Consider the following 72,089-nt stretch of genomic DNA (forward strand, 5'->3'; position numbering starts at 1 on the left):
AGGCTCAAGTTGCAAGGGTAGAAAGCTTAATCACAGCCAAGGCAATTCTTGAAAGCCCCATTAAACATGTTCAGCATTACAAGAGAAAAATGGAGGAACGGAAGAATGCAGAAGAGGTACAGGAGCTTAGTGTCGACTGAATCTCACCAGGCTCAAGGTTGACTCAGCCTTCCACCCTTCAGAGGTGGGTAAAATGAAGACCCAGATTGTTGGGGGCAATAGGCTGACACTGTAAACTACTTAGAGAGGGCTGTGAATCACCGTGAAGTGGTATATAAGTCTAAGTGCTATTGCTATTGAACCTACCTGTTCCTCACTCCTTAGAAGATGGCATGCTCATAACCAACTTATCTTCCCATTTTCCTGGAAGGCTCCTCTGAGTTGGAAGGACTGTATATTTCCCCCTCAAAATACTACACAAATCAGAGTGCCACTGCTTATTCTAGGTCCAATTTCATAAGCCTAAAGGTGGCTTTTACATGGAAGCAAGATCCAATCTGGGACCAGAGGTTTTGTCTTCTGAGCTTTCGGACTCGTGCTGGAGCCCATCTTCAGGGAACCTACCTGTAGCAGAGTGTGTGCTCTTCTTTAAAGGAGTGCATTTATGCTACTGAGAAGCTTCCCTGGTGTCCATAGTATTTTTTAGGTTCTAGAACTGAAAAGGCAATAGCTGCCACCCAATCCACAGCTATTGCCTTCTCAGTTCTAGAACCTAAAAATCTGCCCTTCCCCAAGTCACCCTTGTAAACAGTCTGCAGTATTGTTTTATCACTACACAAGGAAGCTTAACTTCTCTATTGAGTATTCTCTCCTGTCGATTTCCCCATCAAAGGTTAAAGCTGGTGAAACAGAGCTGAAGGAAGGGAGCAACACCTAAGAAACTACTATTGTCAGATTGGATTGGATTTCCACTTCATTAGTTTTGTTAAGACAAGCTGAAATCAGTGTGCTATAGTTAAAAAATACTATTTATTTCAGTGATTCTACAATGGCTCAGCCACACATCTGCTTAACTATGACAAAACAAGCATTTTTACAAGCAAGTTATTTTTTCAATATTTCATTTATTGACTTCGAATATTTGAATATGCGATATCATTTTTACACCTACAAGTCATTGTTAAAATCCAATGTATGAATGTCAGCAGCAATAATCAGCATAAATCACAAAGTGAATTTAAGAATTGCAATATTTTTGTTATTCAAGCTATTAAAGACTTCTTGTTAAGAGAAACATACATTTGGATGTGGTACAAAGCTTTTATTTTCACTTATAACCCCAAAATTAAATTTTCACTATTAAAATTATTTCTGAAATTAAAAATCATATTTGGACGCTGAGGTGTACTAAATATTACTTAAATTTGCAGAAGGAACTAAACCTACCTTCCAATAGAAGACACTGAGTATCTTTGCAGCAGTCCTGTGCACAAACTAACTTAGTACACATCATAGTAATTTTAATGTTTAACAATATTTAATAAAAATATTGCAGGTTGTAAAGGGAATCCAACTCTTACAATATTTTTCATTCTATTATAAATAATTTTCCCCAAATTATTAAGCTTTGCAGCATTGTTACCATATGCAGAAAATTGCTCTAACCTAGTCATTATATTTCCAACAGTAGCAATCAATACTGGAGTAATATACCCAACAGTGAAATAATTTATATTTTTTTAAAAAAATTATAGATGTGAATTTAATATTTTTCTTCCATTGAAATCCCCACTGATGCATATTAGTTTTTATACCTAGTAGAAGGAGGAGCTAATCTGGCATAACGATTAAGGCACCAGGAGACTGTGAGCTCTAGTCCTGCCTTGGAATAAAACCAACTGGTGATCTTGGGCCAGTCACTCTCTTTCAGCCCTAGGAAGAAGGCAATGGCAAATCACTTCTGAATTTGGGCCAAGAAAACTGCAGGGAGTCGTCCATGCGGTTGCCAGGAGTCAACAGTGACTCGAAGGTGTACATACACACACACACACACACACACACACACACACACGCACACACACACACAAAGACAGACAGACAGACCAACAGACGTGCTGTACTAGGATGTACTACAGTAGGAACCAGATCTTTGATACCCACTGTGGAATGGGATTTTAATGCCCTTCTGTACAAAAAGCACCATATGTTTAGAAATTCAAGGGATAGTCCCTATGTCTCACATTCTGCAATCTGCAATGGAGCTACCCAGACTCCCCCATGCTGCCATTTCTATTTCTGTTCAGCCTGACTATAACTCTTAAGCAAAGAGATAGCCCACCCATCTGGCTTCCTAGCTGGATGTTTTCAACCTTGGACTGGAAAGGCTTCATGGTCCTCCTCTGCAAGGGCTCTGGAGCATCTCACTCGGTGCCTTGTAAAGAAGTTACGCATGGTAGAGAGAGCATTCAGTGCAAGTCTGGGTTGCCTGGGGAGAATTTCCCACTCTTCCTAAACCTCTAGAAAGCTGCAGATTTATATGCGCAATGAGCATAATGCTATGAGAAAAACCATTTCTGGGTTCTTCCTGACCCTGCTATCCTAGGTAGCGACTTGATCTTTTTCTTCTTGCAATGGGGAGGGACTATCCTTTCGATCCAGTTCCAAAGATGATACAGCCAGCCCATTGGCTGATGGGAGGCCCATGAGATGATTTCAGGAGACAATCATAGAAGAATCTGAGTTGGCAAGGATGGCCGCAGGATGCTGAAAGCCTCTTTCACCAGCGATAAAGGATCTCTGGAATGAATCAGTGAGGAGAGAAGAGTCCAGGCCTTTTTCTGAACCGAGGGGGGTTTCAGCTTAGTTTTTTGCTGCTATCTTTTTCAAGGCACCTGAAAAGTTATTAGGGAATTCCGGTAATCTGGTTAACGTGTTAGGAAAATGGTACAAAATAATTTGCACGATAATATTTTAACAGCAACCGGATTGGGTCAAATAATTGGGGCTGGTTCAGCTTGGGCATTTTTGGATTCTCACCTTACATTTTCTTGTCCCTGAACTGAACCTGCCTTCTTGTAAGCATTGCTTTCCAATTGCCATCAAGAATTTAGCAATCTAGTTCAGAAACCGTCCCTGGATTTATGGGGATGCATATGTAAACAACCCCCGTTGCTTTGCAGTAGAAGGCAGAATTAAACTTCTCTTTGCGTTTTTGTCCTGTTCTTGGGATCGAACTTTCTCATCAGTTTGGGTATTAGCAGAGCTCTCCCCCTTCCCGCCAAGGATCCAGTCTTGATAAAGTGCTTATCTCTGAGGCCTAGAATGCCCCTTTCTCTCCTTCCCTCCCTGTCTCTGGAATCAAAACAAACAAACACAAATCAATCACAGACTAAGCGTTTCATTCCCGTCCCCTCCCAGGAAACGGGCGAGTTACGCTTCGCTCTTTGTATGTAGCTCAGGTTACAGTAAACACCGAGAAGTTTTAAACTTGAAACTTGCGCCTCGATGCCCGCTTCGCTAGGTTAGGGCGTTTGATCTGGACGATCTGGTTTTCATTTGCAGAGCATTCATCCCACCCACCCCTCCCCTTTGCTTTGAAGGAAAAGAAAAGAAAGGAAAGGGAATCCACATTTGTCCTTCCCAAGCTGACTTTTTCAACTCTTCAAGGAAGGACGGGTCATTTCAGTGGACTGAGGGATCGGGCAAATGGGATGATTAAACTGTTTCAATTTAGCAGGGGCAACCCTGAAAACATCCATCCAGGCTGTGCTACCGGCACTTTACAGGTGCTGCCACCCAAAGGAATGGGGAGAGAGGGAGGGACAAGCCTCTCTCCCTCTCCCCCCACTCCCGATCTTCCTCTGCCCGCTCTCCTTCTTTCTCCCTCTTTCTTCTCTCTCCCCCTCCCGCTCTTCCCCCCTCTCCTTCTTCCCCCTCTCCTTCTCCCTCTTTCCCTCTCCCGCTCTCCCTCTCCCCGCTCTCCCTCCCTCTCCCCCTCCCTTTCTCCCTCTCCCCACTCTCCTTCTTCCTATCCCCATTCTCCCTTTCTCTCTCTGTCTCTCCTTCCCTCTCTACCTCCTGTTCCCCTCTCCCCTCCTCTCTCCCTTTCCCTCTCCCTCTCTCCTTCTCCCTCTCTCCCTCTCCCTTTCCCCCCTCTCTTTCTCCATCCATTTCCCTCTCTCCCCTTCTCTTACGCACACACCACCGCTGAAAGAAGGACAGAGGGTCCATCCCATCAGCCGACTTCGCGGTGACTTGCGAGCTATGCTTTTCAGCATCTTCTCTGCTGATCTACTTAGGTTGGGTTCACACAGAACGCTTCCTCCAAAAAGCCGGATTAAGGAAACGCCGTTGGTAAACCACATGAATGCTTTATGCCGACGGCCCGCTAAAAGGACACGTTCAACTTCGCTAGGTCCAAACATAAAATTAGTCATTTCGGTGCCCGGCCATCTCTGTGACAACACATCACCAATACAGACAGGCTTTGTGCGTCACAGACATGAAGAGCTACTGGGACAAATAGCTATTCTGGTTTTATAGGCTATATATGGACACTAAGTCATAGGGTCGCTCCAGTAGTCTGCTGGGATCTTCCGTACTAGCAAAAGGCGATTCCATATGAAGGAGGCTCCGGTGAAGGGGGGGTGGGGACACCAGAGAAATCGAGTGCAGATTCCAACGCTTCTCTTTCCCAGTCTCCGCTTTGCGCAATACTGGTTTTCTATGACCGCTGCCGAATGTAGTTTGTTCCCAGATCTCTTCCTGACTCAAGGGGAGAAAGCGAGAGAGACACAGTTGGTTCCAATAGACTAGCAGAGGATTAGGCAATCCCAGACTCGCCCTTACTCGCTTTAATGTACATTCCGCTAAAGATGACCAACGGCAGTTCGGAGATGGGGGGGGGGGGTTCCCTCCGCCTTAACTCTTCCACTCTCGCCGTTGGTAAGAAAACTGGGATCGTAAAATCCCAATATGGGTGAAGGAGAGAGAGAACCCTTCCGGAAGGCGCCCAACGCGGCGGTCAGCGGCGCTTCTTTTGCTCTGGCCTTTGGGTTTAGAGGCATTTGGGAGGGACTGACCAGCCGGCGGAGACCTCGCGTCCCTATCCTGTGGGACTCGCTTTCCAGCCGCGCTTCCCAGTGGCCAGTTTTCTGAAGTTGCCTTCAAGCTGCCAGGCCCAAAGGGTCAAGCGCCGCCGCCAGGACAGGTCCGGTCAAGGTACTGGAGACGGGAAGGGATCAGGGGTGAAATTCAGCAAGTTCTGACAGGTTCTGGAGAACCGGTAGCGGAAATTTTGAGTAGTTTGGAAAAACGGCAAATACTACCTTTGACTGGTCCCAGAGTGGGGTGGGAATGGAGATTTTGCAGTATTCTTCCCCTGCCACGCCCACCAAGCCACGCCCACAGAACCGGTAGTAAAAAATTGCATTTCACCAATAGAAGGGGATTGGGAATCTCCCCTCTCTCCTTTTCTCTTTTCCTTCCTGTTAGTCACCTGTCTTACAGCCTTACTGGGAGCAGAGCCCTCATCTGCAGGCAAAGAGCTGCGAAGTGAGGCGGAGGAGGCATTTCGTAAACCAAAGGGGACAACACACTACTCCCCAACTGCATATCGTTGAAATCAAGGGTGGAGGGAAGCCTCCAGTCGACTAAAGGTCTCTTGCTAACTAGCAGGGGTGTCCAAACTTGAGAACTTTAAGACTTGTGGACTTCAACTCCCAGAATTCCCCAGCCAGCCATGCTGGCTGGGGAATTCTGGGAGTTGAAGTCCACAAGTCTTAAAGTTCCCAAGTTTGGACACCCCTGCTAACTAGCATTGGGCGCGTTCTGCTCTCCGCAAGCCTCCAACTGATCTGATCTGATCTGATTTGAACTGGGTTCCTCCCAGGAGTGAAATTCAGCAGGTTCTGACAGGTTCTGGAGAACCGGAACCGGCAAATACCACCTCTGGCTGGTCCCAGAGTGAGGTGGGAATGGAGATTTTTCAATGCGCTTTCCCCAGGACTGGGGAAGGAATGGGAATTTTGCAGTATCCTTCCCCTGCCACGTCAACCAAGCCATGCCCACAGAACCGGTAGTAAAAAAAATTGAATTTCACCATTGCTTCGACTCCCTAAAGAGAGTCCTGCTAAGTAAGGCTGCAGGAAGATCGGGACCGCTTCTGTAGATGCTTCCGTTTCTCTCGGCAGCTCAAATAGAGAGGAGCAATGAACTTCCGAAACGCCACCGAAGTTAATTTCCAGAACAGAAAGAGTGAAGGTGATGTTGAGGGAAAGGATTTTCCTCTTTAAAGGAAGTCTGCTTCTGTATTAAGGGTTGAGCTGTCCCTTCAGGAAAGCCTGGGTCCGGTGCGAATTGCTTTGTGGAGCCCAGAGAATATAAGAGACGCGATGATGTCTTTCTGTTTATTCAGGAGTAAGCTCCGTTTGTTAATGCCCGTGAATGTGTACAGAATTATTCAGCAATGCCAAAAAAACAAACACAAAAAAAGCCAGGATAAACACCCAAGTTAGTTTAATTGCATTTATTCTGTAAAGTAAATTAAAGTGAGGTATTTGGTGTGAGTCTTCCTTCTCACACGTCTGAAAATATTTTAAAAAATAATATGGACTTTTTGAAGGCCTTGGGGCCTCCGCTCTTCATCTCTTTTATACCAACATTGCTGTTTGTTTCACTTTATGTGTTAATGCAAATAAACAGGAATGAAAAAGCTCCTCCATCGCTATCAACTGGCATTTGAAAACTGAGAATTGACAAATTAAGGTGAATTAGTTGCCTATATTTTAAGGAACATTTCTTACATCCTAAGGTTTCCGTCTGAACATTTTATATAGGTTTACATCAACAATAAGATTTTCAGGAGAGTTTTGCATAGAGGATATTACATTTACAGTAAATAACAACAACAACAGCAGCAGCAACAACAATAATAACAGCAATAATAATAATTCTTCAAAACCAGTGCACATGGTAATGTTACATTGTATAGTTTCTTTAATGAATTGGCCATTTATAATTTTTAAAATCCTCTTTTTCTTTGGGGTGTAGAAAAAGAAATAGAAAATATAACTTCTGGGATTCAGGTGAAAAATAAATAGAAGAAAAATCAAATTGGTGTTGAGGTGTTGTTGTTTTTAAGCAATGGATTTTTGACTGAGAAAGAGGAAAAGATTCTTGAAGTGCTCTTTTATTTTCAAGTACATGCGCTAAAGTTACAATCTAGGCCCATCAATCCTGGTTTACAATGTTATCCTGGATGCATAGATATTGTATTCTTTGAATGAAATCTACCAGTATATGGGGAAGAAACTTTTATCCATTTCATAATATGAATGCACAATTCACAACTGTATTGGCATTGCACAGGTTTTCATTAAAAGAGCTACTTTTCTTCACTTAAGGTGTCAGAAATGATGGCAAATTGGCCGAGGTTTTCATCTACATTAGTGTTTCTCAACCTAGGTCTGTGGACTTCAGCTCCCAGAATTCCCCAGCCAGCCTCTTAGAGTGGCTCAGGTTGAGAAACATTGGCCTATGTTCATTTTTTAAAAAAGCTTCACAATCAGGAGTGAAATTCAGCAGGTTCTGATAGGTTTTAGAGAACCAGTAGCGGAAATGTTGAGGAGTTCTGAGAACTGGAAAATACCACCTCTGGCTGGCCCCAGAGTGGAGTGGGAATGGGGATTTTGCAGTATCCTTCCCCTGGAATGAGGAGGGAATGAGGATTTTGTAGTATCCTTCCCCTGGAATGAGGAGGGAATGAGGATTTTGCAGTATCCTTCCCCTGGAGTGGGGAGGGAATGGGGATTTTGCAGTATCCTTCCCCTGGAATGAGGAGGGAATGAGGATTTTGCAGTATCCTTCCCCTGGAGTGGGGAGGGAATGGGGATTTTGCAGTATCCTTCCCCTGGAATGAGGAGGGAATGAGGATTTTGCAGTATCCTTTCCCTGGAGTGGGGAGGGAATGGGGATTTTGCAGTATCCTTCCCCTGGAATGAGGAGGGAATGGGGATTTTGCAGTATCCTTCCCCTGGAATGAGGAGGGAATGAGGATTTTGCAGTATCCTTCCCCTGGAATGAGAAGGGAATGAGGATTTTGCAGTATCCTTCCCCTGGAGTGGGGTGGGAATGGGGATTTTGCAGTATCCTTCCCCTGGAGTGGGGTGGGAATGGGGATTTTGCAGTATCCTTCCCCTGGAATGAGGAGGGAATGGGGATTTTGCAGTATCCTTCCCCTGGAATGAGGAGGGAATGAGGATTTTGCAGTATCCTTCCCCTGGAATGAGAAGGGAATGAGGATTTTGCAGTATCCTTCCCCTGGAATGAGGAGGGAATGAGGATTTTGCAGTATCCTTTCCCTGGAGTGGGGAGGGAATGGGGATTTTGCAGTATCCTTCCCCTGGAGTGGGGTGGGAATGGGGATTTTGCAGTATCCTTCCCCTGGAATGAGGAGGGAATGAGGATTTTGCAGTATCCTTCCCCTGGAATGAGAAGGGAATGAGGATTTTGCAGTATCCTTCCCCTGGAGTGGGGTGGGAATGGGGATTTTGCAGTATCCTTCCCCTGGAGTGGGGTGGGAATGGGGATTTTGCAGTATCCTTCCCCTGGAATGAGGAGGGAATGAGGATTTTGTAGTATCCTTCCCCTGGAATGAGGAGGGAATGAGGATTTTGCAGTATCCTTCCCCTGAAGTGGGGAGGGAATGGGGATTTTGCAGTATCCTTCCCCTGGAATGAGGAGGGAATGAGGATTTTGCAGTATCCTTCCCCTGGAGTGGGGAGGGAATGGGGATTTTGCAGTATCCTTCCCCTGGAATGAGGAGGGAATGGGGATTTTGCAGTATCCTTCCCCTGGAATGAGAAGGGAATGAGGATTTTGCAGTATCCTTCCCCTGGAGTGGGGTGGGAATGGGGATTTTGCAGTATCCTTCCCCTGGAGTGGGGTGGGAGTGGGGATTTTGCAGTATCCTTCCCCTGGAGTGAGGAGGGAATGAGGATTTTGTAGTATCCTTCCCATGGAGTGGGGAGGGAATGAGGATTTTGCAGTATCCTTCCCCTGGAGTGGGGTGGGAATGGGGATTTTGCAGTATCCTTCCCCTGGAGTGGGGTGGGAATGGGGATTTTGCAGTATCCTTCCCCTGGAATGAGGAGGGAATGAGGATTTTGTAGTATCCTTCCCCTGGAATGAGGAGGGAATGAGGATTTTGCAGTATCCTTCCCCTGGAGTGGGGAGGGAATGGGGATTTTGCAGTATCCTTCCCCTGGAATGAGGAGGGAATGAGGATTTTGCAGTATCCTTCCCCTGGAGTGGGGAGGGAATGGGGATTTTGCAGTATCCTTCCCCTGGAATGAGGAGGGAATGGGGATTTTGCAGTATCCTTCCCCTGGAATGAGAAGGGAATGAGGATTTTGCAGTATCCTTCCCCTGGAGTGGGGTGGGAATGGGGATTTTGCAGTATCCTTCCCCTGGAGTGGGGTGGGAATGGGGATTTTGCAGTATCCTTCCCCTGGAGTGAGGAGGGAATGAGGATTTTGTAGTATCCTTCCCATGGAGTGGGGAGGGAATGAGGATTTTGCAGTATCCTTCCCCTGGAGTGGGGAGGGAATGGGGATTTTGCAGTATCCTTCCCCTGGAGTGGGGAGGAAAGGTGATTTTCACCCACCAAGCCACACCAGCAGTAAAAAAAATGAATTTTACCACTGTACACAATGTAATTTCTGACAGTAACATTTGAGTGAAGCTCTAAGGTTTCCTATTCGTGAAATGGACAGGTGTCTGTTTATGTCATTGTACTGTCATTGCACTTAGTTTCGAATCAATTTAGAGAGAACTTTCATATCTTTAGTCATCTTAGTCTGTATCTAGCATCTCTTGAAGTAGACTCGGCTGCCTTTGATCATGTTACCACAGTGCAATAAAAGCATGAAAGCCAACTGGTTGACTTGGCCAGTCACTCTTTTTCAGCACAACTCACCTCATAGTGGGAGAAATAGAAGGTGGAAGGAATAGTAGGTATTGTTTACCACCTTCAGTCATTTACACAAACAATAAAATCGGGATAAAAACAATCAGACAAATAAAATATTATCTAGACTAGGCATGGCTTCAACCTTCCACTCCCATAGCAAAAAAGTGATGTCAGAAAGAAACAGTTGGAGGCCTGTGATGGGACTATCCATTTGTCTTCATAGGAGATGCAAGGGAACATTGCACATCAAAGTAAGGACTAACTCCTGGAACAGACCCTTTGCAACTACTCCAAGTGGGGAATTGACAAACCAGCCTGTACTTTCTATGGCAGACCAGGTTAGACTGTTGGATTAGAATTTCAGCGTTCCTGATATAAGATAGACCTAGATACATCATAGCAGAATCACAGTTTTTTGTTGAGATGTGCTCAACCACCTCTTCATCTCACTTTCAACAGTTCAAGACTGCTCCTCTTCTTTGCGGTACTGCGTGCATGCTACTCTTGCTTTTATTCTGTTTTCTTCACTCTGCTGACAGACTTGAGAATTTAACTATTTGTCTTGGGAGGGTATCTGTTTGTCCTGGGAGTTTGCCCTACAAATTTAGCTATGGAGTGTTTGGTTCAAGTTCAGCTGTAACTAAAGTGGTTTCACTCTGGCTGAGGTTCGGTTCAATAACATTTCAGTCCCTTTCACCACACTTTCAACGTTATCAACTGTCATAGCTCCAGGTCACAAGAGGAAATGTAAATTGCAGGCACAATACTTATATAATCGTTTGTACAATCGGTTGAGATGAACCAATTGACTTGTAATGATTACAACTAAATATCCTAAATATTCATAATAAGTACGGTGAAGCATGCACAGAACACAGATGAGTGCCAATTTGATGTATTGGTTTCGGTGCTAGTCTAGAAACCAGGAGGTGGTAAATTCTAGTCTTACCTTAGGCATGAAAGCCACCTGAGTGACCTTGGGCCAATCACCATCTCTCAAACCCAACTCATCTCACAGGGCTGTTGTTGTGGGGAAAATAGGAGGAGGACGGATTATTAGGTATGCTCACTGCCTTGACTTACTTATAAATAATAAAGATGGGATAAAACATCTAATAAATAAATAAAATTCAGAAGCAATCCCCCATGCATCTCTTTCTAATGGAAACTCCAACATTAGAAAACCTCAAAAGACAGTGCAAGAGCAGGTGGGATAAGGTGAGCTTTAGTTCCAAAAGATCCCAAGCTATTCCAACAGGCTGCTGCCATGCCTGTAAGCCTGGGAGAAGGGGAGGCTATATAGAGAGCATATGCCTTTGTAGCAAAAGCGATAGCTATCGTAATAGCACTTACTTATATACTGCCCCAGAGTGCTTTACAGTACTCCCTGAGTGGTTTACAATGCCAGACTATTGCCCCCAACAATCTAGGTCCTCATTTTACCAGACTCAGAAGGATGGAAGACTGAGTCAAACCTGACTCCCATCTCGATTGAACTCCAGACTGTGGGCAGAGTTACTACACTTAACCAGTGTGCAGTTCCCTGTAAGGGGAGGAAGCATCCTTTTCCAGAGAGACAGGAACAGACAAATGACCCTTGTCTCTCATTTCTGCCCTGATGGTCTCCAAGATAGTCAAGAGCATTTTAATATTAGATGCCAATTTAAGAAGAAGTCACAAAAACTGCCACAACGGCGAAATAGTAATAAAATATTCTCTCTTTCCATGAATCTGTTTTCTTATTGATTGACCTCCAAAGACATTCTGTGTCACTGCTAGAGTTCTGAGAATTTATCTCTCGTCCTTGTTTTTTGCTCATTTCTCCTGTCCTACAAATTTGTTTGCCTTTGACCCAGCCCCTTTGAGGACATGCAAATGCCCAGTCATTTTATACTTGACATTTAAAGGCCATTGCACTAAGTATACATCAAAGAATAATTGAAAAAAGTTCTAGAATGTGTGTATGAGAGAGGGGGAAGGGAGGGAGAGAGGAAGGGAGAGAGAGGGGGGAGAACAGTTTTGATGTTTTCTCATGTATTTGGTATCTCAATCAGAATCAGAATTTCTCCTGGAGTATTTTTATAGCAGGCCATATGAGAGTTCATGTACAAATCTTCCACACAACTCAAATATTGAAATGCTCTCCTGTTCCATAAGCAGAAAGAATTTCTGAAGTGGGTAAAAGTTCCATAAATTTGTCCTGTCTAATCCCCGTTTCCACCTGGCTGTTGAAGAAATTCCTTTCTAAATAGGAAAGCTCAAATAGATTAGCCCTCCCAGGAGACACTCAATTTTCTAATTCTGCTTATGATGCAGACCATAAAATTATATGCAGAAGAAAAGGAGTTGTGCTGTTCAAGGCAACCCCTACTCTAAATATATTCACTTGATTTGTTTTACTGGTGGTGTGTTGTCATAATCAACTCTCCAATTTCAGCTTTGGTCAAGATTCAGTTATGCTCTCTAAGGATCTTGAAAAAAGCAAAGTTTCTAATGAAAACCTCTTAACAACAACCCCACACACAGACGCGCACAACTTGTCATTAGCTCCATTACATTTCTGACAAATTAATAAAGCTGTCAACAGCTTTAAAATGCATCAGCGCTCTTCCTTTTTAAAAAAATTAAAACAAAATGTGCGTTTTTTCCTTTTCTTTTTAACCTGATATACTATTCCTTCTGATCTGGACGTTGTACTCGACATTTTACTGCGGTTGCGGAGATAGCGTCGGATCTAAATTTTCCCCAGAAATGGTAAGGAATTCCCCCCCCCCCTTTCTTTCGCTTCTTATTTAAAGATTAGCGAGGCTGTGGCGCCCTCTTTCGACCAAATGTGCGCAGTGAATTTTCACCGAAGAGGCAAAAACAATGCCACGAAATTTTGTCCCGCTGCTGAAAAACGGGCCGCCTGCCTCTTAGACTTAGCAGCCCCCGAGCCCTGGCAATGAGAGCAGTGACAAAAAGAAACAACGCTCGTAGCACTTTAAATATGAAAACCGATCTTTCCCAGGCTCGTCTGAGGCCTGGTGTGAGCTAGGAGTACAGACACATATATATGTGAGTACACACACTCTCTCTCTCTCCTAGCTCATGCCAGGCCTCAGACGAGTGTGTGTGTGTATGTGTGTGTATGCATATGTATATGTATAAAGGTAAAGGTTCCCCTCGCACATACGTGCTAGTCGTTCCCAACTCCAGGGAGCGGTGCTCATGTCCATTTCTAAGCCGAAGAGCCAGCGCTGTCGGAAGACGTCTCTGTGGTCATGTGGCCAGCGTGACTAAATGCCGAAGGTACACAGAATGCTGTTGCCTTCCTACCAAAGCTGGTTCCTATTTTTTCTACTTGCATTTTACATGCTTTCGAACTGCTAGGTTGGCAGAAGCTGGGGACAAGTAACTGGAGCTCACTCTGTTACCTGGTGCTAGGGATTCAAACCACTGAATTGCCGACCTTCTGATTGACAAGCTCAATGTCTTAGCCACTGAGCCACCGCATCCTATGTATATGTATATGTATATGTATATGTATATGTATATGTATATGTATATGTATATGTATATGTATATGTATATGTATATGTATATGTATATGTATATGTATATGTATATGTATATGTATATGTATATGATGTACACGTACATGTGCATGTATATGTATATGTATATGTATATGTATATGTATATACACACATATAGAATACATATAGATATAGAAACACTGGGGTGGTAGTTAGTAAATGTTGAGTAGACCAATCATACCAATGAACCGGGCTGCAAATTCCAGACCATTGCTAGATCTCCCACCTGCCAAAAAAACCCTTTAACCAGTCATCTGTTACAAAAGGGTGTTTTTGGGGGGGATACAGTCAACAAAAGTCCACATGACGACTGTGATGATTCTATTGAAGTTCTGCCTGCTTTTAATGGTAACACCCTGTTGTGACCACCAACGGGATTTTGACCACATACTGCAGAGCCTCCTACTTGACCAGATTCTTTGCACCAGACCTGCTCGCTCAATGGAAAGAAAATTGCATGGATAGATCCACCGTGGAGGGGCCAAAGCTCATTTTTGTGTGAAGCTACTCTTCTCTCCCTTCCCTGCCTCAGAGTAGGAAGAATGCAATGAAATACCACCTGAGGCATGCTTAATTATAAAATTATTTTTTCTATGTGGTTATACTATCGTAATTTTACACTGTAAACTGCCGGAAGAGGACCAGAAGTGTGTTAATCGTAATGTGATATAAAATAAATAATGAAATAAAACCAGAAAAGTTGTTCCCAAACAGTAGAAAAAGCTTTTGGGGTGGCATTGAATTTGGGGAACTCCTTATACTTCAGACAAAATCGCTCAGATCCAGAGCGGATGGGCCCCCTTCAGTGGACCAGAGGAGCCGCCAACAGTGAGTCTTGTGAGACCATTCTGGGAGGAGTTTGATTCTGTTGCCCCCGAGGTTTTGGATAGGTTGCGTGGACGGCTGCGACCGACCACATGTTTAATGGACCCGTGTCCCTCCTGGTTGGTACTGGCATCCTGGGAAGTGACACGAGGCTGGCTACTGGGCTTGGTGAACGCCTCTTTGAGCGAGGGGTCCTTACCTGCCGCCTTGAAAGAGGCGGTGGTGAGGCCCTTACTCAAGAAGCCTTCCCTTGACCCGTCGGAGCTAGCTAATTATCGTCCAGTCTCCAACCTTCCCTTTTTAGCGAAGGTTGTAGAGAATGTGGTGGCACAGCAGTTTCCACGACACCTTGAGGAATCCGAATATCTAGAACCACGCCAGTCCGGCTTCCGGCCCGGACATAGCACGGAGACGGCCTTGGTCGCGTTGGTCGATTATCTCTGGAGGGCCAGAGATAGGGGTTGTTCCTCTATCCTGGTCCTATTAGATCTCTCGGCGGCTTTTGATACCATCGACCATGGTATCCTATTGCGCCGGCTGGGGAGGATGGGAGTTGGAGGCACCGTTCTGCGGTGGTTCGGCTCCTACCCCTCCGACCGGACGCAATGTGTGTTGGCAGGGGGCAGAGGTCGACCCTGAGGCCACTCACTTGTGGGGTGCCTCAGGGGTCGGTCCTCTCGCCCCTTCTGTTCAATGCATACGTGAAGCCGCTGGGGGAGATCATCCGTGGTTTTGGGGTGGAGTATCATCTGTACGCTGATGATACGCAGCTGTACATTTCCACCCCAGACCACCCCAACGAGGCTGTCGAGGTGATGACCCGGTGTTTGGAAGCCGTCGGGGTCTGGATGGGGGACAACAGACTCAAGCTCAACCCCTCCAAGACTGAGTGGCTGTGGCTACCGGAACCCCGGTTCAGTCAGTTGATTCCATCACTGACCATAGGGGGCGAGCAATTGCCCCCTGTGGAACGGGCGTGCAATTTGGGCATCCTCCTAGATGCCCAGCTGTCAATGGATGACCATGTGGCAGCCGTGGCAAGGGGGGCGTTCCACCAGGTTTGCCTGGTGTGCCAATTGCACCCCCTACTGGACCGGGATGCCCTACGCACGGTCACTCATGCACTGGTGACGTCTCGGCTGGACTACTGCAATGCCCTCTACATGGGGCTTCCCTTGGGGCTCGAAGACTGCAGCTAGTCCAGAACGCAGTCGCGCGGGCTATTATGGGGAGTACTAGGTACTCCCACGTAACACCGCTCCTGTGCGAGCTTCACTGGCTGCCTGTGGTCTTTCGGGTGCGTTTCAAGGTGTTAATTACCATCTTTAAAGCGCTCCATGGCTCAGGACCTAGGTACTTGCGGGATCGCATCCTACCACACACTTCCCTGCGACCGATTCGCTCTCACAGGGAAGGACTCCTCCGGGTGCCGTCCACTAAGCAATGCCAACGGGCGGTGCCTAGGAGTAGAGCCTTCTCTGTGATGGGCCCAACCCTCTGGAATGACCTCCCCCCCCCGATATCAGAACCACCACCAACTTCCGCTCCTTCCGACAAAAACTGAAGACTCACCTGTTCCGTTTAGCCGGCCTGGCCCATTCATAGTTTATTCTACCTCCTGGCAGATATTTTAATTGGGTATTTTTAGGGTTATTTAAATATTGTTTTTAACTGCTTTGCTTTTTGTACAGTTTCTTATTGCCTCCTCTTTTATGTTTGTATTTATGTTTGTATTTTCTATCTATTGATGTGTTTTATCTGACTGTACACCGCCCCGAGTCCCTTTGGGGAGAGGGGGCGGTATAAAAGTCTAAATAAAAGTAAAAGTAAAGTAAAGACCAGGGGTTTCCAAACTGGGTAACTTTAAGACTGGCTGGCTGGAGAATTCTGGGAGTTTTGAAGTCCACCATTCTTAAAGTTGCCAAGTTTGGAGGACCCTGCTTTAGATATTGTACTATTTCCCCCCATAACTCAGCAAATGCCAACACGGGTTGTCTCTTTCCCTGTTTAATTAGTTTATAGTTCAAATGTCTTTTGCAAATCCAGAAGGCAAGTTAATTCAGTAACTGTGTTCTTCATTAGGAAGGGAAACTTGGAACAAAAAAATAATAATAACTGAGTCCTGAAGCATCCAGCTGAGACAGCCATGTTTGCATTTTTTTTTAAATCTACCAAGTACTGTGTCTTCCTCCTGTCTCTGCATTTTGTGGATTTAACTCCCTTGCAAGAATTTTCTGCTGGCAGATTGGCTGCAGTGCACAATTCCTATTTTTCTCAGCTTCTCTTTGAAAACATTTTCCTGAACTTAACTGAGTAAACCGTGAATCTATTGAGTCAAAGCTTTCAGTCTATATGTATCTCCTGGTTTAGTGAAGAATCTGGAAGGCGGATGAAGCTGGTTTTAATTTAGCCACTGGGAAATGGGATTCCTACTTGCCAAATACATTTTGAAGTGATGGCACTACTAAAAGGCTTCTGACATATTCTGAGAAGTCTGGCTGTATTTGTCCAAATTAGGAGTTCCAACCTGCGCATGAATCATTTCATGTAGCCACGTGAGCAGCAGATTCTAGAAAGTGAGTTAATTACTTTCTCCCATCACCCTGCCTGAGTCCACATAAACATTCACAACAAAACAAAAGCATCCAGTTTTGGTCACCACACTATAAAAAAGGTGTTGAGACTCTAGAAAAAGTGTAAAGGAGAGCAACCAGGATGATTAGGCGACTGGGGGACTAAAACATATGAAGAACAGTTACAGGAACTGGGCATGGCTAGTCTAGGGAAGAGAAGGACCAGGGGAGGCATGATAGCAGTGTTCCAATATTTGATGGGCTGCCACAGAGAGGAGGGGGTCAAACTATTTTCCAAGGCACTTGAAGGCCAGACAAGGAACAATAGATGGAAACTGACCAAGGAGAGATTCAAACTAGAAATAAGGAGAAACTTTCTGACAGTGGGAACAATCAACCAATGGAGCAGCTTGCTTTTGGAAGTTGTGGGAGTTTCATCACTGGAGACTTTCAAGAAGAGATTGGACTGCCATTTGTCAGAAATGGTGTAAGGTCCCCTGCTTGAGCAGGGGTCGATGGGGGGGGGTTGGACTAGATGACCTATAAGGTCCCTTCCAACTCTGTTAATCTATAATCTGTAAAAGCAAATTTCTAATCCCATGCAGGGGAACATCTAGTGGACATTTTGCATTAGATGTAGCAAAAAAAAAAAAAGACTTTTGCAAGGATATGTTCCTGGCAATGGGAGAAGGACATTGGAGCTTATCCTTTTAGTTTCAGCACAGACCATAAAATACAAGACAGGGCCTGGCCCAACTTCTTGCAATGTGCATTTCCAAATAAAAATCAGGAAATCTGTTCTGGTGGCTGGAGGCAGTGCTGAAACCACAGACCCACCAGCTCAGGCTGGCTCATCAGCTGCAACTGCTTTTCCCCAATGAGGATTTGACTATAATCTCACAATATGGATCAGATCCATATAGACTTCCTGTTTTATAACAGCGCTTCAGTTTGTTACTTTAGTTTGTCATTGTGCCTACACAAAGTTTAGCATTAGATGAGAAAAAGAGCAAGCAAGATCACGTCTATATATTAACAGAACTTCAACCCAAAACTATGGATTGCCCTAAAGGTGCTTTCTTTCAAAAGGCAACTGAACTTTCTTGGTTGTTTCTTTTTTAAAAAAAAAACATTTCATTTCTCATCCAAAGCACAATAAGAAGTGAAGTATTTTCAAAGGAAAAAAAAAACCCCAAGAAAGTCCAATTGCCTTTTGGAAAAAGGAGCTTTGGGACAATTATGTGTAATTTGGATGATTGAGAATCTTCATGGACAAACCTATGAATTGTTTCAATTTGTGTTATGTGAATGGCACAAATTAGGAAAATTATAATGAAGCAAAGGTAGAAAACTGGAATTCCCAGTGTCCCACAAAACTCTCAAAATCCTGACTGCGGTTTCCAGAGGTTTCTGAGAGTTGTTACCTAAAAGTAATTTTAATGTAATGAAAGAAGAAAATTATTAATTATGTAGCTTAATATAATCATATTAAATGCAAAAAATTTAAGTAACTTTCCATGGAATTAAATCGCATTATGTTTTGTCCTATCCCCACCATTTATTTTGAAAGCGTACCCCTAATACTAAAAGGTAACCAAGTCAAATCTAAAATATCTTCCCCTTCCATTACAAGCTACAAACTGGCTTGATCCTGTTTATCGTCACCTTTGCAAGAAAAGAACTCCACACCTGTGGGGGGGAGGAGTGCTGTTTTGAGTTTATTATACCTGTTGAAAGTTCTTCCTTTGATGAAATTTCAAGAAACTAAAGATCAGTTACATAATAGTGGTCTTCTAAGTTAATTTAGTAGATTCTGTCCTGAATGCTGGGACGGATCAGTGGCTAAGACGCTGAGCTTGTCAATTAGAAAGGCTGGCACTTCAGCAGTTCAAATCCCTAGCGCTGCGTAATGGAGTGAGCTCCCATTACTTGTCCCAGCTTCTGCCAACCTAGCAGTTCAAAAACACGTAAAAATGCAAGTAGAAAAATAGGGACCACTTTGGTGGGAAGGGAAGGTAACAGTGCTACGTGTACCTTTGGCATTTAATCATGCCAGCCACATGACCACAGAGACATCTTCGGACAGCACTAGCTCTTCAGCTTAGAAACGGAGATGAGCACCGCCCCCTAGAGTCAGGAATGACTAGCACATATGTGCGGGGAGAATCTTTACCTTTATCCTGAATGCTATTTTCCTCCTGCTATTCATAATATAATATTATTCACAATGTGAAGCAAGACATTCTATGTATAGCTCAGGAAGTGTGTCTGCAATAGCATCAGTAGCAGATCTATTTTTGAATAGCATTGGAAGGACTGGGGAGAAGTACTTTAGAAAATTGACAAATACTATAATTTATCTCCCCTTTCTAATAACCAAAACGTTGAAAATGCTGCAAAGAAGGTATAGAGATTTTCTTCCTGAATGTTCTGATGTTGAATATCACTTGCTATTTGTCTATTTCCTTTTTTTAGAAAACATCACAGAAAAACTTCTAGAATAGCCTCCATGGATTAATAGCCAAGGGAACTGTAACCTAGGACCAATGTTGTGAGCAAAATGACTGTTTACACAATATAAGCAACCCCTTGTCACTGATACCCATTGGAAATTGTTAGTAATTTGCCAGTGATGTAAGCAAATTTCTGTAGTAAACATCTGCTACATATGAAGAATACATTGTAGATCAATGAATGTTACAAAGGCTCTTTGTTGTCTGGTTCTGATATATTCCTGAGAAAATGCAGAAGGCTCTCTACTTCCAAAGTTTATGGCATTTCTGGTTGTCGTGGTGCCATCTCTTTGAAAGAGAAAACTCAGGCTAATTTATGGTGAGACCAAGGGTACATTGAAAAGCAGTGGAAAGGAAGGGGGACTTATAAATCTCTGTGAGACAGAAATAACTTAATGCATTTAATGTCATTTTCTTCTCTGTGAGCTATGGAGCAAACTTCTGTTTTATCTCAAAATATAAGTGAAACGAACAGCAGTTCCCGTTGGACATCACAGGGGATTGTAGTGACTTCAAATTGGATATGGAAGCTATAATTTCCTTTTGGGGAACATGTAAAAGAAGAAAAAGGAGAGAGGATACACACTCATTCTTACAGTGGCAAAGCAAGATTTCCTGTTCAGTCTGAATCCGGCTGCATTTGTTAACATGTTAATTCCAATTCTGAACTTGCAGAGATCAGGTTCTAACAATAAGGACAATTTTTCTTCCTATTTTTTACATGACCTTTTTATGTGACTAATTTTGATTGCAAAATTTAGCCTCTAAGTTTTTATGCTTTTTGATTGGGCATCGCACAGTATGTTGCCGTATTTAAACAGAAGCCCAGACAGGTTGCCAGTATTTGCCTTTAGTTCTTCTCCTGCTTCCATGGGTTGTGGTGAAGGAAATAAATCTAACAAAATGGGGGGTACACTAGTTCCAGGGTGAAACCAAGCTCCTCTCTTTTCCTAATTCCATTAGACCAAATTAACCCATCCTGCCTTCATATAAAACTCCCTGCAACCCCATCTGAACCAAAGAACAGAAGACCTGCTCACAGGACAGCCCAAGGGCAGCTGTAACAAGAGAATTGCAAGGCAGTAACGAGGGGAGTAACAGCGGTTCAAATCCCTAGCACCGCATAACGGAGTGAGCTCCTGTTATTTGTCCCTAGCAGTTCGAAAGCATGTAAAAATTGCAAGTAGAAAAATAGGGACCACCTTGGGTGGGAAGGTAACAGCATTCCATGTGCCTTCAGCATTTAGTCATGCCAGCCACATGACCACGGAGACGTCTTCGCACAGCGCTGGCTCTTCAGCTTTGAAATGGAGATGAGCACCGCCACCCTAGAGTCCGGAATGACTAGCACATACAGTATGTGCGAGGGGAACCTTTAGTTTTAACAAGGGGAGAAGCCCCAACTTTCCATTCCCATCAGGGACCCTCCCCTGATTATCCCCAATTTTCCATTTCCTTAATAACGGGGTTTCCGCAGCTCTGCTGTTGCTCCGGAAAAGGCCATTTTATCCTACAATAGGAATAATCCCAGGTAGATGAACAAAGATCTGCCTAGCTTTCCCAAAATTGGCCACCAGCGTGGCTTCCTAGGATTTCCCAACCTATAGGTCTCAACTTTTATAAAAATCTTTGCTTTCCCATTGTTTGGGGGGGGGTCTTCTTTCCTGTAAACGTGGGATTCAACAATTGTTGCAATTGTTTTTGCTGCACAATGTTGTGTTATGTTCTTCTAAATTGTACACGACAATGGACAATTTAAAATTGTCAGGTAAGTGGATCCCCAATGCTGTAAAGCTTGACAAGAGTGAAATCATCTTCCCCTTTCCCAAAGGTTTTTCCTCACATAACATTACCTGACTCTGTTGTTACATCCCCAAACCCCCATAACTTTAACCTTAAACTGTCTACTGTTGACCTCACCCAATTCCTAAGAGGTCAGTAGGGGTGTGCATAAGTGTACCAGTGTGCCTAACATCCCTATCCTAATGTCCCCATTTATTTGTACCCATTTCCTGTGTTCTTATTCATTTTTATTCTTATTCCTGTTATCTTGTACATGAGTGACAAACTAAATAAATAAATAAAATAAAATAATCATTTATATACAAACATTTTTATGAGTGGTGAAAACTATCCAGTACATTTCCCATTCATCCTAAAATCATTAGCCATGGTGGCACAGTGGTTAGAGTGCAGTACTGCAGGCTACTTCTGCTGCCTGCCGTCTGCCTGCAGTTTGACAGTTCAAATGTCACCGGCTCAAGATTGACTCAGCCTCCCAGCCTTCCAAGATGGGTAAAACGAGCACCCAAAATTGTTGGGGGCAATATGCTGACCCTGTCCAACCGCTTAGAGACGGCTGTAAAAGCACTGTAAAACGGTATATGAGTCTAAGTGCTATTGCTATTAGGAAGGGCTGTTTACTTGCTAGGTAATTTTCTGATCTGTTTACCTAGGACACCAGAGATGGAAATTTTTGTTTGATGGAGTCGAGAAAGTGTTAAACTCACTTAAGATGTACACCTAACTTTTGTGTTCCGTAAAACTGAGGATAGCAGCCTGCCTATCAATATCCTTATTAAAGGCTCAGATAGTAGCTACAAAAAACACCTGCTCAGGGTCTTACTTCATATAGGAAATAACTACAGATAGTCCTTGACTTATAACCACAAATGAGCCCAACATTTCTGTTGCTAAGTGAGACATTTGTTAAGTGAATTTTGCCCCATTTTACCACCTTTCTTGCCACATTTGTTAAGTGAATCACTTCAGTTGTTAATTTAGTACCATGGTTGAGTGAATCTGGCTTTCCCATTGACTTTGCTTGTCAGAAGGTCACAAAAGATGATCATATGATCACGGGACACTGCAATTGTCATAAATATGAGTCAGCTTCCAAGTGTCTGAATTTTGATCACATGACCATGGGAATGCTGCAATAGTTGGAAGTGTGAAAAATGGTCATAGGTCACTTTTTTCAGTGCCATTGTAACTTTGGTCACTAAATGAACTGTTGTAAGTCGAGGCCTACCTGTAGTTCAGTTAGTCCATAGTAATTTTATCCAGAATTCTATTTGTGTTATTGTTGCCTTTCCTGGTCCTATATTTCCCCTTTCTATTAAACTCTATTAAACTTAAAGAGTTTAATAGAGTTTATTAAACCAATAGAGTTTAATAGAGTTTGGTTAAACCAAACTGCTTTGGTTTAACCAAAGAAGTTTGTCATTCAAATTTCCCCCACAGGAAAGACGACCTCTTTTGTTACCAGAATTGAAGAACATTGTTAAGTCCTGGTTTTCAGATGGGAAGATCTGAATACCTTGGTCCCAAAGATGCTTTTGCAAGAGGCAACTGGACTTTCTGGTTTTTCTTTGAAGGCACTTCACTTCTCATCCAAGAAGCTTCTTCAGCTCTTGCTGGATGGTGGAGAATGGAAGGATTTATACTTCTTGCACACAGCTGGTCATTTGCATTCTTTTAGGGAGTCATTGAGGCCATCTAGAGCAGTGGTTCTCAACCTTCCCAATGCCGCGACCCTTTAATACAGTTCCTCATCTTGTGGTGACTCCTGACCATAAAATTGGTGTCTCGGTTCCTAAGACCATCAAAAATATGTGTTTTCTGATGGTCTTAGGCGACCCCTGTGAAAGGGTCATTCGACCCCCAAAGGGGTCCCGACCCACCGGTTGAGAACCACTGATCTAGAGGTTTATCTGTGTCGTCAGGGTCACCTGGGTAGTGCAAATGGGTGTGGAGTCCTCTTGGAACTGTTGAAAGGACTATATCAATAGTGGCAAAACTTTTTGGCACTGAGTGCCATAATGGGAGTGTGCGCGCATGCACAGTACAGCACTGGAAACTAGAAGAGTAGTTCCCTGATACGTGCGTTCGTGCCAGGAAGCTGAGCTTCCAGTTTCCGGCATGCGCATGTGTGCTGGTCACCTGGTCTTCTGGTTTCTGGCATGCATGCACACGCATGAGCATGCATGAGCACACATGAGTGCACAAAGACCAGCTAACCAGCACATGCCAGAAACCAGAACCTCAGCTTCCCTGCAAGCACAGGTGTGCCAGGGGGCTGTTCTTCCACTTTCTAATGCTCCCACACACATAAAGACCAGCTGGATGACATTCAGGTGTGCACCGGGACCCAGAAGAGCAAGGGGAAATGGCTGGCGTGCCAAGAGATATGGCTCCGTGTGCCACTTCCGGCATGCGTGCCATGGGTTCGCCATCACGGGACTATATTGTAGACTGGAGATAGATGATGTCATATCCTTCCCTCTCTGCACCTTTGGGACAACCATGACCCGGATGACTGAGAATCTCCATAGACATCTGAATCCCTTGCCTTCCATTTTTTCCTAGAACTGGATTGAAGGGAGAACTCTATGGTAGAAGGCCTTAGCTGATAGACGAGGCAGTGACAGGAAGTTCAATCCAATTTCTGACAACCAGTACAGCTGCCTATTTACTTGGGATCCCTCCAAATGAGACTCCTGCAAGTGAGGTTTTACGTTTCAATCCCTCTTTGCTTGTAACAACATCCCCTTCACAGAGCAACATTCCCTTCACAAAAGTGTATGCATTCATGAAACAAACAGTTACTAATCATTCCATTGTTTGGGTTCTCCTTGATACAAAGGGGCTTTTATTTTCCTGCTGAAAATATTTGCTTCATTAAAAACTCTTGACCTTGAATCATGTTGTTTTAGAGTCTGAACGGAAGGGACTACAAAAATCACCTGGTCAAACTCTCTGCAGTGGGCTGGAAAATGAATTCGAAGACCTTGAGAGATGGCTGCCTACGCAGTGTCTTTTAAGAACCTCTGTAGGGAGATTGCGTCGTTGTTGCAAGGCAATGGAGTTGCAGGCTTCAAAACCAGAAGTGTAGAGAGGAAAAATTTCCAATTTTCCATTTTTTTTTCCTCATCGGGGAATCCTGCCATAAGCTGCTAAAATGTACTATACGCCAGTCTTCCTTTTTGTTTCTGCACAGAATGCAGAGAACACCGTTCAGTGAAGCCATAAATAATGTCACTGTCCGAAACAGGTCAAGAAACATAACTACTTAAGTTTACTGCAAATGTAAATGTTTACTGCTTCCAACATGCCTCAATACACTCACTTCAATAAAATAGTATTAAACATTTTCATAACATGTTCTCACTTTCATAAGAAAGAAGAGACTTTTGGTCTGATGAGCTGCAACACCATTTTCTTCAAACTACTTGTATACACATGAACACAGAAATGGTCTCTCTCTCTCCCACCCCTCCCCCTCCCTCTGTGTATGTGTGTGTGTGCGTGCGTGCGTGCGTGCACTTGTAACTGTTTGTCTGTGAATGTTATAAAATACAAATGAAAGCTACTACTTTAGGTCCAGCGAAAATCTTTGTTGAGCCCCAGTTGGAGAAAGGGACTCCAGACTGACTTATCAAGGATACAGGTTTATGGTACAAATGAATACTAAGCAATGCTAATGTTATACTAAAAAATAAGTAGCGATTAAGAATCTTTGTAAAACAGAACTGAGATATTGTTTAATACAAAAACAGAGAACATGAAGTCCTTTGATTCTTGTTGAACATTAATGCCTGGGATTCTGTCGATGATGCCACCTAAGCATGCTTCATCTACCAGGGTATAAAAAGGCATAAATACAAAAATAAAACTATTCTGATACACTGGCAACATAGCCTTCATTTCTATAGCGTCCCTGCCATGTTATTCAGCTTTGTCAAGTAGACAAATGTCACATTCATTAAATGGACTGATTCCAGGCTTGGTACATATGTTAATAATTGTATATTATATATACAGGGGTGGGATTCAGCCGTTTTGGATCGGTTCGGGTGAACTGGTTGTTATGATTTTGTGCAGTTCAGAGAACCAGTAAAATCAACCATCGGCTAGCCCATTCCCCGGCTCCAGCCCTTGCCCCAGGTCTCTGCCCATATGTGCTGCTCCCCTTTGGCCTCAAACTACCGGATGGTTCTTCTTACTTAATGTGCTGCAGTGGAGATCTTGCAACCATCACTTGCCGAGGCTCGGTCGTGGAAGCCATGTGGGCATGTATACGGCGAAACCATGCACACACACTTTTTGGCAAATCAGTTGTTAAATGGGTTGAATCCCACCACTGGTTCTATATATACATTTAAAAGTAGTACACATTACACAAGCATTACACAGGGGTGGCACTAGTTTCATCCTAAGTACTTGATTCTAGTCAAACTTGCTTACAATAAAACTTCTGCTCTTTCTGAAATTCAATAAGATCTTCTCTTTCTCTTTCCAAATAATTATGTAAGTGTGAAAGGGCTTCCGGCTCAGATTCTCAAAGCACTTTCTTTTTCCTTTCAAATCCCAAAGCGTTGGTCACCTTGCAATGCTGCCCCTTTCCCAAGGTGTTTGTCCTGCTCCACCCATCAAGGAAAGTCAGGGTAAGGCATCTGCGATGGGTTCCAACTGATATTGGCTGTGTCCACTGTTTCTGCTCTTCCCATTTAGGGGTATAGAAGTCAGAAGAAGAAGAAAAAGAAGACTTTCCTTTTCTACTCACTAAAAAAGATAAAGAGGCCATGTGTCAGTATCTCATAGTCTGGAGAGATCTAACCCTTCGAAGGCAGAGGTACATGGTAATCCTTTCAAGACATGGTCTCTTGTTTATGGTTCAGAATACCCCAATAGAAAATAAAACATGGGTAAGTGTCAGGCTTAAAGGAAAGGAGCAGAGTACAAAGAGGAAGCAAAGGAACACTGGGTATGGAATGGGGCAACTTGCCTTGGCCAACTCGCTGCGGCCAACTCACAATGGCCAGCCCGCCATGACTTATTCGCCAGGGCCAACTTGCTGTGGGACAACGTGCTGCAGGATAATTTACCAATTCAATTTAATCATTCAAAGTAAATTAAAAAAAATAATTTTTGTCAGTCACATTCCATCCTGTCCCTCCTTTTGCATCCTTTTTAAAATTATTCTGTTCCACCATTTCTTTGATATCCGTGTAACTCTTGACCCACAGTGAACTGTCCCACAGTGAGTTGGCCAAGGCAAGTTGCCTGCAGCAAGTTGACTGTGGTAAGTTGGCCATGGTGAATTTTCATAGACCACCAAGATAATAACTAGGCCTCAGGAAATAAATTGCTTTGAAAAATAAAACCAATTCCTTAACTCTATCTGATTATTCACTGCACTATACACTGTATTCACATATATGCTAGAGTCTGAATCCTGGAAGAATTCATTCCACAACTGACAGAGAAGTTACATTTCTTTCCCAGAGCCAGTTGCTCTTCTATGGTAGACCCAAGAGTACAAAAGACTCCAGCAACTCTTCCCTGAATATTGACAATAACTTTCAATGGAGAGAAGTTCTCTCTCTTCATTCAAGGTGACTAGGTAGTTATTTTTTACGTTTACCTCTAGAGGGAGATGTAAGATCTTTCTTTTGCTCTGTGTGGCTACTGGTACTTTAAAACAAGGTGGAACATTTAGGGAATTAAAAGGTCGAGCATCAGTTTAACCAACTTTAAACATTTATGTCCCATTCATTTTAGAGAAAGGCTTAGGTTTCCTATTTTTCCCACTGAAATCAAAGAAGTTAAACAATGTGTGTATGCTGGAAGTGAAGCCTTATTATTTGGGAACATGAAGATTCATTTATTTATTGCATTATAACCTGCCACAATTGGTTGCTTACCTGTAGAAAACAATTAAAAACATACACAGTAGACCTAAAAATGTAATTAGGGCATAAATCTTACAGCTGTCACAATTTTGAGAATATTGTTCTTTAGGCTTGATAACGTTAAAAACTTCAGGCATTTTTTCCAGTTCCTCCTATGCCTAAAAAGAAAAGTTTTTGATCAGGGTGTCCTACCTGCTCTAACATATGCCAGCGAAACATGGACATTTACCTAACAATTGATACAAAAGCTATGAGTGGCGCAAAGAGCCATGGAAAGATACATGCTCGGCATCACCAGACAAGATAGGAAGACCTGCACATGGATTAGAAAACAAACTAGAGTATAGGATATCATTAAAAGAGCAAAAGAATTGAACTAGAAATGGACAGATGGAAGATGGACAAAGGCAGTCATAGAATGGATCCCACTTGATAAAAGGTACCCACAAAAGAGACCTAAAACAAGATGGATCGAATGTAGGCCCAACTGGCAAAAGAAAGCTCAGGATTGCATTGTTGGCAACATGTGGAAGAGGCCTTCATCCTGCAGTGGATAGACAAGTGAATAGACAATGGCTAGAATGATGGCGATGCATGTTAAAAACTGAACACCATTTCTCAAGTAACACAGGCTGAGCAGTCTTCTTCCTCAAGACTGAGGCCTCTAACCATTTTTCTCCTCCAGAAGCCTTTGATTCCAAGAAACACACAGAAATGGTAGCATGCCATGTTTTGATATGATATGACTTCCAAACAATTTGAACAAGTTGAGTATTGATTTCCAATGCTAAGAATAATTTCTGGGTATTCTGCAGCTGATTCACAATATTCCATATCATGTAGTACTTCTATTATACAGCATTTTGTGAACAGCTGTCTAGTTAATAAGTTGACGAAGTCTTGATTATAAATTGTACCTTTTATGTGTTCTATCCCTATACTTCACCCACACTCATGCAGTGCCACAGAATTCCCCCCCAACCCCCAACTGGCTGCAATTGCTCCAGGCTGCAGCACTTATATCCTGGCTACCTGCACTCTATAGCGCTTACCTGCCTAATGGCCTGCTTGAAGCTGGCTAAAGAAATGCTTGTCAGGACTAGGAATTGCAACTTCCTGCTGCAACTTCCCCATTGACTTTGCTGGTTGGAAGCCAACAAGAAGTTGCAAGGTACGGTTATGTGAGGCCTTCATTTAACAACCCACAATCCTCACTTAATGACTGCATTGCTTAGGGATAGAAATTCCAGTCCCAATTACTGCTGTTAAGCAAGGATTACCTGCATGGGCTGAGCTGAAAAAGTGAATTATCATGAGCTTAAACAAGAACTATTGATTATGGTAACATATAAGTTGGGTCTGCTTCACTGGGGCTTCTTCATTGAAATTTGCTTGCATAAATCCTAGAATCTATGTTATTGGCACTGATTAAAATAAAGCCATGCCAATATTTAGCTAGCCCGTTTAGATAAAGCAATTATATCTGACACATATATTAGTGCATTCAAAACCAAAAAATTCAAATTGAAATTCTGTTCAATACTGTTAACACATTTTGCAGAAATGTTAGTAAAATATTTGTTTGTAAATTATATTTGCCTTACCTTAATCTTGATGCCATTCAATTTACATTGGAATATACCCAGATAGTCTCTTTTATTGGAGCTGGAGTCACACATAGCCAACTTGCTGCCAGATATCTCAGTTAGTTCTAAAAAAAGAAGAGCTACTAAAGGTATTGTCCTTGTAGAATTTTTCTTACCTTTTTTTTGGTCCAACCATGGTAATAGCTTCTCTCTTACTTTCAGCAGAATTTTCTCACTCCTTCAGTTCATCCGCTAGACAATTAAGCAGTTAGAAATCAGGTAATGTATTCAGGATTTTCTATTTTAGTGTATGCTGGACAGCCATATGCAAGATTTTCAATGTAGAACAGATGTAATTTCTTATGGTGACAGGGAAATAGGATTGAGCGCCTTTGGGGAAAAGAAACAAAGCTATTCTCATATTCAGCTTCCCAACTGCTTTCCACCAGGAATGACACATATGTTTTCTTTTAACAGGATCTTTTTGCGTGTCCAGCCATGGATTCATAAGTCTGATGTGCTTCAAGGAGAGTTTTCCTTCACATTCTGCATACCTCTCCCAGTCCTGTTCTCAGCATTTGAGGTGTGGCTATTCTCTGCCCCCGTCCTCCACAATATCCAGTTTCAGTCCTCCAAATGAAATTTGCAAAGCACCTTCCAAACACATTCTTTCCCATTATTGTGCGATGTAGCCCATCTATTGTCAGGTGTGGTAGCAACCCTCTTTATAAAAAAGGGAGTTGCCACCTTCTAAGCCCTTAACTGTAGGAAATTGCTCCTGATGTCCAATTGAAACCTGTGCTTTTTTGTAATCCCAAGCCCTAGTTTTCTTGACTTCCCCCTTGAAAGGATAATTGTCTACTCTTATCCCATTGTCTGCATGACTTTCCACATTCTTCTCTTCTCCAGATTAAATAAAGCCAATGCCATTCCTGCCCTTATGATTCTAGTAGTTCTTCCCTTTCATCAGCATCCTTCTTAAGATGTAGTTCCCAGAACGGCGCCAAAATTGTTTAGTAAATATGTGTAGGATTACATATCACCAGATTATTACTGCTTATTTGCTAGACAGATTTCTAGCAGCCGTACCAATCAAGAAAAGATAAATGGAACCCAAGAGCTTCTTGGTCCCTACTAGGTCTTAGAAGAAATTTCCACTGTATTCAACAAGGCTCCTTCCCTGGTAAATGGGCATCGCTTATTGCCAGAGAGTGATCCTTATTTTCATGGGAATATCTCCAGACTGAGTGATAGGCAGTGTTGCGTTGTGGCTAAGATATTTAATTATTAGTGTACTTAACTAAAATTCATATATCAATAGAGAAAAAAAGAGACTTGTGGATATTGGAAAAACCTCGCTTTTGTCATCTTTCTTCTCCCACTCATTGATTTTTGACAGGCTATGTAAAGAGATAAAGGTGTTTTTCATGATCATCCAGGAGGGAGGAAAATAAAAAATTAAAACTGAGTTTTGGACAAAATCTTCATTTGGATGTGCAAACTCTGGCACTAAAGAGGCTAGGGCAGTCTTAAACAAAGCCTGATCATATTATTGATCAGCCAGGAATAAAATCTTCTTTTATTCCCTGCTGCCCCCTGCCCCCCATCCCTGTATGCTAGCGAGACCTTTTGCCCCCCCGTCTTCCAAGGCTAGAGTCCTGTTTCCAAACAAGATCCAAGTGAGTTGCCTTCCGGAGCCACTGGCTCTTCTCTTTTGCCCTGCAATTCCGCAGTGGAGGTCAACCACTCCGGGCTGCGCTGTGTGTGTGCTCGCGTCCTCCTGCGTGCCGCAACCCGTCTCTTTGGGTGGTCGCCCTTTCAGCCATTGTGCGCGTGGAAGCCGCTGACAAGCCCAGGCTCCCATCTTCCCTTTATTCAAAGGCCAGGATTCCAGGCGCTCCCCTACATTATTGGCTGACAGACTCTGATGCAGAAGCATCCCTGACACTGGTAGTATGTCGAGGAATATGTCTTAAGGATGTGCTGGCTGGATTTAGTTGAACTGTGTTCTTCTTCAACTGGATCCTGCTAAGAATTTTAGGAAGCAACTTTCCACCAGAAGAAATCAATAATATTCAAGGTTGCAGTTATTGGGTTATGTGCATTACTGTATACCTGGCCAATATTTTGCATACTTAAATATGCAATTTAACTGATTCATTGTTAAAAGCTTATGCATAGGAATCTTCTCGACAAATGGTCAGCGCTTGTTGAGAATTAAATAAGGGTGAACTGCAGTCAAGAGGAGCTGGACTGAATTCATTTGTGGCTATGTAGTGATTCTAGGCTGGTCCCCTTTTCATCCCCCCCCCCGACTCTGTCAGTCCTACAAAAGTAACCTTAGAGGATGGAATCAAGATTTAGGAATCCTGTATTTGGGGGGGGGGGGAATCAAAGGCCTGGTGTGTATAGGATAGGAAGAGATCAGGGGTGAAATCCAGCAGGTTCTGACAGGTTCTGGAGAACCGGTAGTAGAAATTTTGAGTAGTTCGGAGAACTGGCAAATGCCACCTCTGGCTGGCCCCAGAGTGGGGTGGGAATGGAGATTTTGTAATATTCTTCAACCCAGGAGTGGGAAGGGAATGGGGATTTTGCAGTATCCTTCTCCTGCCACACCCATCAAGCCGCACCCACAGAGCCGGTAGTAAAAAAAAATTGAATTTCACCACTGGAAGAGAACCACATAGACTAAGTAGTAAATACTAAAAGAATGTGGTATCTTGGTGGGTCACAAACTGAACATGAGCCTGCAGCTTGATGCCACTGCAAGAAAAGGGAATCTGATCCTAGGTTGCATACAGTGCACTGATCAGATTGCACCTAGAACATTTATTTCAATCAATGTATATGAACCCCCCCCCCTCCTTCACAAATTATGACTCCTAGCATTAAAGTAACATAGCAACAAAATAGGAAAACAAAAATTAGCAACAAAAAATAAATAAAACCAGAGTACACAGAAGACGGTTTAAACAGGACAAAATATAGACATCCAACTCGTTGGTCCAGTGCCCCAGGTGGGAAGAATCGGGTTTTCAAAACTCGAGAAAAGCCTTGAGAGCTCAAGGTCATCTGACTCTTGCTCCCATAGTTTATGACAGATGGCACTGAAGCACAGAGGGGATCAAAGCAGGCCCCTCTCCAACCCAGCTCTGGAGGCCATGTTTCAGGGAGGGCTTTAGCAAGGAGGATATTAAGGGGAGTGCAATCCAGACAGCAAGGAGTCCAGAAGGAATCTCTTACAAAGATGGGTATGTTTAGCCTGGAGAAAGAAGACATGGAAAGATCTGACAGCTATTCCGAGGTAGGGAAGTGGTTAGAGTGCAGTACTGCAGGCTACTTCAGCTGACTGCTAGCTGCAGTTTGGCAGTTCAAATCTCACGGGCTCAAAGTTGACTCAGCCTTCCATCCTTCCGAGGTGGGTAAAATGACAACCCAGATTGTTGGGGGCAATATGCTGACTCTGTAAACCGCTTAGAGGGGGCTGTAAAAGCACTATGAAGCAGGTGTATAAGTCTAAGTGCTATTGCTATTCTCCGGGATCTGAAAGACTGCCATATAGGTAGGAGACAAAGTGAGGTGTTGCAGAAGACAGGACTAAACAACAACAACAACAACAACAACAACAACAACAACAGTGGATTTAACAGTAAAAGCATTTTGTTGTTGTTGGGCATCAGAAATCAAATCCCAATGGCAAGAACTGATCCCCAATGGAAGAGAAAAGTCTCTGGAGATGGGGAGGTGGGTTTTCCTTCAGCAGAGTGTTTCAATGCAAGCAGAAACCATGGAAAGGGGCTGGTTGTTTTGGGGCCTGTCCTACCTCACAGGGATTCTTTTGTGTGGGTATAATCTTGAAAGAAGATTTTAATATATTCTGCACCAGAGGAAAGCCAAGATGTAAGCATAACATGAATAAGTGACCCCCATTTTTCTGCTGCTGCTGCTTTTCATGATAAAATGGTTCTTCTTTTTAAATATAGTTTTCAAAATGAGCTATAAAACCCACCAAGAAGAATGAATGGGTTTGGATGTTCTTTGCTGTTTCCTTCCCATGGGAATCCCTTTTCAGCCTTATTCCCCTTCAAGGTTCTGTAACCGAGATGAGGGTATTTTGGTTCTGGAAGCCTGAAAAGCTTTCTTTAAAAAAAAAACGAAAAGGGGTTTGATCAGGCTCAGTGGTGGATTAAGGCTCACTGGTGTCCTAAGCACTGACAAATCTTGGTGCCCGCTTTCTTGCAGAAGTTTCATTATCCAAATCAGGTAACATCATCAGTGTTTTCATCACCCTAGTTTGGGTAATGAAACGTCTGCAAGAAAGGCGCCAAGCTCAGAGAGCACCTAAGCATTTTAACCCCAGCCTGGAAATATTCTCCCGTAGGGTTTTGTCTTTCTAGCCAAGGGGGCCAGGGGATCAGGAAGAGGAGGGGAGCGAGTCCCAAGCGCAGACTTTCAAAGGGGTCCCCGCATCTCGTATTTAGAAAAAAAAACCCAGCTCATAATCTCACTTCCACGGGTGAGTGGAAGGGCCGACCTTTCCCCATCAGGTCAGAAAGGCAAGCGATAAATATTTTTTTGTCGGGTGGCGTGGAGAGAAAAACTTCGTAAAAGTTCGTTTCCTAAAGGTCGGCACCTCCGAAGATAAGGATGGGAAAAGAAGGAGAGTAAACGAGCTTCCCTCACCACCGTATGTTTAGTAAGTCCGATGTCCAGAGAGTTTTTGCACCAGTTTTGCACCTAACCTTAAAATCCGAGTTACTTAATAAACGAAGGATTAATTTTACGGTTCTTCGATCGGGAGGTTTTTCCAATCCCCCCTCTATCTAGGGAGGGCGATTTCCTCTCCTTTTCAAAGCAGAGCGGTTGGGACTGCGGTTGAAGCAAACGAGCTCTGCCGATTAGGCGGTAGGAACCCAAAGATGGAAGCGGACACAAGAGGACGAGGAATTTTCGCTGGTCGTGATTAGTTGAGTTAGGTGGACGTCCATCTATCCGAGAGGCTGGCGCTGAAATGCTCCCTCACCGGCGGTTGCTTGGGGGAAAAATATTTTAATGAAAATAATAATAATTAAAAAATTATCCCTGCAATGATGGGATCAGGGGACCGCGGACTCCTGGATGACTCCATATTCCTTCCCTTCCCAGCTACAATTCACTGGTAGATTCGAGAACATTCGATTTCAGTAGAGAGAATCACTGGCTTTTTTATTTATTTATTTACTTTACTTTATTCATTAAACATGAAACTCAGCCAACTGAACATTCAAAAATGCATTACAAATACCATTGACTGGTGCTAATGGTTGATGCGGGTTGCTGCCAGCGTAGGTATCAACCAAGTACCTTCTTAAAATATACGATGTTCCAAGTAGCGCATTTTTTTGCAGTTCCGCTGGTGTTATTGCAGGAAGCTGCAATTTGTGGATGTAGCTTATAAAATTCTTGGACATGGTGCCAAGTGCCCCGGTGACGACGACATCATCATCATCATCATCATCATCATCATCATCATCATCATCATCGTGGTTGATATGTAGGATTTTGCTAAGTATACAGTCCAGGAAGCCGAAATTCATTTGGTGACTGCCGGGAAACTTGCAAGTAAAAACTACAGTTCAGCCCGCTGAAGAACAGGGAGTTCTTTCTCTGAAATTCGCTTTCCGCTGATATTCTGCATGCAGGCCACCAACACGGTTCATCCAACAACTTGAGGCAAAGACTACGATCTTGAAATCAAAGGAGCCTCCATTCAGCCAAGCAACCTTGTGAGCTTGCTAAATCAACCCTCTTTATGCTAAAACTGACTTTCAGCTGGGGAATAAGCAGTTTATCAACTCCCCCCCCCCCCAATCCAACTCAAGAAGTAGTCTTACATTCTGTCTGTCTGGCTATGTAATCTATCCACCCACCTATCTATCATCTATCTTTGGAAGAAGTGAGATTGAAATCATTGACAGCGTATCAACACAGAATTTAAAGACTTTAAATAATAAATCATATATTTGGAAGTTCCATCAAAATATGCCAAACATGGATGAGAATTTGTATATCATCAGAATTTAAATCAAAACACCATGATATAGTAAATCAAGGAGAAGAACTGTGGCATTCTTGGCACCCTTTGAGTTTGGATGTTTGCTGGCAGACGTTTCATTACCCAACTAGGGAACATCATCAGAGTTACACCATTCTTCCCAGATCTTAAGCCTTTTAAATGTGTTTGAAGTCATTTCCTATAGTGATCTAGAGCCAGTGATCAGCTGTACTAGTTTATGTCCAGCCCTGGGTATCAATGTGATAAGCTCCCAGAAGAGAGCCAGTTTAGTGTAGTAGTTAAAGGCAGCCAGCTTGAAACTACCAGATTGTGAGTTCTAGCCCCATTTTAGGCATAAAGCCAGCTGGGTGATCTTGGACTAATTACTTTTTCTTAGCCCTGGGAAATGGGCGATAGTAAAGGACTTTTGAAATTTGGCCAAGAAAGCTGCAGGAATTAGTTCAGACAGTCTTCAACAAGAGTCAACAATGACTTGAAGGCAAGGGGGGATGGAATGGAAGAGGGAAAGAAAAGAAAAAAAAAGCTCCCAGAAATGAAATATATAAAAACCTTCTAAGGAGGTTTGGCTCTAATAATTTGTTTAGATATCTGTCCTATTCAGTTGACTAGGACTGTAATATCCAGCCATTAATGGCACTCATGCTGGCTGGGGAATTCTGGGAGTTGAAGTCCACAAGTCTTAAAGTTCCCAAGTTTGGACACCCCTGCTCTAAGTGATGGAGCAAACTGTTGGTGCTGCTTTTGATAATGATTACATTTTGCATTTCTGGCAGGAGAAAAGGCAATGTGCACATTGCTACCACATGGTACATATCTATGAAGTAGGTAGGGCTGAGATAGAATGGCACCTAGAGAACTTCAATGGCCTGGGGGTGGCGGGAGAGAGATGAATTTGAAAAGTCTCCTTACTGAAGACTTTGAATGTTGAATCAGATCCTTTCCCAATAGAAAGACTATAAGTGTACCTGATTTTGGTACAAAGAGGCACACGCACCTGAAATAGGAAAAAGGTATTTCTAAAACAAAAAGTCCCAGTTATTTTCTTGGTAACAGGATGGAAGTAGTTTGCTATTACAAAGACTACAGCCCTGAGATTGGTTTTTCAAAATCAACCAAAGTGGATACCTGTAGCAATAGAAGCACAACTTTTTTCCCCATCCTGTAATATGAATGTTTAACATTTTTGGCTCAACTGTCATCTCTCACTTTGTTTTTCTACCCATTCAGTGTGTATTAATTACGAGAACATTAAGTCATATCCTAAAAATAACAAATACATTAATTTGGTGCACCAGTCATATAATGGACAGCTGAGTTTAAGAATTACATGAGAATATTGCTGGAATTTTGTCCATAATGAAGGAGCGCACCAAAATGTTCAAGTGAATTCCATGGATAAGAGAACAGTGATAAGATTACTGTTGGTATTGGCAAAATGGAGTGTCACCTTCAATACGTTTATTTCACATGATGTCATTTGCGTGTTCAACAATGCAATAACTTTATTTATTTATTCCCATTTTGGTGAAGGTGGAACAGCATTTTACAGTGCCTATTTTATGCGTCAGAATAATTCTTCAGCCCCCCCCCCCCCGCCCATTTCCATAATGGAGATGATAATTCAATATGCCAGAAATGTGCTGTTTTTCCTGTTTTTCTTTCATCTATTAACCTGAATGCACCTCATATTTTCAAAGTCACTATGATTATCATTAGATGAGCCCATAGATATTGACCTCCAGTTCTCCTCTCCCTCGAATGGCTTTCAGATCAAAGAGTTCACGTAATATTTTTTCATAAAACAAAGGTGCAATATTGAATGCTAACCTTAGTTATATCCCTGCACTCTCTGCTAAAGTCACATTTTGATCTGCATGGTGTAAGTCCAACCAAAGCCCAGTTTTACTCCAACCATCCTCACCCTATTCTAACCTAGGAGATATGACTTTGTAATCCGACATAATTGTGTGATATCTGAACTATATACTGTATATATTTTCCACCTCTGATCTGAGAAATAATAAGTTTGGGTCTGAAAGCAGAAAGTTTCTTCCAAAGTCCAAACACAGGTTCACCCTGTAGGAATTGGTCAAAATCAATTCCTAAAAGTGGCAAGTGTCTTCCACAGCTGAGCTTTACAGCATGGGAATAAAATGGTCTTGCAGGGCCTTTGCAACATGTAACATGTTCACACTGGTGTAATGGGTCCATTAATATGATTTATTGGGTTAGGGGTATCTTTTTTCTTTGTCTTCACTGTGAGTTGTATTGTGTTGGTGGGGGGGTGCACTGAGGGAGCTCAACCAATTTCATGGTACATATGTTGTGCACTGACAATAAAGAATTATTATTAAAATATGAATTAGGAAGAACCTATGGTGAGAAAACTGAAGGGTGGATAAAAAACCAAAACAAAACTGAGTTTAAATGTCAGCTTATACAGCACTGAGATTTTAGTAGCTCAAAGCAGATTCCTGCTAACTCCACCCAAGGGAATTACCATTCCACCCATACCAGGAAGCTGTTCCGAAGAGCTATTAAAGGGTTGGTGTATTTAGCCAGCTTGAAATTGGAAGAGGCGTGTTTTTGGGTGCCACTGGAGAGAATTTATAAGAGAAAGAGCAAATATTTGATGCTGAAGAGCTCTTAAAAGCTGATGAGGACCATTTACTTATTCTTACACACCAGTGTGGGCTTAGGATATTCAATAGATTAAAAGGCTAAGAGAGGTCACTGAAGTAGAGACTTTCTCTGCTGACTTTTTCCCCTCTTCTTGCAGTATTTCACAAACGACTCTCAGTCTACTTTCTTGAGAGAGTCCTTGGCATATCTTCTAAGAATCGCCTCTGCATACTTCATCTCCCCGGTTCCTTCTACTCCCACAGCAGCAACCAGGAGCTGTTTGCCTCCAGGGTCAAGATTTTAATACAAGGACCTTGATTTGGGCTGCCTTGGGGGTGGGAGGGGCAACCCATTGATAAAAAATATCAGCGTACCACCGATGTTCTGCTAAAGATTGGACCAGGCGACCCTTTTATTTATTTTTGACTAACCATGAATGTTTACTCCTCATATTCTTTATTTGAATTCTGCTTGCTGTGTTTTAATGAGTTTATCTTTAACACACACACACACACACACACACACACACACACACACACACACACCTCTAGTTGTCTGGCGTGGTGGGCGCAAGGAGGCTTCTGTCCCTGAAGGAGTTGTTTCCCTGAAGTCGTTCCCATTTAATCTCATTTAAAAAGACATAACTAATAAATTTGTATGGAGTAGGCTGCAGTGGACATAAAGCAGAGTCGATAGTGGTTCAAATCCCATTGAACCCAATTGAACACCATGACAACAAGAAATAAGCTCCGATTTATCCGGGAGAACTAAAGGACATTGTCAGTAGGCGTCAATCACCTATTCTCCCCTCCTCTGAACAAATGCAAAATCTTGACTGGAACAAATGCTTCCAACAGGTCCAGGACATAGGGCGACATTTCCCCTTTGTTCACAGGCTACCAGTTGGCATGTATTTGTGTTCCCTTCGGACCGACCACCCAGGACGCCGGGGAAGCTGATCGACCAGCAGCGGAGGGGACTGGAAAGACAGCGGCGGGCGGGGGGGGGGGCGGGGGGGGGAGGAGGAAAGCGCCTGTCCTGGGCACGCTTGATCGGTGGCTCCGTTCATCACGGCCTGGGAATCTCCCGTTCACATGAAGCCTATCCAAACCCCAAACATTCTGTATGCCAACAGGGCCAACTGGAGCCCAGTTCCTCTTCCTCCCGAGCCACAAATCAGTCCCCGAGACAGCAGCTTTTGGGAGCTACTATTCCTTGGCTCTTTATTGGCGTTTCTAGCCCAGCCCGATTGCAAAAGTTGGAGCGGGGGCAGGGTAGGGCTTAGTTCTCCCGGCATAGAATTGAAAAGGGGAAGCTGCTGTTTGCATAGGGACCTGTGAAATAATTCAGGAGGGGAGGATAAATAACGTCCTTCCCCAATAAAGGGTATCAATTTAGGCAGAATTTTGATTTCTATTAAAATTACTTTTCCCCCTCCTTCCGGGGGGAAGAGGTCAATTCTGGGAAGAAAAATCATTCTAAAACTTTAATAATTCCTGATTCAATCCAGGCACATCAGGAGGAGCAGAAACCTTTTATGTGCTTTTGGTAGTCGGCCTTCACTCCCATCATTTATTAATCAAATAAACATCCTTCGAAAATGATAAAAAAATGACGATCTGCTGCTGTCATCTCTCACTGCCTCTTCTTCAGGCTGGCTCGCATATCACACAGGCCCCAAAGGCGCTCTTTTTTTCAAAAGGCAACTGGACTTTCCTCTTGTTCACACAACTGAAGAAGCTTCTTGGATGAGAAGCCAAACATCTTTGGGGAAAAAACACAACAAGAAAGTCCAGTTGCCTTTTGAAAAAAAAAAAAAGAGCATCTTTGGTACAACCATGAGCTGGATGACTGAGAATTTCTATAGACATACCACACATATTTCCCTAAACATGATTTGGGTTTGAGGTGTGAACAGATACTACTTGGCAAGATTGAGAGAACGAGGAGGGGGAAGAAGAGATGACAGTGGTTACAGTACTGTGAAATCAAGGAAATTTCTGCCAGGTTCTTGAAAGAACTGTAATTTATCATTGGAATAGCTCAATATGATAGATATTTGTCCATTATTTTAACTAACTTGGCTTATATTCTATAGCATAACTTGTTGCTGTGAGAACTGATAAATAACAATAGGCTGCAATCTATATTGCTATAAATACATTTAAATGATGGTGTAAATCACTACTGAAGAATTCTAAAGCAGCCTTAAATAAATAGGAAGTGGGCTATATAAAGCAAAATGTTATATTTAAGGCAATATCATGGGCTGAATGACATAGACCAAAAGGAGATGGGATCTGGAAATATGCTTGGTTAGAAAGTTGCATGGGGCCCTTTTCTTCCTTTGCTGGCAACCCAATGCTTTGGCAATGCCAATGTTCTCTGTACCAAATTTCCATTTCAGTTTTAAGATAACCCTTCACATTCCATATTTATTTTATTTAATTTTTTTCCTGCTTAATCTGGCAAAGGAACAGAATGTATCCAGTTATTTCATGTTATCCTCTAGAACAGTGGTTCTCAACCTGTGGGTCGGGACCCCTTTGGGGGGTCGAACTCACAGGGGTCACCTAAGACCATAGGAAAACACATATTTTTGATGGTCTTAGGAACCAATTTTATGGTTCGGGGTCACCACAACATGAGGAACTGTATTAAAGGGTCGCAGCATTGGGAAGGTTGAGAACCACTGCTCTAGAAAGAAAGGGAGGAGGAAAGGGGGGGGGGGTTAAGCCTGCTTCAATAAGAAGACATTCCTGTATTTTGGAAGATGGAGTTTTAATCAGCAAATCTTCATTTCCAAATGACCATCATATCCAAATGACCCAGTCCTTCCAATGAAGTCACTAAATCAGTAGCACAGGCAGCCCACTACCTATTCTGCCAGGACTATCTGCAGATTTGGCAAGAGGTGTTGCCAAATCTAACAAGCAAAGGGTGTTGGTCTGGGCATTTACTTGAATAGATGTGATTGATTGATTGATTGCAGAGCCTTATTCTTCTCCAGGTCTTGGTGCTTCCATGCCTGTGAGAACACCCTCAAAATCCCACAGGTGCAGGGGTGAGATCCAGCAGGTTCTGACAGGTTCTGGAGAACCGGTAGTGGAAATTTTGAGTAGTTCCAAGAACCGGCAAATATCACCTCTGGCTGGCCCCAGAGTGAGGTGGGAATGGAGATTTTGCAGTATCCTTCTCCTGCCACGCCCACCAAGCCACACCATGCCCACCAAGCCATGCCCACAGAACCGGTAGTTAAAAAAATTGAACTTCACCACTGCACAGGTGCCTCCTAGTTTCTTTGCCCCTGTCCAAGGGGACCCAACACTGTTGAAATTTAGTAGATCTGTTTAAACAATGGGACTTACTGGATTTTATATTCAAGTACTTCATTTCACCTAACTGGCCATCTGTGTTTTCTCCTCTATATTTATATCCTTTGTTGTTGTTGTTGTTGTTGCTTCTGCTGCTGTTGTTGTTCCTACTCTCCTTCCTATTCCTCTTCACTGTCTCTACTCTTTCTCTCTTTTTGTGTGTGCATTCTCTTCTTGAAGATTCATTCATTCATGCTGCCTGGGAGAATGTCTCCTCCCTACCCTTTTGTTATCCTGCCTGTCTCTTGAGGGACTTCTCAAAGCCCTCTTCTTTGCTAAAGCTCTACTTTACCTGCTTATCCAGATTCCCCCCCCCTCACTTCTCACAATTCAGGCCATTCTTTAAGCCTGACCATAAACAATGATTCTTATTGTCATCTTCTAATAAGGACCCTGAATCCTCCTGGCAGGAGTCCTACATCGTTTATGTTATACTTTAAGTCTTGAGCATCTTAGCAGATGTTATTCTGAGTCCACTAACTGCATACATTAGGACAGCAGTGAAGGGGTAATAATGAAACTTGTTACTTATGTGTTTCCATTTCTTCACCCACTAAAATCTTCAAAAGATAGAACAGTCAATAAAAGGAATATACACACAAATTTGATGTAAAATTAGGCCTATTATTATACATAGAACAAATCCATATCATACATACATTGTTTATCATGCAATAGGGTCTTATTAAGAAGAATACAGAAGAATAATAGAATTCAGTTATGGCCATGCAACTGCACATATACAAAAATCATTATACCAACCAGATGCAGTCTCATCTCATTAAGGTAGCACTTCTAAACGTGTGTAGATGATTGGGGTAGCCTAAATATATCTCTACATCCTCTTTCATTGACAACTGGATCTTCTTGAGTCTTCCTCCCATTCTGTGAATTTGCTACATTCCACTCCCTTTTTCCTGATCCATATCTCTACCTTTCCCAACTTTCCAATCCACCCAATTCTATGCCTGTTTTTTTTTTACTGCCATTCCCCAAGCATCCCTTTTACATGATAGGTGCAAGAGGATTTTTTTGTTCTTTTCCAGACAATTGTGAGGGTATCACTAGTGTGAACAATGTTCATTTCCAACTATTCTGAATAGATTTTGAGTTGCTTCAAATTAAAGATGGCAAGTAGCTGCAGGACAGCCAATTTGGTGGCTAAACATTTCTCCTTTGTCTATTTGCTTATTAGGAGAGAAAGAGGGAGGGAGAAAAAACACTTTATTTATTTACTTATTTATTTCCTGCTTTTAGTATTTTCATAAATAAATTCAAGGCAGTGAATACACATAACTCCTTCTCCTCCTCCCTCCTATTTTGAATAGTCTTGAACTGCAGAAATGAAGAAACTCTGGGCTATTCAGGAATGGATTTAAGGGTGGAAAAGTGCTCCATCCCTCACCTATTTAACCTAAGATTCAGGATGCTTCCCCATACTTTGTGTTTCTGGCTCCTGCAGGTAGATCTCCAGATTTTTAGGAACATGTCAATCTTGCAAGTCTGAAGTTTGCAACCCCTTGGACAGACAATTTGGTTTATAATATTCTTTACCACTGGACCTCAGGTTGTTGTGATCTTTGAAAAACTAAAATATCCCATTTAATCCAACTCATCTCAATGTCAGTCAAATGAAATGCATTCTGAAAAGCTACTATTCTAAGAAATAATGGGGAATAGTAGATTTTGGATTGTTAAAAACACAGTAAAACTGGGGTTCCTAAAGGTAGTTATCAATCAATCAATTAATTATTACCTAACTTATTGGCTGAACTCCAAATAGAAAGTAATTGAAAATAATATTTTCACCATGTATTTAAATTTACAATGCAATGTAATGTAATAAAATAGAGTACTAAATAATGTACATATTAGCCAACAAGGATCAGTTAAAAAAAGCAGTTAGCTATCCCATTCTAATGGTAATAATGTATTACATTTGTGTACATGCATCATAATACAGTAATTATAATAATAATAATAATATTATGCAATAATGTACCATTAACGTATTTACTCTCACAGCAGTAACATATATGTAACTATGGTCAATATTAGTTTGACACTCACCTACAATAGTTTCAGTATTAAATGTAATTTACTTGCTCAGTTTCTAAAAGTTTTCAATATAGGATCGTTGAAAATAGTCTTTTGATATTGCCAAGGGTTCTCATTTAAAATAATGTCCCTGTGTGGCTTATGTGTAACAGAATATTTAGCTGATTATACGAAAACCATAGTACTCAAAGGAATTGATATAGATATCCTGTTCATTCGATTTTTGGTTTGGTTGGGGCATCGCTTTTTCACTGGGGGGCTTAGGCAGAGAATTGGTGCTGTCCAGCCACATGAGACAACATAACAGCTCCACACAACTACATTGTCATCTCTGCCTGTGAAAACTGTTGTTTTTTGTCATTTTTTTTAGGGAAGCAGGAGGGCAAGTGGATTACAACAGGATTATTGGATTGCAATTGGCTTATTTTTCTGTTCCTTAGTAGTGGAACCAGTGGTGAAATTCAATTTTTTTTTACTACCTGTTCTTTGGGCATGGCTTGGTGGGTGTGGCAGGAGAAGGATACTGCAAAATCTCCATTCCCACCCCACTCTGGGGCCAATCAGAGATGGCATTTGCTGGTTTTCCGAATTACTCAAATTTCCGCTACCAGTTCTCCGAACTACTCAACATTTCTGCTACTGGTTCTCCAGAATCTGTCAGAACCTGCTGGATTTCACCCTTGAGTGGAACCCAGAATGAGACCATTTCCCCACCATCTAAGCCAGCTTTCTCCAGCCTGGTGCTCTCCAATTGAGTCGGGACTTCCTGAGCATGGATGCATAGAGGCTGGAAATTGTGAGAGGGATGGTCTCACAACTTCTGGAGAGCAGTCCGATAAATAAGGGCTTGTTTGCTGCTCAGTGTCACATGCTACACCTCCTGGGTAAGATCAGTGAGCCCGAACTACTGAAACCTGCCAGCAGTGCTCATGACTGCCAGAGGCCCAGTTACTTCCTTCTACAAAGACACCCTGCCTGGAAATGGAGACCCACCTCTCAACCCTAAAAGGAAAAAGTGCAGCATTCACAGATTATTTAATTACCCAAATGTTGGGGACTTCCTCAGAGGTGGCTCACTCAGAGCACTGGTTCAAAAGCTCAGCATCCACATGCGAGTGATTATGGGTCACAATTCAACGGAACGTTTCGAGAAATGGGTCCCAGCAACCGCTGGCTGCTAAAACCCGGATCTGATGAAGATAGATGAAAACTGCTCCATTTCAGACAAGATGCTGCAGAACTGGGTGGGTCGGGTGGGAATGGGACAACTTGCCACAGCCAACTTTGCTTTGGCTAACTCACATTGGCCAACTCAACACGGGCCAAGGCGAACTCACTGCCTGCCGGACAATGTAACAGTACTATTTAATTATTTAAAATAAATTTAAAAATAGTTTAATTTTTGCCATTCACATTTTATTCCATTCCTCCTTTTGCATCCTTTCTTTAATGATTCTATTGTTGGCTGTGGCAAGTTGGTCATGGCGATTTGGCCCTGGAGAATTGCCATGGACCCAGGCTGGGAGACAGGAGATACTAAAGCCCCAGCATTTAGGTGTGAAGAGAAGGATTCAAGCCCATTGCAGAAGAGCAGCAGCAGGAGTGCTAGGTACTTAGCAGCAGCACCTTCCATTTCCCACTTCCCCCTCCCCCTTTGAGTGTTTTCCAAATACAGGAGGGGAAAAAATCCCAAATAGGTTCCATGAAAAGGATGAAGCAATGGGGAGAAAGGCAGGCATCTCCAAGTGAGCCCCGGGGACCAAAGCTGCGGATATCCTGCAAGGATTCACTTTGTGGGTAAGGAGAGGGGTGGAGGGGCTGCCGAGAGCGGCTGCGGTTCCCCCCCCCCGAAATACCACCCAAGATGTTATTCAGAGCGAACAATCCCCATTATCTGTCCCCACTTTGGCCTAATCAGACAGAATCCGTAATACTGAAGGCCGCTTCCTGCTGGCTTTGGGGAGGGGTCTCTCTCTCTCTGTTTGGGAGGGTGAGGGTGAATCTCCGGAGGAGAGGACAGAGAAGTGGATGGGTGGGTGCGGGGGGGAGGAGGAGGGGGAGGTCGCCTTCCCTCCCATTAGAGCTTTTAGCACTTGACTAATTCAGGTACTTAGCTGCTCATAGACAGGGACGATTGAAAGCAACCAGTGTTTACGGTGGGGAAGACTGTTGATATAAACAGGCGCCCCCGAGGTAAGCGACACTAATCTCCTGCCCGAGGGGAAGCCGGAATGAGCGACTCCTCTCCGAGCCTGGCCGGGGTCCAGTAGCCTCTGCCCCCGCCAGCCCGCCCGACGCGACCATGGGCAGCTTCACCGTGCGGAGCCTCTTGGATTTACCTGAGCCAGAAGGCGGCGGCGGCGGCGGCGGCGGCGAGGGCCAGGAACCGGCAGAAAGCTACGCCGCCTCTCCCTTCCGAGCGTGGATGGAAACCGAAAGAAGCCACTATCTCTGTGAGTGAGGGGATGGGGGATGGGGGGTAATGGAAGGAAGGAAGAAAAGGAAAGGGAAGGGAAGGGAAGGGAAGGGAAGGGGAGGAAGGGAGGAAGGAAGGAAGGAAGGAAGGAAGGAAGGAAGGAAGGGGAAGGGGAAGGGAAGGGAAGGGAAGGGAAGGGAAGGGAAGAGAGAACATGAAACTGAAAGGTAGAGCCTAATCCAGAGTATCTGGAGGGCTCAAGGTTGAGGGAGTAGGTGAATAACCCGGAGAAAACTCATCCCGACTGAAGAAGGATGTTCTATATAGAAAGCAAAATACGACTTCTTTGAAATGTTTATACATCTGGAAAAAGAAAGAAAGAAAATAGATCAAGGTTATATAAACGTGAGAAGAGGTAAGCCTACCATAGATAGTGCATATACAAGATGCTTCCCTCCTTTTTTGTTCTAACCCAGACAACACAGACGCACGCATGCAGGCGCGCACAAAACAGGCAGAAGGAAACAGGCACAAAGACTAGAAAGCAATTTAAATGTTGACATTTTATACAGGAAAAATATTCTGAATAGGTTTTTTTTTTGTGGCGGACAATTAAGAATGTGAAATTGAAGTCTGGTTTTGCCTGCTTCGACGGGGTCCAGAATGACTCATTAGGCAAGTTAATAGAGTCCAATATTAAATATTCCCTTACCCACAGGTGCACAATGATAAAGGCCTTGTTGTCTACGGTTCGCTGACTGACACTGTTAAATTAGCCATCTCTCTACCAGGATCCTGGTTTATTAAATAACCAGAGATTTTGAAAACAAGTTTTATTTTATTACCTCTTTTTAAAATCATATTCATCCAATTCTTTCATTTTATGGGGAAGGGGAAGGGGAGGGAACAAATAAATGCTAAAAAAAGTCCTTCGTATTATTAGAGGATAAGCCATCATCATCATCAACCCTATTGAATCCAGTATAATTTTAGTTACTGTGAATAGATTGTGCTTGGATTTGTGAAAGCCATTAGATCCGCGGATGTAGCTCTCTCCCTTCTACAAATTCTCTCCAAACGGTTCAATTTTTCTTTTGAAATTGCAAAAAATATTTCAGACACTTAAAAAAAAATGTAATCATGACACTATGTCTAATATGTTAGCTTTATTTTACCCCCTCTTTCTTTATGACATGTCCCTAAAATGCACCACAATGTTTGAATGTCCAGTGGTTATTTCTGTTACTGAAAATGATCAGGAGCTGGGATCAAATAAATTAATTAAAATAACTTAATTCCTGTTGGTTAAAAGTGGCAGCTAACCCTCTGCTTCCAAAGGTAGTTAAGTCCCTTGTAAGTTTTCCACCGAACTCAACCAACTTCTTTGCTGGACAATTCTTTTGATGGGGCTTATTTAAGGAACGGGTTTCCCCCTCTCTTTTTAGCCCAGCTGGAGCGCAACTTCGCGTTATTTCAGTCCCATTTTTTTAAAAAAATAAGATACGCTGTGGATACCACAAGACTTTCTAAAACGATCGAAATAAAAGTTAGGACTTGAGTAAAAGTGGAGTTAGCTTTACTGACATAGGGGAGGGGGCTTCTATCCAAGACAACCGGTTGGGTTTCTTTTGCCCATCAATCTAGAACTCATGGGGGGGGGGGTCCACGTAGATGGGCTCCACGTAGTTGGAAGAGGCTCTTGGCGCGGGTGCGGCTGTCGCTCCAGAAGGCGTCCTGCTTTTCGGGCCAGGCTCTTCTTGTCCTGTCTTGAGTCAACCGTGGCATTCAAGAATAGAGCAAGCAAGAATTCGTGGAGAGTTGAGGATCACATTCATTTTATCTTTCACCTTAACCAACCCCACCCCCCCATCCCGCAATCCAGTAGGAGCATCCAGGCAGGAGTTACGCTGAATAACTTATTTTACCTACTTAGAGTCTAGCAGCCCATCCTTTCGAAAAGAGGAGACGTCTATATATACATTCTCATATATATGAGGACCGCCTCTTCTTGCCTCTGGACAGTTGTTTTCTCTTGTTCCATACAATATCTTCGATTCCTTCGCAGCTAAGCTCGAAAGAGGGGGGGGGGGGAATGCAGTTGCTAGGAATGAGGATGGGGGGGGGGGTGCTATGTTTCTCTTCTCAGTCTCAAGGTAAAGACAAACCTATTGGTTCCTATCACACGCGGGAACCTCCTAACCCAAGCACCTAACCCTTCTGTGGTTCGTGCATATTCCTGGCGAAGATAACTACACCACCACCACCCCCGCCCGGTGAGAGAAGTGAGGCTCTCTCACTCCACGCTTTGACACATTTCCCCATTATTCTCTTTCTTGTAGGCAACTTGCTGTTGTTCAGTTTACGACGTCTGTGTTCAACTTAGTCTATGGAATAAACCCATTGGAAACTCAATAGGATTTAGTTTTGTGCATACAGGTATAGGGAGCCATTGTGAAGTCTCTTCCGCTGTTTTAGCTTAGAAAATTGTCAGAAATGGAACTGAAATAGCCATACCTCCTCCTTTTCCTTTGGACATCAGTTATATAGGAATACCTGGGAAAGATTGAGGGCAAAAGAAGAAGGGGACTACAGAGAATGAGGTGGCTGGTTAGAGTCACCAAAGAAGTAGGCGTGAGCTTAAATGGACTCCAGAGGATGGTAGAGGACAGGAAGGCCTGGAAGAACGTTGTCCATGGGGTCGCAATGGGTTGGACTTCAGCAACTAACAACAACAACAACATATAAGAACGCAATAATTTATTTACATGTTTATTTACATGGTAGCTCTATCTAGATCTGTATATGCACATATAATTTATCTTTTCACACAGCTGTTGACTAACAAGATAATAAGGAACAACACTGGATAAAGAGCCTGTGACTTTGGGCCAGTCACTCTCTCTCCGCCCTCTCATCTCACAGGGATGGTGTTTTGGGGGAAATAGAGGCGGAAAGTTTTTTAAATAAAGCTAATAAAGGTGGGATTTTTTTTTTTAAAAAAATACACTACTGCGATCCTCTGCATTTTAATTTAGATTTAAATTCTGCTGAATGAAAACGTAAGCTCAATTAGGATTGAAATAATACTAGTCTATCCGGGAGCTGCGTGGTCGCTTCCACTTTGTCCCAAGGCCCAGCCGTTCGAAAATGTTTCAGCTGTTGTTCGAAATATCACAATTACATGACTTTAGTGTAGAGTGTTAATAACTCCCACAACGCGGAAAGACCACAAGTGCTGAGCCACATTTTAATTGGTCTGACATTTGAATAAAAAAGAGGAAAAGAAACTAGGAAAAGGATAGGGGAAGGTGAAAGATAAAAGGGGCGCGAGAGGGGGGGAACTAGTAACCCCTCAAAAAAAGTAGCGAATTTGAGAAACGTTCAGAGAAAATGTTTTCTCTTATGGGTTAATTCAAATGTTTCACAGGGTACACACGCTATCTTGTAAATGCTGTCCATCTTTTTCTCTCTCTGTTCTCCCCCCTCTCTTCCCCTCTGCTTGCTGCCACCTTCAAAAGTCGAGGCCATTTATTGAAAGGTTTCGTTCTGATCTTAGGCTCTGGCTTCTAAAACCATACTCTGTGTGTGTGTGTGTGTGGTGGTGGGGGGTGTATTGTTTTAGCATGTTGGGAGAACCCTTCTCTTCCTTCCCTTCCTTTCCTTCCCCCTCCCTTTCTCTTCCTTCCTTTTCTTCCTTTTCCCTTCCTCCCCTCCCCTTCCTCTTCCTTCCCTTCCCTTCCTTCCTCTCCCTTCCCTTTCCCTCCCCTCCCTTCCTTTCTGTTCCTTCCCCTTTTCTCCCCTCCCCTCCCTTTCTCTTCCCTTCCCTTTCTTTCCATTCCTCCCCTCCCCTTCTCTTCCTCCCCTTCCTCCCCTCCCCTTCGTTCCTTTTTCTTCCTCCCTTCCTTTCTTTTCCTTCCCTTCCTCTTCCCTTCCCTTCCTTTCTTTTCCTTCCCTTCTTTCCTTCCCTTCCTTTCCTCACCCTTCCTTTCTCTTCCTCCCCTTCCTTTCCTCCCCTTCCTTCCTTCCTTTTCCTCCCCTCCACTCCCTTTCTCTTCCATCCCCTCCCCTTCTCTTCCTTCCCTCCCCCTTCCTTTCTCTTCCTCCCCTTCCTTTCCACCCTTTCCTTCCTTTCTTTTCCTCCCCTCCCCTTCCTTTCTCTCCCACGGTTCTCAAAAGCAAACTAAGGCCAACAACAGTCCGCTCTCTCCCGCTCTCTCCCGCAGCATCGGACGACAGCGGCGCCGAGAGCCGACCGCGCCCGGCCGCCGCCTCGACCCGGCAGGCAGCGCGGGAGGAAGACGAGGAGAAGCTGAAGAAGAAGCGGCGGGTGCTCTTCTCCAAGGCGCAGACGCTGGCTCTGGAGCGGCGCTTCCGGCAGCAGCGCTACCTGTCGGCGCCGGAGCGGGAGCAGCTGGCGCACTTGCTCCGCCTGACGCCCACCCAGGTCAAGATCTGGTTCCAGAACCACCGCTACAAGATGAAGCGCGCCAAGGGCGGCGAGCGGGGCGGCGCGGGGAGCGGCCCGCCTCTCATGCGGCGGGTGGTGGTGCCGGTGCTGGTGCGGGACGGCAAGGCCTGTCAAAGCTGCACCGGCGCCGCCCCCTCGCGAAGCCCCGGCGGGCCCCCAGCGGCCTTCAACCTGCCCGGCTACTCGCCATTTCCGCAAACCACCTCTCTGGGCCTTTTCCCCGCCTACCAGCACTTAGCGCCGCCTTCCTTGGTGTCCTGGAACTGGGGCTGAGCAAGAGCCTGAGGGCTGGTCGGCTGGCGGGCCACCTGCCTCCCTGGACAACTGCATCGGCTCCCTTCCTGAGGAAGAGGCCCTGGCCTTCGCCTAGCCCTAGCCCGACGGGGGCTTTTGCTTGGCGCTCTTGGGACTTGGACTTCAATAGAACTAGTGTAGAGTAAGCGTTTGGCGGGTTGCAGACCTTTCAATATATATATATATATATATCCATTGCCATTTTCTTGGGAAGGGTCTCCAGCTGTGTTTTACCTTACATGGAAGTCATGCCCAAGTATGTGGTTAGGATGAAAAGGGAAATAAGAGGGTCATTTCAAGAGGGCTGCCAATCCTGTGGGCTCCAGTGGTGTGTATAGCCTTCTTGCAAAAAGTGAGGCCCTCTATGTAAATATACAGAACAGAGACAAAAAGGTTGCAATTCTACAGTTTGCCCAGGAGTAAGTCTGGTCGCTGTGTAGGGCTCCTTGGCAGTTACTTCCCAAGAAGGCTTGTGGGAGATTTGCATTTTGGTCTTACAACTTTGAGATCATCCAGGTTAATTCCCCCATACATACCCACCACCTTTTCAGAAAACAGTAAAGTCTTTCAAATTCAGAAGCATATTTTTACAGGGCAAATGGGAGTTTGTCATCCAGGAACAATTGTCTTGGATTCCGTAATGGAATAGAAGAAAGTGAAGTTAGGACGTAGAATGATTTGGGAATTAAATCAATGGAAGCCTAATTGGAAGCATCAAAAACAGTGGATGACTGCCCAATACCTGCCAAACCTTCCTGTTGACCTTGTTTTAAGAATCTAGAAAAAACGACATAAAGAACCAGTTGTATTTCAATTGAAATGCAGCAGATAAAGAGCAATCTGTGTTGGATGTAGTTTCATTTTTTAAATAATTCTATTCATGGGGGTTGCTCAAAATTAGTCTTTAGGTAACTATGAGTACCTTCTGGTGGAAGAGGAGAGATTTAAAAACGTATTGGGATGATTGGTTCAAACTCCTTAGAAATGCCTTGTGGCATATTGTTTAATACAATGAGGTCATACATTTATGTCTCAGAAGTAAACCTCGCTGGACTTAAAAGGGCTTTTCTTTGAGTAGTTATGCACTGTAACAAATGTGTTGCTCAACAAATTGTATGGATTGAAGTCCACATTACAAAGATGGTAATGGAATAACCAGAGTTTAAATGGTAAATAAAATGCCAAATGTACAACCTGCTGGGACACAAAAGTAAATAAATTTTAGACAAGATGTGTGGCACGCAATTGAATAAATAAATAAAATAAAGACTTACTCTCATCCAGCTCAGTTTCTGGAAACTACACACACACACACACACACACACACACACACACACACACAAACAAACACACACACGCGGAAATCTGATGAAATCAACTATGGTCTTCAGAAATTTAATTTAAATGAACTCAATTTTGAGTCATTTCCATACGGCACTAGTGATTGAAAGCATTCCCTCATTGGGGCTAGTTGAAGCCCATTTTTGTCAAATCAGATCACATTAGTTTAGCTGGTTTAGACACTGTAGTTTATTACTGCTACCTTTCCAAAGCCCTCTTTCACATTAGGTGTGCAATTTTTCATTTGGATTACTTGGGGATTCAGAATTCTGGGAATTTATTCAATAATTTTTAGTTCAAATAAAGTTGGTGCAGATTCCAATACTTCTGTTCAGTTGGGGATAGATTATAGTTGCTTGCAAATGTCTATTTCAACCTTAAGGGGGGAAAGGATTGAATATTGGAGGGCTGGCATTTGGAGGAAGGATCTGCCCTTTTCTGCTTTCTTTATGGTCCCAACAGCTTTCCCCACATGGTGATCCTGGGGACCATCTGTGTAGCTGAACACATATCTGTTGTGTGAGAGCAGGGCAAGTTGCCATAATTTCCATAGAATATGACTTCTTCCTTCCCATTCTCTCTCCTTGGTACTTTGGAATAATGGCCATATTAATAAATGTGATTGCTATTGGGTTTACTATGTGGATGTATCCAGACAAGATGCTGCTTAAGATGATCATTCATGGTGATGTTATTATTGAGAATGATAATAGTCTCAAAAATATTTCTGTAGAATGAATCTAATAAAAGGAGTAAGTCAGCCTTAGCATTGCAAATGTCGATAAATATTGCATTAATGTAAAGCAGTGTTTCTCAAACTTGGCAACTTGAAGTCCTGTGGACTTCAACTCCTAGAATTCCCCAGCCAGCTATGCTGGCTGGGGGATTCTGGGAGTTGAAGTCCACAGGACTTAAAGTCGCCAAGTTTGAGAAACACTGATGTAAAGCAATCTCCTGGCCCAGTCTGGCCTGTGGTCCTTGGGAATCAACAGTTTGGAAAGACTAGAAAATGAGTACACAATCAAATGTATCCCATGGAAAATGACATTCTTGAAAGGGATTGTACACCAGATGTATTAAGAATAAATAAGGATGACTAAGGCTTTGTCAGAAACTTAGGATCATATCACCTACCACAATGTGAAAGGTAGTTTGGTCCTGGGAATCTCCAGTAATCAGACTTCCTTAAGAAGAAATTTGAGCTTGAGATTTATTTCTGAATTCCAATAAGACACCAGGCATGTCTTTTCTTACTCCATAATAAAAGTTGCAATTTCATATTTTCTACTCCTCCACTATGATTCAACTGAAGATGGAAAGTTTGAAGCATTTTATGATGTTCATTTTATGCAATTGCGATTATGATGCTGATTATTACTTAAAACAACAGCATTTTTAAAAAACCAAGACATTAATATCCAATACTGTTTTGCTTTAAATATGCTGGCCTTGGCCTTTGATAATGTTTTGAGGAGTCATACATAATTACCCATAACAATTTAATTGGGAAATATTCAGACACCACTGCAAATGGTGATGACTTGTATTTCCTTCTGGCAGATCCCCTGTTTGAGGAGACTAGTTTGAGGGCCATCTAATATAGAACATGCTTTTATCCTTTTTTCTTTCTGATGCTTATGCTATACAACTACACTAAGTCCTTGGCTTGCCACACACCCACACATCAGAAATTCAGAGCTCAAGGTAAGGAAAACTGCAGAAGCAGCCAAAACCTGACTCGACTCTCCTTTATGTGTGCGTAGGTACATGTGTTGTTCATCCTCTGGTATTTCTGAGGTGGGGAAATTGATGGTTAGTGGGCTTTTCAATGTTGCAGAACTAAAAGTTCCCACTATCCCTGAACATTGGGAGCTGGGACTCATAGTTTAGCAAACCCTAACACAATTTTCACTCCACTGTTTTTGAAGCATATCACTTGAAATAGACCTGTCTTCAACAACCCCTCTTGCTTTGGAGGTATAATTCAGATTGTTCTCCCCAATTTGGTACTCTCCAACTTTGTTGGGCAATATCACTCTCAAGATTCTCAGCTAGCAAGGAGACATTAGCTAGAGATGATGGAGGACACAGCGGCCCCTGGCTGTTGACTCTACAATACCAATCCTTGCAGGCTTTCCTCATGCCTATGCCATGTGGATTTTGCTGATATCTGAGGCTGCATCTTTTGAGTCCATCCTTGGGAAGATCTGTGATGGTTGTGTTGTTGGGCCCCATTGTGTGTCTCTGGAAGATCCTTGACGGAGAGCAGTTGGGATGGTGGACAGTCCTGTTGTCACCTGTTTTTCTTTTTTGTCTCCTTTCTCCTTTTTAATTTTTTTTCATGTTATGGTCTCAGCTGCTGGCCACCTTGCTTTCCATATGGTTGGGGTTATCTCAGAAGAATCTCTAAGAGAATCCCTCCTTAAACCTCCTTTTGTCTCAGAGGTTGAAAAGGACATTGTAGTGTCTGAAAAGGACCTAGACAAAATCTGCACTGTTTCAATTCAGGACTGTTTAATCAGTGCCTAGTGACAACTTTATGGGCTTCTGGGCGGCACAATGGTATCTTTTGAAAATCTTGTGGCCTTCAGGAAAACAAAGAGCTCGAATTTTATGGCCTTAAAGCTTAAATTAGAACCATACTAGTGGGCTGAGGAGATTATCAAATTTGTATCATAAAGCGCGTGCGAGTGCGCGCGCGCACACACACAGAGCTCCAACATATGATTTCAAGGATGTGTATGTGTGTGTGATACAGAGCATGTGATTTTCAGAAACAGACTGGAAGATAGACTGGGGATTCAATCTGATAAGGAGAGAAGGGAGCTTGGTCATAGCCCAGGGATGTTTCCCCCTCCCTGTTCAGATTTCCTTGTTCAGTAAACAATCCGAATCTTATGAAAGACCAGAAATGAGTTCACATTCTGCCTAAAATAATGTCCTTTAAGTGAAGAAAATATACTGATTTCTATGTGGAGGAAGGAAGGGAGACTTGCTTATATTGTGAGGGGAAATCAAAGGCGTTTCCATTTTTATTTAGTGCAATGTGTGAATGACACCTTTGTAGTATTTTATGGCTCCATATGTTATATGTGGACAAGGCTAAATGTGACTTAGCAAACAATTCATAGTTATGATGAAATATAGTTTAACATGGTGCATGAACCTAAAGAATAAATACAGATTGCATGTAGCAGGTGGGCTTCCCTTGTGCCTCTCCATACTCTGTTCTGGCCCCCAGCTACTATTTCCTTCTATAGAAGACATTGGAAGGAAGTCTCCCCCCCCCCCCTTCATCCAGCTTGGATGATTCTCATAATAGGAGAGATTCTCTGTTTCTCTGGTGATGGCGGTGGAAAGATGCACTGGTGTCTGAGTTTGGTATGGCGAGCATTTGCTTAGATCTACAATTCTAAAGGGTAGGCATTCCCACATTCCCAGCTCTCAAGTGGGAGACATTTCCCTTAGCTTTTTCCCATCTGAGACATACAATACACCTGGAAACTGGCAGCAGCGATGAAGAGGAACAAAACAGCTAGTAACAAAGGCAGTGAGGAGAAAGGGAGTCCTTGCTGAAGGTTTCTTCTCTAAGGATCCTCCAAAAATTAGGACAGCAGTGCCATGAGGCTGTGCTACTGTGGAAGGAAACCAAAGTATGGGTTTTCTTCAGAGATAAATCCCCAAATGGTTTCAACAATTCTCAGAGAGAGTGCTAATAACCAGATGACTGCAAGGAATATAAATCCCTCCATTCCCCCCCCCCATTCAGTCAAAACGGAAGAATCTTCTTGGATGAGAAGCAAAATGTCTTCAAGGAAAAAACAAAGAAAATCCAGCTGCCTTTTGTAAAAGCGCCATTGTGACAACTATGATCTGGATGACTGAGAATCTCCATAGAAGCTTACATGTTTGGTGTAAAAATTCTGAAGGGATTTACCTTAGTCTGATTTTTCTATATCTAAAAAACCTATCACTTTAACAGGGGTGTGTAGGCTTTCTATAGCTGCTGTAAGTCTGAACATCCTCAAAAGTATGATTGTTATTGTGTCCCAAAGGTGCTTTTTTTCTTTCGAGAGGCAACTGGACTTCCTGGTTTTTCTTTGAAGACGTTTCGCTTCTCATCCAAGAAGCTTCTGTAGCTCTGGCTGGGGAATGGAAGGATTTATACTCCTTGAAGACAGCTGGTCATTTGCATTCTTTTAAAGAGTCTTTTAACACACTGAGCTTGTCAATCAGAAAGGTCGGCAGTTGGGCGGTTCGAATCCCTAGTGCCGCTTAATGGAGTGAGCTCCTGTTACTTGTCCCAGCTTCTGACAACCTAGCAGTTTGAAAGCATGTAAGAATGCAAGTAGAAAAATAGGAACCACCTTTGTTGGGAAGGTAACAGCGTTCTGTGCACCTTCGGGGTTTAGTCATGACAGTCACATGACCACGGAGATGTCTTCGGACAGTGCTGGCTCTTCGGCTTTGAAATGGAGATGATCACAGCCCCCTAGAGTCAGGAATGACTAGCACATATGTACGAGGGGAAACTTTACCTTTACCTAGAGAGTCAAAGAGGCCATGTACGTCAAAATTGAACAACCCCCTCTCAACAGAGGGGGGGATACGACATCATCCATCTCCAGTCTACAACACAGTCCTTTCAACAGTTCCAAGAAGGCTCCACATCCATTTGCACTATTCAGATGACCCTTTCACTACGCAGGTGAATGCAAATGACCTGCAAGGAGTATAAATCCTTCCATTCCCCACCATCCAGTCAGAGCTGAAGAAGCTTCTTGGATGAGAAGCGAAACGTTTTCAAAGGAAAACCAGGAAGACCAGTTGCCTGTTGGGAAAGAAAAAAAAAGCACCTTTGGGACAACCACGACTCAATTGCCCATAGAATTTTCATGCAGATGGATAAAATACCAAGAGTTCAAAATGTTCCTAAATATTTTTTTCCCTTAATACAATTAAAACCTCTGCACAAATACTTTCAGTTATATTATTATAATCATCAGTCTACAAAATGGAATGCCAGAGTGCTAGTGCTGTGGAGGCACATTTATTTTCTTCTGCCTTTTCCTTGTAGGAAGCACATAGGCCATTAGCTTCTCTTAACCACTATGCTCACCCGTCTTTCCTTCTGAAGATGTTGCATCAAATTGACAGGCACTTCTATTTTGCCCATGATTAAATGATAACTTTCTATTGTACTTTTCAAAGCCCTATTTTATATGGTCATTTACAAAGTGAAAAGCAGTCTGATTTCAGGAGCGCTTGTTAGACGTTTTATGACGCTGTCATCATTTCTTCAGAAAATCATGCACCTGCAGCTGGAGTCAGCTACCTGTCATCTATGGAAGAATTGCCCATCCTTCAAAGCATTTAAATATTGTCTTCACTGTCGGCAATAACAACAGCAGGAGGGAGGCTTCGGTAGGTTAACCACATGCTGATTGAGCCTTGTTGCTTCAAGAGGTGGAATGATTTGTAATACGTAGTGATAAAAGAAATAGCTACTTTGTTAGTGCTACTTTAATAGGTTTTTCTCTGTCTTTTTTCCCTTAGAACTTATCATTTATGATAGAAGAATAGCTGGCTGAGACATGAGTATCGGATCAAACCATCTTTGTAGAAAAACCGCAGCACAGGCAGTAATGCTCTCTGTACGACTAGGAGAGTATGGAAAACAGCAAGGGAGCTGATAAACACAGCATTTAATGAAATAAATGAGATGATGGGATGTGGGCTGCAAATACATGTGTGCTTCCTGCCTAGGGGGACTTGAAGATGAAACGAAAAGCAAATGCTGTAAGATGCAAGGATATTTTGCTGAAACTGAAGGATGCCATACATGTAGTCCCATTGTTTTGAATATTTCCCTAATCAATAATTTTCTTGATACCTGCCTTATTTTTGACTGTGTTTGCTGCTGCCTGGATGGACTGAGTACTTTTCTGATTCTTTAGTTCACTGTTCTCATTTGCAATTAGGCACCCACTCCAGATGTCTTCTTTGCTGGTCATTGTGTCTGTGTTTTTCTCAGTAGAGCAGTGAAATCTCTCCGGGTTCTTGCTGATTTTTCTGTTCTAATCAAAAGCTTGATTGATCACATTCTGCTCCAGTCCTTCAGTGCAGGATTTGCATTGCAAGATGCTGCTACAGTAGAAGTCAAGAAAATATCTAAATTTTATAACATTTTATTATTATTATTTTCCTTCTACTACACCTTACAGTCACCATATCAACATTATTATGTCATCATACCTGTACATGTAAATATTATTTCGCTTCTATGTTTATAAACCTTTATACACAGTTCTCTCTCTCTCTCTCTCTCTCTCTCTCTCTCTCTCTCTCTCTCTCTCTCTCTCTCTCTCTCTCTCTCTCTCTCTCTCTCTCTCTCTTTAAATATATATATGATGAGATCTAAATAGGTTGAAATAGATCTATACTAGTCTCCCTTTATTTATTTATCAGCACAAATACAACACAAATATAAAAAGGCATCATTAAAAATAAAAATATGGTTTTCTGCCTGGATGGTCCTCTGTAATGAGCCGAAGGACAGAAAGGGGAGTAGTGAGCTCCCTCCCATATTTGGTCATACCAGGGGTTGTAACACAAATACATACCTATTTCCCTGGCCTAGCTGATAAGGAAGAGAGCCTGTGGCTTAGTGGCAATTACATCGGCCTAATATGCAATACAGCCCTGGTTCGATTCCCAGTAAGGGTATGGCTAGCTGATGAGACCTAAATAGGTTGAAATAGATCTATACTAGTCTCCCTTTATTTATTTTTCAGCACAAATACAACACACACACACATACATAGACACACACACACACACACACACACACACACACACACACACACACACATATATATATATATATATATATATATATATAGGTTTAATTAATTTTATTCTTGTTTTGCAGCCATTTGTACCAATTGTTCCAAATTTCATAATATTCCGACTCTTCCTTGTCTTTTAATTTTAGTGTTAATTTGTCCATCTCTGCACAAGCCAAAAAAATTTGTATCACTAATTCATCCAAGGGGATATTATTTTGTTTCCAGCATTGGGCAAAGGCTATTCTAGCTGTGGTCAGCAGATGTGTTAATATGTACTTAATTTTCTTTGTATATTTCCCTTTGATTATTCCCAGCAGAAAGAGTTCGGGTTTGTATTTTATTTGTTCTCCTGTAATTTCTTGCACCCATTTCCAAATTTTTGTCCAATATTTTTGAGTTTCCGGGCAGGTCCATCATATGTGATAGAAAGTCCCTTGTATTTTTTTACACTTCCAGCAGGTTGGATTCATGTTTGGGTACATTTTAGCCAATCTTGTTGGTGGTAAATGCCAACGATAAAACATTTTATGCATATTTTCTTTGAGTGCTACTGATCGTGTTGGTTTATAATTTGTGTTCCAAATTCTTTCCCAATCCACTAAATCTATATTGTATCCGAAATTTTTGGCCCACGTTATCATGCAACCTTTAACTTCCATTGTACGTATGTTGTAATTCACCAGTTTCTTCTTGAAGTTGATATATTAATCTTTTTTCTCTCTGTTTTCTCAACCTGTATGACAACCACCTCCCCCGGTTTATTTGCTTGCTCAAAAAAGTTTTGTTTTGTTAGTTTTAGGCCCTTTACCATTTCTTCTTGGTCTGATATATTTAATTTATGTTTTGCTAACATCCAATCCTTTCTAATTCTGTGGCTTATTTTGTAATTCTATTTCTAAATTTTTAATTTCCTCCTCTAATATCTTTTGTTGTGCCCATTTCTCTTTGTTTCTTTTTCTGAATACACTATAATAATTCTGCAGGAATAAGCTTTCATGGTGTCTCATAGATTTTGTATAGATGTCTGTTCCTTTGTGTTTCCTTAAGGAATAACTCCAATTCGTTTCTACATTTTTGAATAAATTCTTTTTCTTTTAATATTTTCAAATTTAACATCCATCTTCATCTAGTTTTTTTCCCTTCCCAAATTATTTTAATGGGGTTGTGATCCGCCCACGTATTTGGTAATATTTCAATTGTATGTATTTCTGCCCCAATTTCCCCATTCATCCATGCCATATCAATCTGTGACCAGGATTGATGTGGATTGGAGTAAAAGGTAAATTGTTTTTTTTTTCTGGTTCCATTTTTCTCCAAATATCTATTAAATTTAGCTCCTCCATCATCTCAAAGCAAGTTGTTGGTAATACTTTTTTATTTTTAGTTTTTTTGTCACTTACATAATCATTTTTACTGTCCACTATGGCATTATCATCTCCTATTATACAAATATTTCTCAATCCAATTTCTCTATTTTTTTCATGTAATTTTTTATAAAAGTCCTAATTTAGGAAATTCCGGGTATTTTATGTCTTGTTTTTTAATGTGTGTTTTCTATAAGCATATTATATCTGCCTTTTGCTTTGTTAATTTTGCCCAGATATGCTTTCTTTTTGTTGGCAAACTTAAACCATTAATATTTACTGACAATAATTGAATTTCTTCTTCCATCCTCCTAATTCTCTGCCTGTCTTTATTTTTTATTAACTCTAGTTTCTTTTTTGGCTCCTTGTTTTTGGTCTCACTTCCTCCTTTCTGTTTTGCTCTTTCTCCTCCCTACTACTTTCTCCTTGTTCTCCTTCCATTGTTCTCTGTTGTTGTTCTTCCTGGCTTCTATATTCCAACTCCTCCTTACCACTCTGTTCCTCTTCCGGGCCTACTAGTTGCTCCTATAAATCTTGTGCCTTCTCCAGATTGTCAACTTTAATTCTTTCCTCCTGCCAAGTTACCAGCATCCCTTCAGGCACCAACCACCTCAATAATATATCTCGTTAATCAGTTGTGTCGCCAGAAATCGATAATCTCTCCATTGCTACCTCACTCTTCGCGGGATTTGTTTCAGGGTTTGTATCTCTTTCCCTTTGTACACCATTGGCTCGTCTCTTGTTATTCTATAAATTATATCTCTCACTTTTTTCCTCGCGAAGCTAATGTGTACTTCTCTAGGCAATCGGTGTCTTCTGGCATAATTAGTGCTTACCCTGTATATATCATCCAATTCATTTAGGATCTCATGCTTGTCTCTTTGTAACATCTCTGCTATTAATTCCGACATTATCATTCGTAAATCTTCCTCTTTTGTCTCTGTTACATTCTGGAATCGGAGATAAAATGCTGCATGATCCATTTCCAGGTGGATGAGGGAGTCTTCTGAGTTTTTGGTTGACATTTTTATCTGCTGTTCAACTAAGTCTAGTTTCTTCTCTGTTTGTTCTATTCTTTTTTCTACCGCTTTTATTGACTGTTCATTTTTTTCCAGTGTTTGTTGTATTATTCCCATTTTATCATTTAATTTCTGTATGTCATTTTTAACTTCATTTTTCATTTCACTCATCTCTATTTTCATTTCATTCATATCCATTTTCAATTCACTGTAGTTTTTAGCTACTGCCTCTTGAAGCTTGGTCATAGTTTCTTGGATGGTTAGCAATGCTGCCTGCACATTTTCGATGTTCGATGTTCGATCTGGAATCTGGTTTTTCCATTGCAGCCATTCCTTCTGTTGACCTTTGGAATGCTGGAGAAGCAGTCAATACCTTTGTCACTGGATTTACAGTTGTCTTTTTCCTGGCTTTCAGTGATGTTGTTGTGATACTCGCCATCTCTTTTAAATTTTTATCTTGTTTTTTTAGTATATTATATATGTTGTCCCAAATTAGTATCCAATATCTTGATTGTTATTTTTATTTCAACTTATCTTTTTTTCCTATCAATATTCTTTCCCCCCCTCTTCTAATCACAATCCTAAATTTGCTACTAATAGGCTATACACTGTTACATTAGAGATTACTGATAATATAATATATATGCTTTGCTGTGAATTTTTGAAGTCTGCACATCATAAAGTTGCTAAGATCGAGAAACACTCACATATTGTAGGCTAACCTTATGACCAGATTTGGCAGGTACATGGGGCTACTGTATATTGTCTGCAAAAGGGCTTCATCTGAATCTGATTAGTTATATGGCAGCGTTGTTGCTTTAATTAAATCATCCAATCAAATTATCCTTGATTAATAAGATCACTTATTATTTAGAACTGGTCAGTAAAAGGAAGACTCACTACTACCTCTACAACTACTTCTGATACTGTACAAAAGACAATACAGGGACCACTGCAAGCATTGTAGCAAAAAAAGCCAAAACAGGAAAAAAGACATATTGTTAGAGAAAGCCTTATGTTCATTGTAAAATGTGTATTTAGCTCATTTTGCATATTATTCTATTGAATGATGCATATGAGTTTGTCATTATCCTTGATTTCTTTCCTTCCTCCTGTTAGATAGGCTATGTTGTATCTTTAGCTCTTGCTATGTGTGAGTAGCTCAAGAGCATGCACAGAGATTTTATTCAGATGAAAAAAGCATCTTTTGTTATTTCAGCTGATGTGATATCCAAGGGAAATGCCATTTTGGAGAAGTATTAAGGCATGTGTATATTTTGGATGAAATCTGGTCCTTATTACAGACAACCAAGCAGAGGATTTTTAAAAGTAATAAAAGGGTGCCAGATAAAAAGACATATGTTTCCAATCCCTGCTTCACATTGCTATTGTTTTAATTATCCTGTTTTCTATAACTTATCCTATTATTTTAGTCCGAAAAATAACATTGGTTTTTATACTTGTGCTTATAATTAACAACAATTTCTGTCAATTTGTTTTGCTTATGAATATCCAGAAAATCATTTTATATTTAAATAAAACCTTTAATGCTCCTTTGCTTAATACACAGTTGGAATTAAAATGATTTTTGTAAAGAAAAAACAAAAATATTCACATCAAATGATGAGGTTATTTTCTAGATAATAAAGTAACTTGCAGAGTAATTTAGCTGAGCTAATTGGCAGGCGTGGGGCGAGAAATAAATTTGTATGGTATAAACTGTGCCGAGAAATTTTTACTTTAAAATACTAATACTTCATTATCTTTCATTTGTATGTATGTATTCATTCATTCAGAGGTTACACATTTAGAGATTGGATAAAAGACCACTCCAAACATTTGGCCCATAAAAATCCAAACAAGAGGATGAAGAAACGTTTTGAAGTTCTGAGCATCTGGTGAGCACAGATATCAAAAAATGCAGATCAAAGAGAACAATGGGATCAATTCACAACATTCGTACAGTACATGTGTTTGATCGCTGATTCTGGTTACAAGCTTTCCTGAAGAATGTTTGCTCAGCAATGCAGGAGGGAAGTATATGGCTCCATCAATACCATTACTTACTTTTTCTGATCAAAGTTGGGTTCAACAAGAGAGTCAAGAGAGGCAATTCAGTCACCCCTTGTGTTGGTTAGACCTATATGAAAGTCAGTGGGATTGCATTAGAGGAAATGAAAATGGGCCGATGTAGAGCAGATCCTGAATGCCAGGGGAGTATATGCTGCATTATCAAGTTAGGATCACAAACGTTTTCTTTTTCAGAGTACAGTAAATGTTCTCTTTAGGATTAAAGAGATTTGATATCAAGGGAATAAACAGCAATAACTGCTATAAAGTTCTCCACAATTATTTTCCATCTATTCATTCTCATGTAGGGGTGAACAGATTTGAAGGTCAACACAAATATAGATTTTTTTGATCAATACTTTATTCAGAATATGGGGATACATAGCTTTTTTTTTCTTTTTTGTGTGTGCCTTTGAGCCAGTATTGACTCCTGGAGATTGCCTGGAGAAGTCCTCGCAGTTTTCTTGACCAGATTTCAGTGGTTTGCCATTGTCTTCTCCTTTGGGTTGAGAGAGAGAAGCTGGCCTAAAGTCACCTATCTGGCTTTATGTTCAGGGCAGGACAAGAATTCACACTCTCCTTTTTTCTAATCTGATGTCTTAACCACTACACCAAACTGGCTCTCCCACTTTGAGTCAGTGTTAATCCCTAGAGACTCCCTGGACAAGTTCCTGCAATTTTTCTTGGCAAGATTTTTTTTGGAAATGGCTTGTCATTTCTTGTTTCCTAGGACTGCAAGAATGAGTGGCCCAAAGTCATCCAGCGGGCTTTGTACCTAAAGTGTGATAAGAACTCATGACATCTCACTTTCTAACTTGATGCCTTCATCATCACATCAAACTGTCCCTCATGGTATTTGGTAGCAGAATATCCACAAATGAATCAATTTGATTGTCTGGACTTGCAACATTTCTAGTAACTTCAGTATCAATTGCAATGTCTTGCCTAGTACAGAATGCTTTTGCATTAGAATATTAGAATATAGTAACAATCTTAATAAAAGAACAATTATCCATAATTTATAACTTTGTCCAGATGACCAAGAGGAAGATGTGTTGGATATATTCACTGCCTTTGGTTATTTGTAAAAATAATAAACAATTTATGTACATAATACTTATATAAACAGCAATCACATTTAGACTTATATACTGCTTGGACCTCTGTAAGCAATTGAAAGTGCCAGCATATTGCCCCCAGTAATCTGGGTCCTCAATTTATCAATCTTGGAAGGATGGAAGGCTGAGTTGAAATTGAGCCATTGAGAATTGAACTGCTGGCAGTCAGCAGAATTAGCCTGCAGTACTGCATTCTAACCACTGCATCACCATGGATCTTAAATATTTATATAAATAAATACTTGATCAAAGCATGCTGCTTAAATGCAATAGGATAAAACTGCAGGATTAAGCTTCAGTTACTTTGCTTCTGATATCCTTACCCCAACATTTTAATGTGTTAGAACAAGAGTGTCAAACTCAATTTCATTGAGGGCCACATCAGGGTCGTGTTTGACTTCATAGGGCGTGTGTGTGTGTGTGTGGCCAGGGTGGGTGTGGCCAGCTCAACATCAGTTGTGTCTGGGGCGCCTGGGGTGGCCCAAACACTTTGCCAGCGAAAACAGGCTCCCGAGCTCCATTTTCAGCTGCAATGGCCTCCTGCAACCTTCTCCCAGTGAAAATGAAGCTCAGAAGGATTGTGTGCCGCCTTCCCTAGCTGTTTTTGCTGGCAGAGGCACTGTGAGCTGGTCCTTTGCTGTTTCCAGGGTGGCCCCATGGGCCAGATCTAAGCATCCCGTGGGTCGGATCACACCCACGGGCCTTGAGTTTGACACTCCTGTGCTAGAAGAGCAGCAATGCTTCAGGAGAACCTGACTGTGAATCAGTAGTATCTAAAATACATGAATAGGAATCCTTAATGGGAACAGAGCCCTGCTCTATGCAGAGAGAAGTCTCTGTTTTCAAAGCTAGAGATAATAACCTGCTTTATCTGAAAAAGCAGATCACATCTGAGGGCATGTGGCCTACAAAGGGAACAAAGGACATCCCTTTAGAGATGCAAATGGAAGGCGAGCTAGGCAAGACCCTGGTTTCTCCTCTCCAGAGAAAGAGAAATTGGCCAAGGGAGGAAAAAGCTGGAGAAGAAGCTAAGCCCAGAATTTAGCAAATGTTGCATTGTGAGAAAGAGAAGGGCCTGACTCAAAGAAGCCTTTGCCTACCAAAGGTGTGCTATTTTGAACGCAACTTATCTTGACAGCAGAACAACTGCTCCCATGTTTACCTATGTATTTTTTGTCCTGGATGTAAAGGGCAAATCATAAGGTGAATGGAAAGCAAATAAGCTCTCCAAGAAGTGAGGTGACTGGAATAAAGAGCATGCTGAATGATGAAGAGTTTTGCCTAATAAGAATGTTCTGTATTTTCCAGACTTGGATTCCAATTTACTAGGTGTTAGTTACACGGTCAGAAAGGGAGATAGAAGAATTTGTTTAATTCAACGTTTTTTTTAATACAAATTATACATATTATAGGAACAAAGCGTTGTCCGGGTCTTTTCTTTTGCATCCTCTCATTTACGTAGTCCATTTTACATCATAGTTTTGTTTTCACTTTCAGCCAAATTATTCTCTTCTACTTTTTTCATCTTTATACTTATTTTTCTTAATACATAATCAATATCTTGCATTCACAACTTCTGGAGGCAAGCTGTTCCACTGATTAATTGTTCTAACCAGGGCCGGATTTTCCTATAGGCTAACTAGGCTTCAGCCTAGGGCCTCAAGATCAAGAGGGGCCTTTTATTTTTATTTATTATCCGTGCCACATTTTTTATAAAGGTTAGTACCAATTACAACATGTTTCATTTAATATATTGATATATATCACAGGAATGATGTATTTTATTATCTCTCATGTAATTTACAAACTTAAAGATGGGAGGTGAAAGGGCCCCATATGTGGAATAGCCTAGGGCCTCTTTTCATCTAAATCCGGCCCTGGTTCTAACTGTAAGGAAGTTTCTCCTCAGTTCTAAGTTGCTTCTCTCCTTGATTAGTTTCCACCCATTGCTTCTCGTTCTACCCTCAGGTGCCTTGGAGAATAGTTTGACTCCCTCTTCTTTGTGGCAACCCCTGAAATATTGGAACACTTCTATCATGTCTCCCCTAGTCTTTCTTTCTATTAAACTAGACATACCCAATTCCTGCAACCGTTCCTCATATGTTTTAGTCTCCAGTCCCCTAATCATCTTTGTTGCTCTTCTCTGCACTCTTTCTAGAGTCCTGTGGATGTTTTAGAGGATTTTGCCGTTACTGAATATTTGAAGCAAAGTCATTAATAATGCAACAAAAGTTGTATTCAAATGTCCCCGAAAGACAACTGAAGGATTAATTTGTGAGTAATGCACACTGACCTACTGTATGTACAAGGCAAAAGGACCGATTAGCGTGTATTATACTCCTACAGAATAGATGGGGATTGATGTAGTGGCCAGCCACTGTCCCGAGATCAGTTCCAGATGCTTTGGGAAAAGAGGGGAGTCGCAAGAGGGTTTCTGGGACAATGAGGAGGGGGAAGGGTTAAAGCTTCTTTGTCTGTCTCCCCCCCCCCGCCCCCTGACTCTTTTGACCACTAGAGCAAATGGCAAAGGATCCTCTAGCCCACTATTGATTACACAATCTTCTGTGTTTAGGAGACAAAGGTAATTTCCTCTTTCTCCCTCTGCCCCCCATCCTGTTGCTCTTCTTTCCCCTTTTAGGTATAATTTAAATAGATATAAGATCATCCCATCCTTTATTAAGATCTTCACAGAGCTTACCTTTTCTTGAAAGTCATGAATTGTTAGCATGCTAGCTATTTGTTTACAGCTAATAATCTACAGCCAAGACAATTATTTTTATTAGCATCTTTAAATTAGCCCTTTTAATTAGTTTGTATTCTTTTCACACTCTGCATAGGTTCAAGGGCATATCCTAATAAGTTCCTCCTGGATTCAGATCAGTACCTCAAAATTATGTCACATAGATACATTTCCAAGCAGTGACATGCTGGGGTTGCTCTAAATCAAAACAAGTACAATGCAGAAACATACAGTATTTGTTGCAGATTTGTTTGGAGTTTTCTGAATGTCAAATGTTTCTAAAAGAAAGAAAATACACTAACTGACTAATCAGGAAAGAGAGAAATCTTATAAATGAGACAATTATGGAAATCAAGAAGCAAATTAATTGTCTGGAAACATCTTAATTGGGATGCATATCATTTTCTTAAATGAAAGTAATCATATTACTGGGGTTAAATAATAAAGTGCTTGCAAGAGTAACATCTTAAGCTATCCAAGCTAAACATGTCAAAAAGATATAAATGCATGTTGAAGAGAATGGTATTAAACATATTACTTGCCCAAATTTTGTATAACCAGGAATTCACCTTTTTATTAGTAATACCATTCATTTTCTATTCACAGGGAAAACAGCAGTAAGTGGCTAATAGTTTCTTCTTCTACGGAAGGATAAATCTTTAAACCTGGATTAGATGGAAACTTTTTCTAACCAAGAGTAGACAATTTATGGTCCTGGGACATATGCAGCCCTGATGCTCCCCCCCCTTATCATCCCTAGATTCTGCAATTTCACATCAGACATTTGATCCAATCGAATTGCAGTGCGTCTTGGTGAAAGCAAGGAGTTGGATGTGTCTGTCAGCTTCTGCTTCGCTTACTTGCTTTCAGCTGCCATGGAAACGGGGAGGGTGGGGCATGGTATTTGGGATGGGAATAAATGGTACAGGAGTGATAGTTAAAAGGAGAGTTTTGTTCTCACCATCTTCTGCGCATGCTGATGGCCGATGTTTGGACCTGGTCAAGGCCAACCGTCCTGCATACCAACCTGATGATGTTTCTTGGAGATGCAACCCACATGACACCTAAGGGAGTTGCAGATTGAGCAATGGGGTGGGGGTTGTTGGAGGGAGGGGGCTGGGCAAATGTTTGATATGTATGATTTCACACTTTTCTGACTCAGACCTTGCTTTACTTCGCTGCTATCTATTCATAACCAGTAAAAGTACTTTTAATTCCACAAACAATGGAGTTGAGAGATTTCTTTCTTGGTTACTGAAGGAGGCACGCCTGACAGTGTCATACAAGACAAAGAGGTGAGAGTGGCCTCAAACCACAATGTTTGCAGATCAATCACTGATAAATCATACTTCATCAGTGGAGATTTTTAAAGAAGAGGCTGGACAGCCACTTATCTGAAATGGTATAAGTCCTATACTATAGGATCTCCTGCTTGAACAGGGGGATGGACTAGAAGACCTAAATATCAACCATCACTCCATAGTCAACTTGCAAAATGCATAATGGCATCAGCTGCTTTGGTCACACATTGATCATTCCGGAAATTGCCACCAGTGCTCTTATTGGCAAGTGCCATATGATTTAGTGGTTATTGTCACAGTGTGAAAGGAAGGTGGATGTTAGACCAATGCCAGGATGTCCGCCTCCCCTTGGAACTTCACCTACTTATTCTTCAAGTGAGAAGGCCATGCATGGCATTGTGAGGCACAGCTTGCAAATATTCACCAAAACTCTTTGACATTATCCTTATTTTATCCTCAAAAGGTTCTACACTGATGCCTTGCACTGCTTAAGTTTGTGAGTTTTGCTCTTTCATATTGGTACTCTGCATATTGAGTTCCCTTTTATTTAGATGTTGTCTTCATATGTGAATGCATGACAGTAGTTTGGTTCAGGCCTTGTTGAAGCTGAAACGCAAGTAGGCCATGAGAATGTGACCTTTAACATACATAATGCTTGCATAGGTTGATGGTTAACTGTAAATATCTAACTGTGTATAGGATGTTTGCTGACCACAATATTTAACTAACAGTTTATCTAGCTTAGCATAGCGTTTGTATAGGTTGTTGGTTAACTGCAAATATCTAACTGTGTATACGATGCATTATTAGGGATGTTTTTGAAAACTCCTTAACTGCTACATACCTATTAATTGTCTTCTTGTGGAAAATTACTGAAGGTATTTCCTTGTATGTGTCCACTCCCCCGCCCTAAAAAAACTGCTTAATAAAAAGGGTCTGTACAGAACATGTCAGGGGGAATGTAGCCATACATCCTCCAAGCACTGTGCTTGCCTACCTCGAACTAACTCTTTGTGTGGTGTCTTAATTTGCGGCCTTCGTCCACGTGTGGACCCTCCAAATTCCCGGTGAGGACCGGGGCTCGTTCTCCCACCCAAGGGAGAACCCTGAAGGCCCAGACAGGCGAATCCGGGCTCAAGTATGTCGCGAACCTTGCAGCGACATCTGGGGGCTCGTCCTGTCCTGTATTGGCGTCTTCATGGGCACGATCGTTGTCTAGCGGTGTGCTCTCCTTCACTCCTGTGAACTTACCCGGCCGGACGCGCCACTGTGCACACGTAAGTCATGGGCACCTCGGGCTCAAAGGTTTCTGCTCATCACCGAGAGAAACTTTTCGCTCTCGTGAAGCGTATTAATTCTCTCCAAAAGATTAACAGCATCACTGTCTATCCGCTTTCTCGAAAATCTATCGCTTACTCTCTATCCTAATTCTCCTTCAGATGATTCTTCCGTTTCTTTTGTTCCTAATCCTTCTCCTTCGGACGTAACCCCGAAGGTTTCACCACCTCCTTATGAGGCCCCCAAAGTCTCAGTCGCTTCCTCCGCTCCCCTGGCGGAGACTTCTGCTTCTTTTCCTACTGAAACTCCTACTGACTTTCCTGACGTAAGATCCACGGGCTGGCTCCTTTTCTGCCTTTGTTGCCTTGTATGTATGTATGAAATGAAGGAAGTTCCTACTAAAGGTTTGCCTTCAACCTGAGTAAAAACCCTCTGCACATTTTTCTGACCAACCTACTCTATTAGTCCTAAAGTAAAAACCTGGCCTCCAGAAGGCAGTTTTGATTTAGATTTTGTCAACAAATTTACTGATTTTCTGGCCACCATCAGATGAATCAAGGGCCCCACCCAGATGCAAATGATGTGTTAATGAAAGTCTCCATACATCTTGGATCTTTAAAAATATGCCAGCATGAGCCAACCTAGAACCCTGGCTGAATGCAAACAATGTGTGGACAAACATCTCTGTACATTGTTTTTATACATCTTGATATTTAAAAATGCCAGCGCGTGCTGGGATATCAAGATAGAATTTGGATCTTTAAAAATTAGCCAACGTCCATTGGCAGATCCAAATTAGAAACGAACACCCCAGGGCAGAGACGGGCATTAACTATCTAGTGCTTAAGGAGATAGAACAGCCGGGTCACTTCAAGCAAAAGTAAGAAATTTAGCAGGTAACCAAAAGGTAAAGCCTGTCTGAATGGAAGACCTAGGTAATTGGACTGATTTTATTAACATTATTTTTTCTATTCCAAAATTTGATTTTTTTATTTTATTTTCAAAATAATTTTTTCTTCAGTGTCTTTTAATTGACTATGTGGTCTGTATGACTTTTCTGCTTGCCTATTGTTCTCAATTCTTTGCTTTCATAAGACTGGTTTTTTTTTTGGATGGAAGATGAAATTGTTTATAAGGACTCTTATGAAAGTTTCCTACCTTGCAATATTGTTGTTTTTGTAACACTAAAAATTGTTTTTTGCTATTTTATTTTTTCACATCTTTTTTAATAAGCTTTTTAACTATATTTCTGACTTTTATTATGTGTGTCAATTTATTTTTAATTTTTTAGAAACTATGTTTTTTTTTCTTTAGATTTATTTTTGATTATTTTTTTTCTCATCAAAATGCCTGGGGACTGGCACAATTTTGCCATATGCCACTCAACCAGGCCAAGCAAATTGTTTTATTTTGTTCCCAGTGTTTTGGGGCATCCCCCTCTGGGGACAAAGAAGTTAATTTTTATGATTTGGCCTCTAATCACTATGGCAAATGGATGTCACCTATGTTTTCTTTTTTTTGGCTCCTTAGAACTAAATTCATTTATTTAGTTAGGGGGTTGGACTAGAAGACCTCCAAGGTTTTTTCCAACTCTACTATTGTATTATTATTGTATTATCTATTTTTAATTTTTGGCCACATTTTTTTTTCAGCCTTTATTGCCTTGGGCAAACTTTTTTTAAACAAAACTGACAATGGCCTGGCCTATTTTTCATTGGCCTTTTTGTAATTTTGTACTAATTGCACCAGTTTTAATTTTTGGGGTTTTTTCCTTATAATTCCACAGGTTAAGCCATTGTGGAACGTGTTAATTGGTCCTTCAGGGACTGTTTTTTCAAACATATAAAAAAGGAGGGATTTTGGGTACCTAGTAATTTGGTGTACCCCAATTTGGCTAATTTGGCATAGGTAACATAATAGATTTAAAAAGTTTGTTTGCCTCCCCCGCAAGGGGGACGAGGATATGCTGTGCTTGTTTTTACAGATTTTTATGGATTCTAGTACGTGATGTTTGTCTAGACAAGAATATTGTCGTACCAGTTCCCAAATCCAGTTCCAGAGATGACCAAGATGACTTTACAGACAGCACAATGGCCAATACGATCTTGCCAAAACAGCTGTCCAGTGATATGAAAAACCAAAAACTACCAAAGCAGTGCTGAAACAACGACACGACAACTTATGTGCTGCCATTTTTGCCAAGTTTTTAGTCATCATTAGTCATCATTTGTTTATGTTTACTTGTTTTGTCATCTCACCAAAAAACTCATTTGAACAGTGACTGTAATAAAAATCTATGGGTGCAACTAACATTACACACACTGACTTGAACTGTACATGAAACATTTGCTTTTTATATGCTTGGATCCTGTTTGAATTTTGCCTGCAGTAATTCAACACTTCATTGGTTCGAATTATAAGACTATCTTTCATTGAGGATTAATTGCTTATGATCCTCCCTCTGATGCAATTGCTTTGTATATATTGATAGTAGCAGTTCCTAAAAATGTAACATGTGTTAAAGTAGTTAACTGTATATTTTTAAGTAATAAGCCTTATTGTCTCTTATTTCTTCCTCCTATTTTGCTTTTAATAACAGTCATGCCTTTCCTAATGCTGATCCGGAGTGTTGGATGTGCCTTTTTTTTCCAACCACCATTTTATGAGGCCATAGGTTCTGCCGTACCTTTTCAATCTATGGTTGCTCTCCAGAATTCTCTTACTTCACTATCTGAAGTTGTTTTACAGAATAGAAGAGGATTGGATTTGTTATTTTTGAAACAGGGCGGCTAATGTGTAGCTTTAAAAGAAGAATGCTGTTTTTATACCGATAGTTCAGGCATTGTGCTTGATTCTATGGCAGAATTAAATACCCGATTGAAAGAGAGAGAGTCAGAACGCTCCAAGTCTCACACATGGTATCAAGGAATGTTTAACTTTTCTCCATGGCTTACAACTTTGCTTTCAGCCCTTATAGGTCCTTTGATTTTGATTTTGATTGCTTGTATCATTGGTCCTTGTGTTATGGGAAAACTGCTCAGGTT

At 42.0% G+C, this 72,089-nt stretch overlaps 1 protein-coding gene across 2 annotated transcripts; it reads left to right on the top strand.

Moving 5' to 3' along the window:
- The first annotated feature begins 44,928 nt into the window (after nt 1-44,928).
- Nucleotides 44,929-51,245, top strand: NKX2-8 (NK2 homeobox 8). 2 transcript variants are annotated; one of them, XM_081939241.1, is made up of 2 exons: nt 44,929-45,241; nt 49,428-51,245. In XM_081939241.1, the coding sequence occupies exons 1-2, from the start codon at nt 45,091-45,093 to the stop codon at nt 49,943-49,945; spliced, it is 669 nt and encodes a 222-aa protein (XP_081795367.1). In that variant the 5' UTR covers nt 44,929-45,090; the 3' UTR covers nt 49,946-51,245. The 2 variants fall into 2 exon arrangements, with proteins under 2 accessions (XP_081795367.1, XP_081795368.1); XM_081939242.1 differs by lacking the exon at nt 44,929-45,241 and adding an exon at nt 45,421-45,619.
- Nucleotides 51,246-72,089: the final 20,844 nt, after the last annotated feature.

Source organism: Natrix helvetica (genome assembly GCF_964273705.1).
Source record: "Natrix helvetica genome assembly, chromosome: 1".
Classification (NCBI taxonomy): Eukaryota; Metazoa; Chordata; class Lepidosauria; order Squamata; family Natricidae; genus Natrix; species Natrix helvetica.

Coding starts and splice junctions, on each gene's coding strand:
- NKX2-8 (XM_081939241.1), top strand. CDS start 45,091: ATGGGCAGCTTCACCGTGCGGAGCCTCTTGGATTTACCTGAGCCAGAA. Junction 45,242..49,427: donor CGAAAGAAGCCACTATCTCT/GTGAGTGAGGGG, acceptor TCTCTCCCGCAG/CATCGGACGACAGCGGCGCC.